The sequence below is a fragment of the Giraffa tippelskirchi genome, chromosome 9 (assembly GCF_054371585.1).
Source record: "Giraffa tippelskirchi isolate mGirTip1 chromosome 9, T2T-mGirTip1v1.2.pri, whole genome shotgun sequence".
Taxonomy (NCBI): Eukaryota; Metazoa; Chordata; class Mammalia; order Artiodactyla; family Giraffidae; genus Giraffa; species Giraffa tippelskirchi.
Genome location: NC_137283.1, coordinates 27,884,121 through 27,956,209, shown reverse-complemented (window position 1 = coordinate 27,956,209; position 72,089 = coordinate 27,884,121). Strand labels below are relative to the sequence as shown.

Here is a 72,089-nt window from a genome sequence, read left to right as displayed (position 1 = left end):
CACACCAGAGGGTGAGCCACTTTGCTGCCTGGAGCCATGGCTGCTCTGCCTCTCACTTGCAGAAACATTCTTCGCTAAGGTTGTAATAAATCCTCCACCAACTTGGCCAAGTGCTGATGTGCCAAATGGTCTGGGCAGAGAAGTACCAGGCGTGTACACATGTGTACACACACACCACATAAACACACACGCACAGCCCACTGCACTCACAAGGTCATATTTCACATCCTTTCTCCCCTCAGGCGAAGCCAAGTGGATGGGGTTTCCTTCACAGTCTGCCCAGGAGATGCTGTTAATGTACTTCAAAATCATTTCCTTTGTTCTTCGGGGAATACACTAAGACATTAACTGTGCTAGACCTGGGAGGTGCAATGATGGGAGAGTCTTTTCTTCCATTTTTTTAAAAATCATTTTTATTTTGTAGCTTTTCCAAATGAGCACAGATCACTTGTGTAATTTAAAAAAATTAAAAATAAAAATGAGATTTCCTTTGCTCCACTACAACTGCTCTCCAGTTCACATTTGCCCGGAAGACAAGCACACAGGTGGTGTCCTGGAGGCCTGTGGCAGCTGTGGTATGATCACAAGATCACTGGATTAGAAACTACAATACACAAGTTCAGTTCCCAGGCTTCCAGAACTTTCTAACTTTGGGATACTTTCTAACTTTGGGCAAGTCTCTTTACTTCTGTGAGCCTTCATTTTCTCATCTGTAGCATGGAGCAGTAATAGCGCGCAGAAGATGAAATTGATGCATAAAGGTCAAGTGGGATTATCGTTATAACTATTTAGGTAACTGAAAATTGCCTATTTCATGTTTGTGTAGAAAGAAGAAACAAACAGTGGTTCTGTGAATAGTGGCTTAGTCAGTTTCAGCTGGTATCTGGAAGTGGTAGCCAGCCCTGGATGGCCTCCAGTGATTCTCACTTCCTGGCATTTATGCCCTTGGATATTCCTCCATTGAATTGTGCTGACCTGTGTACCCAATAGGATATTGCAGAAATGACAGAGTGTGACTTCTGAAGCTAGGTCATAAAAGAAGACATTGTTACCCTGCCTTCCTCTTTTGCATCACTCTCTCTGGGGGAAGCCAGCTGCTATGTCATGAGGACACTCAAGTGTCCTTATGTGGAGGTCCTCGGAGCGAGGAACTGAGGTCAACTGGCAGCACCAACTAGCCACCCATGTAAGAGAGCCACCTTGGAAGCAGAACCACCTGTCTCAAACCTTCAGATGACTCCAGTTCAGGATAACATCTTGACTGCAAACTCTTGAGCAACCCCAAGCCACAACCACCCAGCTAAGCCACTCCCTATTTCCTGACCCACAGAAACTGTGAGAGAACAAGGGTGTATCGTTACTCTAAGCTACTCAGTTGTGGGGTGATCAGTTATGCAGCAAGAGATGACCCTTTAGCTGGAAGCAATATAGAAAGTTTAGGGACCCACATGGCTTTGGGAAGGGAAATTCATTCCAAGCCAATTTCTTTTCCTTTTGTGATAAGGTCACCTGGTATATGAATACGGAAGGGATAGGGGAGAGCAGTAAGTGTATCTTTCGGACCTCAGGAGGGCTTTTAATTTGATACCACATGCCATGCTCATCAACATGCCTGGAGGCAGGATCTTAGCATGGTTCATTGATTTGGCCCCAAGAGAATGGATGCAGGAGCTAACTGAGGATTTGAGGGAACCAAAGGAATAATGATACTGATGGCAGTACCAATACTAAGAGTAATACTCTTCACTACTGAACTGAACTACTCAAATTATCTCTGCTAACACTCATCACAAGGACACCTCCCCTTTGGAGAGCCCCAAGTTCTCTGGAATTCAGTAATCACCCTTTCCTTTAATAAACTAGGGAACGGTAGTGCTTTGACAAGTCTCCTTCAAACCCTCCACAGACTTCCAGAAAGATCTACCTTCTCTGGTCATGAGGGCTGTAGCCTTGGTCACTACTGTTTCCTAGTCTTTAACCATCATTCATTGCTCTTGAGGCTGCCATCCTGGGTCCCCCTCTCTGTTACTCCTGGACCACCTCACTTTCTCCACGTCCCAAAGCACCATGAACACATGGCTAGTTCCCAAAAGCTTGTGGGTAATGGGAGGGGAGGAACAGTCCTGCATAGTTGATGGGTTAAAGGGACTCTCCACCAGCCTGGTCCTGAGTTCTTCAGCTGTCAGGGTTTCTCTTGCTCTGTAGATGCCCTTGCTGATCACTGCTCCCCTGAGCTGCTTTTTATTTTTCCCTCTCCTCTCAATCTCTCCCTTCCTTCCATCCCTAGCACCCGCCCCCAACTGCCTTTTCATTGACTCGTAGTCCCCAACTCCAAATTTCCGTCACCTTTTTTTGCAGACAGGCTACCTTTACTGTGAGTCACTTTCCTCACCAGGGTAACATAGACGTAATAAAACATGGGATCTGAGGCCAGAAGAGAACTGTCCACCTCCCCCCGCCCCCCGGCCTTGAACTTCCAGCTCTGCCTTACCTCCTTGAATGCTTCTTATCCCTGTTATACAGCTGACATCACTGACTTCTAGGGGGACAATGTTTTGTGCAAGGACCCCGGGTGAGCAGGAAGGCTCTGGGCCAACTCCTAGGCTCTCCCAGGCAGGAGGAGAACTGGGTTGGAGATGGCTGGTTGGGGGCACCTGCGAGGGCTAAACTGAGCCTGCCTGAAGCTTAGGAGGAAGGAAATTTACGTACAGTTCCTAGAGGACTTATAAATAGGACCATTGCTCATCTGTCCTGAAAAGTTACTGGGCCAGCTTTCCAGAGGTGAGGGGAGGGGGCGGGGTCATATGTCCTGAGGTCATTTCTAGCTTGATGATTCACATGACAAAATCCCAGCGTGGGTTCAGCCCCTCTGAATGTACTTTCATTTTGCATTATGATTTGCCACTTGAGCTGATGTGAACCCAAATTGATGTCACTTCCCTCCTAATAAGCTCTTGACCAGAAAACATCTGTTTCTCCATCTAACTTGGGATTTTTTTTTTTTTTCATCCAGTTCCTACAAAATCATCTTGCACTTTGCCTCAATATTTTTTTCTTCTCTTTTAAAGACAGCATTTGTCAGGGCTTCTCCTCTGGTCATAAAAGTAATGTACATGCACATTTCCAAAGAATCTAGAAAGCATAGAAAGCTGAAGGAAGAAAAGAAAAATTATATATAATGTCACACCCATAGACAAACATTAAAATGGTAGTATGTTTTCTTTCTGTCTTTTCCCTATGTATATGATTTTTTTTTTTTACCATAATTGGATCAAAAGCCTTTTTTTTAAGACTTCTATTTAAGAGTGGGAGGGAAGGATTATACATTCTGGCTTGAGTGAAAAAGAAATTTTAATAATAGCTACACTTACTGAGTACTGACACTGTTCCAAGTGCTTTATATGCATTGCCTTAATGAACATAAAGCCTTTAGATGCATTGCCCTGTTCAGTGCTTATAACAACCCACTGAAGATGCTAATACCACCTGTGCCCATTTTACAGATGAGGAAACTGAGGCTCTGAGACCATAACTTGCCCAAGGACAACTAGTTCATAGCACAGTTGGGATAGACTTGAGGGAAGATCTCTATGCCTCCATGGGCTAAAATGGTCTTTATAGTACATATACAGTTTACCTCTTTTTAGCAATAATTGACACAACTGGAAACACCACAGTGGAAATACAGGCATGCTTCTCATTTAAATGGGAATATCTTAATTGAACCATAATATATTCATGGAACAAAGACCTCGCTCCATTTTGACCTCCTGTAGCTCTTTGCTTGTAAAAAATACAGGGAGAAAGAAAATCCAAGTGAAAGGTCAGAACTTTAATAGCTGGTGCTGGTGCAAGCTTGAACACACTTTCCTATAAGCTGTTGCTATTTTAGTGCCTGATGGCCATCTAACATGTCCCCAGGCAGAGGAGCAGCTGACAGATGCCAGGGTTCAGTGCAGGTGCTATAAAGTGACTGCTCATTCTTTCCATGGGCATTCATTGAGCATCTACTGCATTTCTCTCAGGCACAGTGCTAAGCATGGTCTCCAAATGTAAGCAGTGTAAAGGCAGCATCAATGGGTTCAGCCTTAGTGGTGAAGTGGTCTTCTAATTAAAACACACACAGAATTAGGAAATGAAATCTAATTTCAAAACAATAGCTCAAAATGATATACTGATTAAATAGTGTATCTCTTAGGGTGCTTTGATTGCAAGCAACAGAAATGGACTCTGGCGGATCTAGACGAAAAAAGAATTTCTCGGAAGGATACTAGAGAGTATGCTAGAACAAGGGAAGGCTAAAGACTCAGGCTTGCAGCTATCAGGCACCCGGCATCTCCAGAAGGTTCTTGGCAGCAGAAAACGCTCAAAAATCTCACTCAGCTGCCTCGGCTGGAATGAGAACACTCCAACTGTGTGTGTTTTGGGCCCGAATCCAAGATTCAGCTTTCAGAGCAGGAGCTCCCATTGGCCTCTCTGGCAGTCATGTGCTGGGGATGGGCAGTACCTGGCTCATTACTCCATCAGAGGACATGGGAGAGCTACTTGCTGAGGAATATGGGCAGCTGACAAACAATGAATGTCCTTGCATTTCTTGAGAATCATGAGAGCCCAGTACAGAGGCTGTGATAATGCTTATTTAAAAAAAACAACAACAAACCCTTCCTCTTCTATCCATTTCTCTCACATGCTGACAGTGCTCCACAGAATTTCTGTCTCCAGTTCTGTGCAAACCTCCCTGCTATCCAGTCCTTTACACCCTTGCTGTGAATGAATCTGCATCACCTGGGAGCTCGTTAGAAATGCAGTGTCTCAGGTTCTGGCTCAGACCCACTGAATCACGATCTGCATTTTCACAAGATCCCCAGGTGGTTCCAATGCAGATGGTTGGAGAATCTCTCACTTATTGACTTTCCTTTCCACTCCTTTCTCAGTTTCTTTATTATACAGATAACCTAGTCTCTCACCAACCTGAAAGAATCCCTCCTCTTCAGCGAGAGGGAGGAGACGTGTTGTCAACCACAAGGTTGTACCGGTGGGCTGAGGGAGAGGACATAAGAACATTTGTATGCTAACAATTTCTGTCTTGTAAACAAACAAGGACTTAAGCAGACACAGCCTGTGACCTTGAAGAGCTCATGTTCTAGAGGGGGGAGCTGGCCAGCCAGTCCAAATCCTATTGAGGGCTTCCAAGGGGCATGGCATGGTTCTCAGGGCTGAGCTGGCTCTGGTATGCTGGATCTGGTGAGGATCCAAGGGACAAAGGGACAGAATGGGCAATTAAGTTTTATTGGGCTGCTCAGATGCATCTGGAAGGCCAGAGGTCCTTTAGGTGTCTTACCAAATGCCACACTGAGGTATAAAACAGTGCCAGGTACTCATGGCTGATCTGTCTTCCACTCAAAGAGAACAAACAGGGAGCCAGTCCCAGAGGAGGGCGCAGAGGGGAGCGCAGAGCCTAGAAAGTGGAAAGTTGCGAATGCAATTTTGAGAGCTTTAGTGTTCAGGTACACTGCTGTTGGCCTCTCATCATATTGGTCTTTGCAACATCCAAATAAAGCTGGCACAAGATTTCCCCCACAGTTAGAGTCTCCTGTGACTCATTTCTCAGGAACTTGGTGGCAGCCACTTGGCTGAAAGCAGCGGTGAGGAGGAATGTCCAGGCATGTGGTTTCAGCCATGGGTGCAGCGGTGGGCGTGACTGGAGCAGGACAGAGACGGTATGGTCACAGTCAGGGGCGTGGCTGTAGCAGAGGAGGGGGACTGTGGGTGTGGCTGTCAGCCTCAGCAGGCCCCAGTTACTGACGGCCTGACTGGCCTCAGCTTAGTAACCCCATGGCAGGACTCCAGACGGTGCCCTTGGGCCCCAAACAGGTAGAACTAGAACCAAAGGTGAGAACAGACCCTAGAAGGGTCTGAAAGATCAGAGAAGAGGTCCCAGTCACACACCTTGGTTTTTTCCTGTCGCTGCTGGTAGCAGTGAGGTCAGGCATGAGGGTGACCAGAAGTGCCTTGACCCCCCTCTTCAGGGTGTCTGGACAGCACCTGGGTTCAGGGAGCCCCAGGAGCCCCAGCTGGCAGTGTCTAAGGCAGAGGGGTGCACAGTGAGGACACCCTTCCCCAGCTTCCCTGGGGATGCAGCAGGATTCTCTTGCAGGATTCAACTCACCCTCACCCTGCTCTCATCATTCAGATCCCTTAAGGCCACATAAAAGTATCAATGGCATCCCACCTCTTCCTCATCTCCTGTTTCCGAGGCCTCAGTCTACCAAATAATATCCTCTCTTCCATCAGCAGAAATAAGTAAAGACACACCCCCACACCAACCGGGATCCCTCACAGCAAGCTATGGCTTCCCACCGGCTCAATCTTTCCACAAACAGAAACGATCAAATTTCAGTTAGAGCTCAGCTAGAACACTCTGTGGTGGGGTCCAACGAGTTAATGGTTGTGAAAGCTCTTAGAAAAAGATAGACACTCCTGGAAGAGTGTGATTTACATTTCTTTGACATTCTCCAGTTTCAAAAGCCACTTACCAATGCCAGTACTTCTGAGTTTTACTTCTGATACTTGTAACTACAAAGTAAGGCACCTTTCATAAAAAATTTAAAACGCCTTTTAAACCATACTCTTCAAGACAGGAGAATGGAAGATGCAAAAAGAAATAATGATGAAATAATAAACAAGCAGATCAGTTTGCGAAGTAGCCCCAGCTACAAGTCCACCCCTTGCCAGGACCTTCTCATCAACACTGATGGTGAAGATTCACCCAGCATTTACCTGGCAGCACTTACTTCCAAGTGCTTTACAGCAGCTCTAAACAAGTACTTTTCAAACAGGGATTATTTTTCCCTCCCCTCCCCAGGGCATATTTGGCAATATCTGCAGACATTTTTGCTTGTCACAACTGTGGGGAAGGGAGGATGGCGACTGTTGTCTGGTACATAGATGCCAGGGATGTGGCTTAAACATCCTATGATGCTCAAGACAGCCCCTACAGCAAAGACTTTCTGGCCCAAAATGTCAATCAATAGTGCTGATCTGGGACTTCCTGGTGGTTCAGTGGCTAAGACTCCATACTCCCAGTGCAGGGGCCCAGGTTTGATCCCTGGTCAGGGAACTATTGTAGATTCCACGTGGTGCAATTAAAGAGTTTGCATGCTGCAACTAAAGATCGTGTGTACCGTGACTAGGACCCAGGGCAACCAAATAAAGGTTTAAAAGAAAGAAAGAAAAACTGTGCTCTGAGAGATAAAAATGAGCATTAACCCTCTTTTACAGATGAGGAAACAGAAGTTCAGAGACGTGCTTCAAGAATCTCAGGTTTACAATCAAACATAATTAGCAAAAATGAGCAAAACAAGAGATGGAGAAAAGTTCGCCAATATTTTGAAATGAGCTAAGAGAAACAGTTACTTGGAAACCGTTAGCTTTGTGTCTGCCCTGTAATTTTCTAAGTTAGGATAACGTGAATCCGTGGCTCCATTGAACTGAATGGTTCATGCGCAGGATTGAGGGCAGTGACACCGCTTTCCAAACTCATCACTCACCATCCCTATTTGCTAACACTCTGTTTTCCAATCTCAAAGCCACACTTCTCATTCTCTTCTCAATTTGTAGCCGGTGCTTCTACCTTATTAGGTCCATTTGTGAGAGCTCAGAGCAGTGGTGATGAAGGGAGGCACCTGCCCTGCAAATATAGCACTTTCTCACTTCAGACCGAGAGCCTGCCTCTACCTAGGGGTGGACAGGGTAGGTGGCCAACTGTCTGTAGCCTCTCCTTTCTCTCCTAGGCAAAACCTTCTCAGAATCACTGGGAATGTCAGCTGATGGCTATACCAGGAATGAGGGCAGAAGGAATAAAAAAGAGGCTAAGACTCTTTCACATGGACTGTCATTCTAAAAAAATGCTCAGGGTATTTGGAATGAAACAGCCAAGTACAAAATTGAATGTACATCAATGATGACTTTTTAAAAACTTTGCACTTTTGCATATTCCATTTTCTAAATGAATATGTATGACTTTTATCAGAAACAAGTTAATTATTTTAATAAGAATGTTTTTTTAAAAAAATCCCACATAAGGAGTGAAATGAGTGAGGTCCACAAAGGGAAATGTAAAATATGCTCAGAGCAGTCTTTTTGTGTGTGAGAACTAAAGCCATCCAACTGAAGTGGAGAAAGGCTAAATAAATTGAGGGTATTTTGCTACAACAGAATACTACATAGCAAGGGTAAAAGAGCAGATTACTACCTCCCACAGCCACACGGATGAGTGTCAGAGCATAATGTTAAGGAAACTGGACAGAACACAAAAACGTACACCAATTTTATTTAGGTATTGTATTTAGGTGAAGCTCAAGCCTGAGTATTGACTGGAAAGTGGGCAGAGAGCCTGGGAGGAGTGCGGGGTGGGGCGGCTCCCTCTCCTGCCTCACGCAGAGCCACTGGCTGGCCCCTCGTTTGCATAAACCACTCAGCAAAACAAAAGCCCTGGAGGTAACAGAAATCTGTTCCTTTTGAAGGCAGCCTGGCCACAAGGTCTTTTGAAGGGTATTTTCCAGGTCTCATTGGAAAAGACCCTGATGCTGGGAAAGATTGAAGGCAGAGAAGGGGATGACAGAGGATAAGATGGTTGGATGGCATCACCGACTAGGTGGACATGAGTTTGAGCAAGCTCCAGGAGTTGGTGATGGACAGGGAAGCCTGGCGTGCTGCAGTCCATGGGGTCAGACATGATTGAGCGATTGAACTAAACTAGCCACAAGGTAATGGGACTCTTAGGGTGCTGCTACCCGCCAACCCCAAACCTTTGCTCCCCCATCCACTGGTAGAGAAGGTCCCATCATTACCATTATATCAGGGATCCTATTTCACCAACATTACACCTGTGTATTTTAGTTTCCCACTGGAAACTAGCTTTTCTTTTTTTTTAATTAAAATTTTTAATTGAAGTCTTGTTGATTTACAATGTGTCAATTTCTGCTGTATAGCAAAGTGATTCAGTTATAAATATATATACACATTCTTTTTTTCATATTCTTTTCTATTATGGTCTATCATAGGATACTGAAGTGTTTTCCTTGTAGCTCAGTCGGTAAAGAATCTGCCTGCAGTGCAGGAGACTCCGGTTTGATCCCTGAGTCGGGAAGATCCCCTGAAGGAGGAAATGGCAACCCACACCAGTATCCTTGCCTGGAAAATCTCATGGACAGAGGAGCCTGGTGGGCTGCAGTCCATGGAGTCGCAAAGAGTCAGGCACGACTGAGCGACTAACACTTGTAGGATATTGAATATAGTTCTCTGTGCTATACAGTAGGACCTTGCCATTTATCCCGGAAACTGTTTTCTTAGCCCTAGAGCTGAGCCAGAACGCTTACTGCCTCAGGGAAGGAGAAAGATCTTTCTGAATAAAGAGGCCATTGATCAGCATTAGCATCTAAGCTGAGGTTTGTGACCTCTGCAGGGGGACAATGGCCTTGAAAGGTAGGGTCTTGAGAGGGGGGGCAGGGGCAGTTATTTCCCAATAACTCAGTTCCTTTCGCACCAAGTCAGGTAGAGGGCTCTAAGAAGGGCTTTTCAACCAGAGTGCCTCTGAACTCCCCAGGAGACTTGGTCCCCTCTGCTCTCAGAGGAGCCTGGCAGGATCTGCATGGCTGGAGACCTTATTAATCCTCCAGAGCAGCCCTCTGGGGTTCAGATTCTCTCCCGGAGCCAGTGGGCCACACCCATTATTTCCTATGTGACATTTGCTACCACATTAAAACACTGGAGACGTATGGCTCTTAATCAGTGCATTTTGTCATTCCCAGTAACCTGTTCATGCTACCCTGGGAGGGTGGTGAGGAGGAAGAACCTGCAGATCATTGATAAAATCGGATGACTCCAGGGAGACGAGATTCAGAAACATTAAAAAAATGATAGGAGAAGTATGAGAACATCGGGGTAGATGAATCACATCCAGGTCACAGTGCAAGGAACTCTGCCAGGCCCTGGAGGTGGGGCCCTGCCTCTGGCTTAAAGCCCTGTGTCCCTCAGGCCAGCAGCAATGGTGTGCAGGTGGTACGCAAAGGAGTGTGTAGAGCAGTCTAAAGAAGATGCCCTGACCCTCTGTGGCCTGTAAGGGGCACGGAAGGGGACTCAGAATCTCCCATGGGCCTGATGAGGTGTCAAAAAAGCTTGGAACCAGCTCTAACCTGTAATCAGGACCAACAAGCTGCCACAAGCAGAGTGTAAAGCCAATGGCAAATAACCTGGACTCTGGGTGCTGGCCAGGGTCTGTCCTGGCCTATGGAATGCCTTTGTGCAAACTAGAAAAAGCCTCCTTCTGACATACACAGCGAGCCGGGCTCACAGCTCACCTAGTAAAGCTCTGGCTAGATTTCAGCCCCTCTGTGGGCACCCTTGTGCAAGGCATAGCCCCCACTCCTGTGAGAGATGGCTCCAGTTCCAGAACATTGCTCCACCAAAGAAAGTTAGGTGGACAAATTGCCCCTCTGTGGTCCCTGGTGCAGGTAGCAGCTAAGACCAAGCATTCCTTAAAGGAGACCCTGACCCTCTTTCACTTTCTACTTGTCCCCCAGGTGGTGAGGGAGTTGAGATGTTTACGGTGAGGGGGGAGGGAGATGGGGCTGGGAACTCTGGCTGTATTTCTCTCTGCTCAGCCATGCCAAGACTGAAGGTCCCAGAGATTATTTAAATCACTAGGCTGGCGTAAAATCATATATCCCCCCTTCACTACATGCAGGGAAGAAGATGTAGTGTGGAAAAATAAAGAAGCTACTTTTTCTTTTTTTTGGTACATTCAAGTGTTGAGCAAGTAAAACCACAACTCTACTGAACAATTTTTTCTCTCCTGCTATCTTTCTGGGGAGGTGCTGGCACTTCTTACAAATGAGGTAACCGAAGGTTGCTGTTTGCCCTAGAACTGTACTAGATTTTCCTGATCCCCAAGATCATTATTATTGGCTACCCCTTTCACTTCCAGAAGTATGTTGGAATAGATGATAAATTATGTGGTCATCTACTAACAATGCCACAACAGATGTCAGGCTTGGCTTTCACCATCTTTCCTTCTAGCTTTGGTTAGTGCCAAATAAGAATGACAGGCATGGTGATCGGGGGGGAAGGAAGGAGAGAGGAAGGAGAGATCCCTGTGGGCTGGAGAATACAGGCAGGAAGAAGAATTTGATGTGAGCCTTGAGGGAGAGAGAATGAGGAAAGGAAAGGAGTAAGCCTTCTAGACAGGAGAGTGAATGTATTAATAACTTTCACAGCAGAACACATTACTAGCAGCTTAAAACAAAAATAAATATTATCTCACACCGTTTCTCTGGGTTAGGAATTTGAGAGTGGCTCAGCTGGCAGCCCTGGCTCAGGATGGGTACAATCAAGATATCTGTTGGGGATGTTGCCACCTGAAGACTTGACTGGGGCTAGAAGGTGTTTCCACAATAGCTCACTCATATGCCATTAACAGGAGTTCCTCACCATGTGGACCTCTCCACAAGGCTGCTTGAGTCTCCTCCCAGCATGGCAGCTGTCCTCACTCAGAGCAAGCGATCCAAGAGAGAAAAAAGTGGAAGTGCAAGTCTCTCAGTCGTGTCCGACTCTTTGTGACCTCATGGACTATACAGTCTATGGAATTCTCCAGGCCAGAATACTGGAGTCGGTAGCTTGCCCCTCCTCCAGGGGATCTTCCCAACCCAGGGATCAAATCCATGTCTCTCGCATTGTAAGCAGATTCTTTACCAGCTGAGCCACGAGGGAAGCCCAAGAGGGAGCAGAGGAGAAACTGCCAGGACTTTCATGATTTGGAAGCCAGGCTCCATCATTTCTGCAATGTCCTAATGACTACATTAACCAGCCCTATACCTATATGTGAATACAAAGAGGTGGGGTTTAGTGGGGGTCATCTTGGAGGCTGGCTGCCACCCTGAGTGTGCACTGAGGCACAGAGGCAGAAATAAGAAGTGCATGCTTGGAAAACTAGTGACTGGGCAGTTATCTGGAACATTTACTGACTTCCCACTATGTTCAGCACCGAACAGTTCTCTCCAGCCAAGGTCCAGCCTTCCAATGTTGGATAATACTGATTGCCTGAGCATGTTTGAAGACATAAGGAACTGCAAGCCCTTGAGCATTGCTGAGCTCTGGAGCAAAGTGCTAAGAAACATTTTACTTTTGCTAGCCTGAGAAATGCACTATATAGAAAGCACACTGCTGCCTTATATAGGAGTTGAGGATTACTCCTTTTTAAAAGTACACATCATTTAAAAACAATCTTTGAAAATTCATTTTTCTTTTTATTTATGAGCATTTTCTCATTTAAAAAATTACATACTGCTTGTGTAATTTTTAAAAGATTAAAAAGCATTACAAAATATACTCTGCACAGAGCTATCATGCTTTTCCAATACTAGATTCCTGTGAGGCAAAAGAGAATGAGTTTCAGGAGTCTGTGCTAAAGAATGAAACATGGCTAAGGTCCGGCCAAGGAGGGGATCACCGTGGTTACCGGATGCCTGGCTGCTAGCTAGGTCAGCATTTTAAGAAGATTAGAATAAAGTTTGAGCATTTGAGTTGTGGAGTCACAACTGATCTTTATTTTACTCTGTGATCCTATAATACTGGCCCATTTCTAGATTTTTCTGTATCCTTAGCTAATATGTTATGTGTCTTATATTCTTGTTTTAAAGTGTTACTGCTTGAAACTGATCTGTCCTTTAGAGAACTGTCCTTCCTCACTCCACATCTATTTATTTAACAATTATTTTTCAGTCCCTAGGGACATCATGATGTACACATAGACACAGCCTTGCCCACGTGGACCTTCCATTCTGATGAGCAAGGGAAGGGAATACTGCTTTAAATTTCATTTGCAGAGGATCCACCTCAAGAGAAAACTTATTATTCTCTTTGTCTCTTAGATGACTTTACAGTTAACTTGAAAGAAGACTGGATGGAGATATTAGATCAACATATAAATACCATGTAAATGTACCAAGTAGCCAAAGAATCTGCAGAATCATTTATGTCTTATCTCTCTCTGTGATTGCCCTATCTTTTTCTTTTCTCCATTCCTATAACAAATATATGATGCCAACTATTTTAGCTATTAGGAATACGTAATTTTCTGTGACATATCATATATCAATGGAATATAACTTGGTCATAAAAAAGAATGAAACATCATCCACTGCAGCAACACAGATGGACCTAGAGATGATCATACTTAGTGAATGAAGTAAGTCAGAGAAAGACAAATACCACATGATATCACTTATATGTGATATATAAAAAATGATACAAATGAACTTATTTAGAAAACAGAAACAGACTCACAGGCACAGAAAACAAGGTGATGGTTACCAAAGGGGAAAGGAGCCAGGAAGGACAAATTAGGAGTTTGAGATCAGCAGATACAAACTACTACATATAAAATAGATAATCAACAAGGGTTTACTGTATAGATAGTTCAGACAGTAGAGAATCTGCCTGCGATGCAGGAGACCTGGGTTCGATCCCTGCGTCAGGAAGATCCCCTGGGGAAGGGAATGGCAACCCACTCAAGTATTCTTGCCTGGAGAATCCCATGGACAGAGGAGCCTGGCAGTCTATAGTCCACAGGGTCTCAAAGAGTCAGACACGACTGAGTGACTAACACACACACACACACACACACACACACACAGAGGGTACTCTACAGTAGCTGGTAATGACCTATCATGGAAAAGAATGTAAAAGAGTATATATATACACTTTGCTGTACACCAGAAACTAACACAACATTGTAAACCAACTACAGTTCAATTTACCAAAAAAAAAAATGTATATATCATTTTCCATGTTAAAAAAAAGCCCGTGTAGGTAGTAAGCACCATGTGTCAGGCACAAGGTTTATGCCCTCGCTTATATTAATCTCAACTAAATCACACAACAGCCCTACCTGTGAGATATGTCCTCTTTTTATCCTCATTTCACTGGTGAGAAAACTGTAGCTCTGAGAGGCAAGGACACACGTTCAGGGTCACCCAACTAGTCAGTGGCAGAGCAGGGACTCAAACCCTTGTGAATCTGACCCTCTCAGCCACCACTGTGCCAGTGCCAGTCCTAACTTTTGGCTTTTAGTTCCTATGGAGTCTATTTTGACATTAGCAAGAATTTGCTTGTAGCTCCTCTGAACTTAAAACGGCAAACTAAAAAAGAGAGAAGAAAACAGCTTGAAACCTGTTTCAGACCCTGCATGAGGCAAGGAACAGAGTCAGCGGAAATGAGAAGCCAGCTGGATTCAGCAAGTCTTCAAGTAAGGGGGGGCCGTGTGAACCAACTTAATTGGATGATTATTTCAATTATCTAATTAAGAAAGATTACAGCTGAACAAAGCCAGAGCAGGCCTCCAAGGTGATAGGAAAAAAGAAGTTGATTAGCTAGGATGGCCCTTGGCAGCACTGAGAGGTGGAAGGGACTTCCCATTGGAGGCCTGGCCCTTGGGACAATCAGCTGTCGAGAGGCCTCCTCTCCCACCCCTCCAGCCCTCCCCTGTTGAAAGCTGTCTTCCACCTTACTTACTATTTGAGACTCAAGTTGTTGAGGAACCAGTTCTCTCCTCCCTCCCTTCGTTCTTTTCCTTCTTCCCTCCATTCTTTCTTACTTCCTTTCCTCCTTCCCTTTTCTCTTATTTATTGTTGTACCAGTTAAAGCAAACAAAAGCCAAGAAACAGTGCAGATTTCCCCCTTCAGTTTAGGACAGGGTTTATGGCAACCCACTCCAGTACTCTTGCCTGGAAAATCCCATGGATGGAGGAGCCTGGTAGGCTACAGTCCATGGGGTCGCAAAGAGTCGGACACGACTAAGCAACTTCACTTTCTTTCTTTCTTATAATCTGGCGACCACCACCTTCTGTCTCCCCTACCCTATGTCTAGCCCATATACCTAACAAAAATGTATCCACCAATATTTCTAAGCCAAAGATTTCACATAAAAGTTCATATCTCCGGCTTTGTCTGAAAAATCAGATCTGACAACACTGATATGACAGAAAGTCTTCATACCAAAGACCTTCTTGGAGGTCTGATTCAAAATGTTTAATATCGCATATGGCTTTGTGCAGTCCTGCAAGGTGCCATGTCCACACACACTGGTAGGAGAGGGGGCCTCTGTCCCTCAGATGAGCTGTGAGCTCCCCAGCTCCCAGGGCCTCTGTCTGTCCTTTTGTCTCCTTGACACGAGGTGAAAGTCACCTGCCATTTATCATCACACTTGCCTAACCCTCTCACAGTAAAGAAGGAAGAGAGGATTTCCTCAGGCTGGGCTTTGCTCTGTTCTGTTATCTGCCTGGCCTGAGCTGGCTTTGATCTTACGATCCTTGTTTTACTCAGCCCAAGGCTTTTACTCTTTGACAAATATTGGTGGAGGAATTTCTTCATGTGACATAGTGCCGCAGAGCTCTTAAAAGGAGCTAAGGTGTCAACAGTTCTGGATTCAAATTCTGTCTCACTCACCCACTAGTTGTGTGACCTTGTTCCATTGCCTGACTTTTAAATGAGGAGACTTACAAATTTGTCTAAATATTTAAATTGCCATAATACCTGTTTCTCTTATAATGTAGTTATGAGTTTTATGGTACAGTTCAATGAGAAAATATAATAAGGGACCTAGCTCATATGGTAAAGCGTCTGCCTGCAATGTGGGAGACCTGGGTTCGATCCCTGGGTCAGGAAGATCCCCTGGAGAAGGAAATAGCAACCCACTCCAGTACTCTTGCCTGAAAAATCCTATGGACGGAGGAACCTGGTAGGCTACAGTCCATGGGGTCGCAAAGAGTCAGACATGACTGAGCAACTTCTCTCTCTAAATGACCATTTGGGGGAAAAGTGCCAGCTCTCATTTTTGTTCAGCTACACTCTCACAATAATATCTACAATATAACTATGTTGTACACCTATGTGTTTTATTCCTTCCACTCAGTCCTCATGAGATCCCTAGGCAGTGAATAGCATTATCCCCTTTTTTCACAAGAGGACATTGTCCATCAGACATTGGAGTCTGTCTTGAAGGATCCAAGTGTGACAAGAGGATGTGCATATGGAAATATATAAGAGGGTTAAAAGGCAAAAGTACTTGACTAAATGGGGGGAAGGGAACAGTAAACTGACCTAGGAGATGAGAAGGAGAGATTAAGTTTTTTGCTGGGAAATAAATGACAGCAAAACAGTGCTTCTCAGATTTACATGTATATACAAATCACCTGGAGATCCCCAGAAAATGTGGATTCTGATTCAGAGAGTCTAAGGAGGGGAGATTTGGTATTTACAACAGGGCCAGAAGTTAGTGGTCCACGGACCACACTTTGAAAAGCAAGTTAGTCCTAAGTTAGCCAAGGTATGCTGCTGCTAAGTCACTTCAGTCGTGTCCGACTCTGTGCGACAACATAGACGGCAGCCCACCAGGCTCCCCCGCTCTGGGATTCCCCAGGCAAGAACACTGGAGTGGGTTGCCATTTCCTTCTCCAGTGCATGAAAGGGAAAAGTGAAAGTGAAGTAGCTCAGTCGTGTCCGACTCTTCGAGACCCTATGGGCTGCAGCCTACCAGGCTCCTCCGTCCATGTGGTTTCCCAGGCAAGAGTACTGGAGGGGGGTGCCATTGCCTTCTCCATAGCCAAGGTATACTGGTAACCAATCACATTACCCTATCTCCATCTCCACAGTGATTGGTTCAGGCATAACCATGGGAACCAAACTTGGTCACTGCGAGTCTTCCCTGGTGTTATACATGCATGTTGGGAGAGAGAAGCTCTCTGTTTCTCTTAGGGCCATTAAGTGGAGATGAAGAAACCCTGAGTTGCTTTGAACCAGGTCAATCTATTGTATACAGAGAAAGAGTCTCTGGTAGGAGAGAATGAAGCCTCTCGAGAGAAGCCAACAGTGAGAAAAATGTCTGATTACATTATTTGAATATGTTGAATCCGCTCTAGCTCTAGTCTTCCTGAAGACAAGAACAATAATAATTATTTTTTTCCTCCCTTCACTAGTTGAATTGGATTTTTATTACCTCCAACTCAAAAACTCCTGAGTCAAATATTAGTATTAGTTATCTTGGTGTATTCATTGTTTATCACTACTTAACAGTTACCCCAAACTTAGTAGCTTACGACAATAAACATATATTTTCTCAAACAGTTTCTGTGAGTCAGGAATCAGAGGGGAGTTTAGCTGTCTGGTTCTGGCCAAAGTTCTCTCATGAGGTTGCAGTCAAGATGCCAGCCAGGGCTGCACCTGGAGCTTGACTGGAACTAGACAAAGAGCTCCCACAGTGGCTCCCTCATACAGCTGGAAAGTTGGTACCAATTGTTGGTGGGAGTTCTCTGTTCCTCGCTAAGTGGACCTCCCCTAGAGGCCTAGAGAGGGTCCTCAAAACATGGTGGCTGGATTGCGAGAGAGAGGGAGGACCATGAAAAATTGTATTCTTTTTATGACCTAACCTGAGAAATCACATGGTATCACCTTTTCACATTCTATTCATTAGAAGTGAGTCACTACATTTAGAAGGGGAGGGGATTTACAATCTGATTTTTGAATGGAGGAATGTCAAAATTTTGTGGACATAGTTTTAAATTGCTATACCTAGCATGTAACATGGCTGATTAATTATAGAACCAAGATCTGGATTTCTGTCCTGGATTTACTACTGAAGGACCATGTGGCCCTGGTCAGGTCATTTCATATCTCTGAATCTTGGTTTCCTCATTTGACAAATGAGGATGTTGGATTTGACCTAGTTAGCCTTAAAACCCTACAAGTGTTTATAACCAAAAACCCTTAAGACCACACACATTCGTGCCCTTGTAGAAGCCTAATTGTCTCTGCCTTCCTTGAGCCTCTAATCTCCTGCAAAATGACTCTGGGACATGAGGAAGCAAGATGTTTTTCAACAGTGAATATAATTTGTCTCATATTGCAACCCCAAACTCATCAAGCAGGACTTAATTCAACTAGTAACCTCATTAAACAAATCCAACCACATATGAATCCAGGGGAACACATATGTTTTAACCAGGGTCATTTGGGAACAATTGCCCCCACACTGTTCCTCAGTCAAGCGTCACATGGTGGAGATCTCAGAATGGGATGGAAGTTGAGAAGCCACATGACAACTCAGTTGGTGAAATATTTGGAGGGAAGACTTATTACTGTTAATCATGATAAAGATAATGGCCTGAAATTGAGTGCCTGCTGTTTGCGGTTAACTGTGCTAAGTGTACCTTTTATCTATTTCTCCCCATAACAATCTCATGAAGAAGATAATATTAGCACCAGTTTATGGATGAGGAAACAGAGAGTAAGAAAAATAGGATGAATTGTGCAAATTCAAATAGCTAAAATGGGGTGAAAATGGGATTAAACATGGGTTCACTGGGTTTATATGCCTGATTTTCATCACTATACTAAACTGCTTATTTCTTGTAGGTGGCCATATGGCCTCTCAAAATTCAAATAAAAGTTTTTAAGATTTGGTCAGACTTTATTGTCATTGTCAGTTTTCTTTTTATCATAAACTTTGGTCTTCTACCTTCTTTTTTTTTTACTGTGCTGCATAGCTTGGGGGATCTTAGTTCTCCAAACAGGGATTGAACCCAGGCCCCTATCAGGAAAAGCACCGATTCCTCTCCACTGGACCACCAGGGAATTTCTCATGGTCTTCTACATTTTAAAGAATGATTAAAATTTAAGATAATTTTAAATTTTATTAATTATAAACTTAATGGTTTTTAATTAAAATAAATTTATGATTTTAATTATAAATTTTAAAATAATTATCATCATTATAAAACACTCATGAGGTTCCCATAGTGTGATCCTTTATTCGAAAAAGATAAAAAGACTCAGCCTCAAATGCAACTACATAAAACAGTCAAGAGAAGTCCAAGATAGTGCCATGAATTGGGTAGGTGATGCCAAGGTAGTAAGTGGCTCTGGAAGAGAAAGGGGAATTAATCAGAAAAGTCAAAGCCAGATGAGTAGCCAAGAGGCACACAGGGAAAGGATGATGTTGGCAAATATCCACAAAGTCCTGGATCAAAGCTGAGCCAGAGAGTCAAGAGCTGGGTGAGTAGCTGGAACCCTTGTGGTATATGCAAGTCAGTTGGCACAGGTAATCCAGGAATAGTCAGAGGATGAACAAATGCCTGGCGTTAGGGCACACAGAAATCAGGCAGATGATAGCTAGAGACCAGGAGGGCAACAAAGTCAAGAACAGGACAAAGCAGCCAGACAGCACAGGCAAGTAGACTTCAGACCCACGGACAGGAAAAAGTAAGTGGTAAGGATTATGAAGACACAGTTTAGGCAGGAGCGGAGAACTTGCTGAATGGACAAAGATAAACTTCCATTTCCAGTAATGGCAGGACCAACCTTTCTCAGGAAACAACTAAACTTGCTGGGTAAATTGAGTATCTTACAAGCACTCAATAGTTAATTATATAATAAGACATTATTGAAGGAAAAACAAGAATCCAGATAAGCAGAGAATGGAAATCACTTTTGAAGAAAGGGCATTAGTTGATTCTAGCAATCTGAACTTTTGTTTTGATGGTCTTTGTTGGTGGAGTATGGAGGGAGAAATCAAAATGGCAGTCTAATTGGAGATCCTCTCCATATTAACAGGGACCCTCAAATCCCTGTACCCCCAGGGAAGAGGTGAACCAGAAGTAATCTAGGCCTTGTGTACTGAATTTGTAGCCATGATTCAGTGTTTGGTGGTACAGGCACCTCAAACTTGAATCTGGTTTAAGGGTCCCCAGGTTCCTGGCAAATGTATATAGATATCCTCTCTGGAGGAAGGTACATTTATCCTAGTCCTCAAATTATTCCTAGGATTATTTTTCAGGTACAATGAGCAGCATATAATAAAAAATAACCATGAATAAAAAGAAATAAGGTATCATGAATAAGAACAAGCAGAAACAACAGCCAGCAGAAATAGTCCTGCTAAGACTTTATATAATACAGATAATAAACTATGCTTAATATGTTTATGAAAAGAGAAGACAAGGTGGAGGATATCTACATGGATCAGGAAACTCTCAATTCACCCAGTAGATTTGAAAAAAGAATAAAATAGAAATTCTAATAATAAAAAATACAGAATATCATCAAAGAAAAACACTATTTTAGACACAAGAGTGTATTCCATCAAGGAAACTCCTTGGCAACAGGTCTAAGACACAATAATGGGATGATTTTTGGCTACAGGAAAGAAAGTACCCAATTAAATGTGGTTTAAATGGTAGACTACTTACTATCTTACATATCAAGAAATCCAACGGTTGTGCTGTCCCAGGGTTATTTCTGAAGCGAAGTATTGTCATCTAGGACTCTGCCTCTTGGCTTGTTTTGAGCCACAGTCCTCAGTGTGTCGGCTTTTGTTTTAGACTTGTCCTCTCATGATTGTTAAGACAGCTGCAGCAGCTCCAGCCATCATATCTTTATATTATCACATTCAAAGGCAGAAATAAAGGGGACCTTCTCTTGTGCATCTCTGTTTCATTAAAGAAAAAATCTTTCCCAGAAACAACTTCACCACACTTCTCTTCACATCTAACTAGCTGGGAGTAGGTCACATACTTTAGCTTCAAGGCAAGCTGGGAAAGTGAGTTGCATTGTCAGTCTCTAAAGTATAAGGTGGAATCTACAGCCAGAGAGAATAATAGAATGGCCACAAAGCCAGCGGCCCTGATTCCATGTAAGAATATTTAGAAGGGGACGATGGTGATAGAGGAGGAGGAGGAGGAAGATTCTAAAATTGAAGCAGTCTGCCTTCAAGAGCAATGAACTTCCTTTTCTATACTATTTTTCTTCTTTTGGAACCATTGTCACATGTCATCTCCCTTTTTAACCCATTCTCCTAAGATACTGAAGCCCTTTGTCTGTGATGAAAGAGGGTCTTAAAAGCAATTCATCAAATAGTTTACATTAGCTGTCTGTGTTACCACTCCCAGGAGAAGCACAAAGAAACCTGAAAGGAATGAATACAATGGTGATATTTCAGACACTGTTGGCTTGTTGAGGGGTAGGGGGCAAAATAAGTAGAATGTGGGGACTTCCCTGTTGGTCCAGCGGTAAAGAATCTGGCTGCCAATGCAGGGGACATGGGTTTGGTTCCTGGTTGGGGAAAATTCCGCATGCTGCAAGAGCAACTGAGCCCATGTGCCATAACTACTGAAGCCCGCGTGCCCTAGAGCCTGTGCTCTGCAACAAGAGAAGTCACTGCAATGAGAAGCCATGCACTGCAACGAAGACTGAGCGGAGGCAAAAATATATTAACTAAAAAAAGAAAAATGTGGCGGGCAGTGAAGTTGGGGACACACTATCCAGTGACCTGGGAATTATACATTCAGTGAACCCACGAGTCACTTGACTAGCCTGATAGAATGAATGTATGTGCACTTGGACTCTGAGAACTGGGCGCCAGTCCTGACTTAGAAGCTGGCTGGCTGGAGAAAGGGCACTGCTTCTCTTGACTCCATTCTATTCATCTAGAAAACAATAAAGGTTGGCTTGTGACTTTAGAGCCCTTCTTATTCTCAAACAATAATAAAACCCAAATCAAAATTAAAAAAGCAACAATAGTTAAAAAGGCGAATTCAAAAGAAACTGAAACGATGTTGTTGGGACTTCCTTCCCTCTCTGCTTTTCAGGTCTGCTTTTGTTTGTGTAGTGGCTTGATTTTCTTCCCATAGCAGGAAAAAGGAGGGAAAGAGAAGGGAATGGAGGGTGGACGGAAGGATGTGGAAGCATTGCTACTCAGACCTCCAGACTTTCATCATTTTAATTCAGAAAAGGAAATAGAGAGGGTCTCTATTCTAGCATTTATGTAAAAAATCCTAAGAAAGGATCTTGTCTATTTCATATGTCCGTGCTTTATGCCTAAGCCTGGGCCTTGTTGAGGGCATGAGTGGTGGTGGTAATGACTAGTACTATGATTAGCATCTCCACTAGAACCACAAAGAACAGGAGATGCTATTGCCAGAAGATGGGATTTTTCTGGGCAGGCAAAAAGAAAAAGAAAAAAAAAAGTCTGCCTAGTATAATTTAAAATTAAAAGACGCTTGCTCCTTGGAAGAAAAGCTATGAGCAACCTAGATAGCACATTAAAAAGCAGAGACATTACTTTGCCAACAAAGGTCCGTCTAGTCAAGGCTATGGTTTTTCCAGTAGTCATGTATGGATGTGAGAGTTGGACTGTGAAGAAAGCTGAGCGCCGAAGAATTGATGCTTTTGAACTGTGGTACTGGAGAAGACTTAAGAGTCCCTTGGACTGCAAGGAGATCAAACCAGTCCATCCTAAAAGAAATCAGTTCTGAATGTTCATTGGAAGGACTGATGCTGATGCTGAAACTGCAATACTTAGGCTACCTGATGCGAAGAACTGACTCATTGGAAAATATCCTAATGCTGGGCAAGATTGAAAGCAGGAGGAGAAGGGGATGACAGAGGATGAGATGATTGGATAGCATCACCAACTTGATGGACATGGGTTTGAGCAAGCTTCAGGAGTTGGTGATGGACAGGGAAGCCTGGCGTGCTGCAGTCCATAGGATCGCAAAGAGTCCAACATGACTGAGCAAATGAACTGAACTGAACTGATAATGATAAAGAAATTGAGATCCACAGAAGTTAAGCAATTTATCCATGCAACACGCAGCAGGTAACTGTCACAGCCAGACTCAGTACGAGGTCCACCTACCTCTGAGGCCCAGGCTCCTTCCACTGTGTTTCAGGGCATTCTTGTAATCACAAAACTATTTGCTTTACTCGACATGGCAATTCTTTGTCATCATTATCTTCTGAACTAGATCAAGGGATAAGTTTTATTCATTTGTAGGTCACCTTCTATTACTGGAAAACTCTCTTCATTAACTATAACTGTTCCACAAGTCATGGGAGAGGATGTGCAGATAGGGGCAGGGCAGTTATGAAGCAGGTATTGCCAACAGCATCACTTCATAACAGGATTTTGAGGGGAGATAGAACAGAGAGGAGAATGGTGGGGGGTTGTCTCCAACAGAGTCATAATGTTCTTAGCTTCCCAGAAAGTGCCCCAGTAGTCTAGGAAATGGAGAAGTGTGATCATGAATGGTGAGTTTTTAACAAAAACTCCCCAAACCTGATAGATGATTAAAAGGGTTGGGAACACTTCAGTGTCATGAGTAGAAAATGTCTACTAATTGTGCTGAAGATACAGAACTTAATTACCATCACAGGAGATGTAAGGAGCAGAGGGGGCATCTCGTCTGCTGCTGCTAACAGCAGCTCACTAAACAAGCAACCAACTTCCCCTCATTATTTCTAAGTATCTATTCAACACACAACATCTCCAGTCTTGAATACTGCCCCTTGCTTGTATTCAGTGTTCCTGGCTCCTCTGTCAACAAAATTGGGCTCAGAATTGGTCCTTTCTGCTAACGAGTGGCAAAAATCAAGAAGGGAGGAAAGAGTGGTATCAGCAAAGGATAGATCCCTGGTTTGGAAGGAGAAAGAGAATCAGTTCAGTTCAGTCACTCAGTCGTGTCTGACTCTTTGCAACCCCATGGACTGCAGCACGCCAGGCCTCCCTGTCCATCACCAACTCCTGGAGTTTACTCAAACTCATGTCCATTGAGTCAGTGATGCCATCCAGCCATCTCATCCTCTGTTGTCCCCTTCTCCTCCTGCCCTCAAGCCTTCCCAGCATCAGGGTCTTTTCCAGTGAGTTAACTCTTCGCATGAGGTGGCCAAAGTATTGGAGTTTCAGCTTCAACATCAGTCCTTCCAATGAATATTCAGGACTGATCTCCTTTAGGATGGACTGGTTGGATCTCCTTGCAGTCCAAGGGACTCTCAAGAGTCTTCTCCAACACCACAGTTCAAAAGCATCAATTCTGCGGCACTCAGCTTTCTTCACAGTCCAACTCTCACATCCATACATGACCACTGGAAAAACCATAGCTTTAACTAGATGGACCTTTGTTGGCAAAGTAATGTCTCTGCTTTTTAATATGCTATCTAGGTTGGTCATAACTTTCCTTTCAAGGAGTAAGTGTCTTTTAATTTCATGGCTGCAGTCACCATTTGCAGTGATTTTGGAGCCCCCCAAAAATAAAGTCAGCCACTGTTTCCACTGTTTCCCCATCTATTTGCCATGAAGTGATGGGACTAGATGCCATGATCTTAGTTTTCTGAATGTTGAGCTTTAAGCCAGCTTTTTCACTTTTCTCTTTCATTTTCATCAAGAGGCTCTCTAGTTCTTCTTCACTTTCTGCCATAAGGGTGGTGTCAGCTGCATATCTGAGGTTATTGATATTTCTCCCAGCAGTCTTGATTCCAGCTCGTGCTTCCTCCAGCCCAGCGTTTCTCATGATATACTCTGCATATAAGTTAAATAAGCAGGGTGACAATATACAGCCTTGACGTACTCCTTTTCCTATTTGGAACCAGTCTGTTGTTCCATGTCCAGTTCTAACTATTGCTTCCTGACCTGCATACAGGTTTCTCAAGAGGCAGGTCAGGTGGTCTGGTATTCCCATCTCTTTCAGGATTTTCCACAGTTTATTCTGATCCACACAGTCAAAGGATTTGGCATGGTCAATAAAGCAGAAATAGATGTTTTTCTGGAACTCTCTTGCTTTCTCGATGATCCATCGGATGTTGGCAATTTGATCTCTGGTTCCTCTGCCTTTTCTATCCAAGCTTGAACATCTGGAAGTTCACGGTTCACATATTGCTGAAGCCTGGCTTGGAGAATTTTCAGCATTACTTTACTAGCGTGTGAGATGAGTGCAATTGTGCGGTTGTTTGAGCATTCTTTGGCATTGCCGTTCTTTGGGATTGGAATGAAAACTGACCTTTTCCAGTCCTGTGGCCACTGCTGAGTTTTCCAAATTTGCTGGCGTATTGAGTGCAGCTCACTACCTCTTATCCTATTTCTGACAACTTCCAGTGTATTTCCTATAGGATTTTCTGTGACAAACTAATCCCCAAAGCTACCTTGGGGGCCAGAAATGGTTGGTGGATAAATAAGTTGGAAAAAACTGCTTGTGATAATGTTTGCTTAGAGATTTAAACCACAATAGTATATTCTGGGCTCTAAGAAATGCAGCCACTGAGAAACTTCTTTAAATTTGCTTAACTGAGATTTATTTGAGTACAGAACTAGAATCTCCTACCAACATCCCCAGAAGCTTGTATATCTAGGAAGTGCTGAGTCACCAAGTTTTTTTTCTGAAACTGGAATCTCTCTTCCTGTAGGTTCTACCTATTGGCTTCATTGGAAAGACCTGAGCTAGAAAGACCAAGATTGGCCCCTCCACAGAGTGGAATAATCAAATCTAACCCTTATTGAGCATGTAGGTGGAGCCAGGTACTGTGCTGAGTACATTTCCCAGGTTATCCCACACCCCTGGTTTAACAGATGAAGAAGCAGAGCATCAAAAAGGTTGATGTCACACAGCACAAGCTGGAAAGCAAACCCAGCATTAAATACAATATTTAAAAAAACACTTCAAAGAGTATTTGGCATGTGGCAAGTGCAAGTGTCATGTGATAAGTGTTATCTGTGTTGTGTTGTGTTGTTATTGTCATCATTGTCTGACTGAAGTAAGTAAGTGCTCATAACCACTCTGTGTCCTTTGCTGGCATCTTCAATCTTCTGGATTAAACAGTATTAATATTTTTCCATGTTTACATGACGTCTCTTTCCTATCCATTTCTCTACACTATACAAACCAGGAAGAAAGACTGAGTGCTGAAAACATCTTTTCTTGTTGAAAGCTTTCTTCCATTTGCTGTTTCCACAGATTTTCATCCTCTAAATCCTCAGAAATGCAATGGTAATGAATCCTTCAAAAAGGTCACAGAAGGACAGAGAGCAGAGGGGGCTGGGGAGAAGATGTGGGGAGGATGAGCCTAACCAAGACCAGAGAGCAGCTTGCTACAGCCCACAGGCCAAATCTGGCCAGTCCTTGTTTTTCATAAACAAGGAGCACAGGAGCACAGGAGCTCCTTGTAGAAGCACAGCTATGCTCATCCATATATGTATTACCTGCAGCTACTTTTTGGATTGTAACAGCGGAGTTGAGCAGTTGCAAAAGACCTAAAATATTTACTACGTGGCCCATTACAGAACAAGTTTGCCAACTGCTGCTTTAGATTGTGGAAAGGAGAAAGGTAGGCTGAAAAGCTTTTTGATGAGCCATATCTGTCTTTCACTGTTTTCTGGATACTCTTGGAAAAGCCAGCTGAGAGCTGCTGGGGCCCAGACCAGGATGCCTTCTAAGAACTTGCAAGTAAGGAATATGCTGCTCTCTGCTGAAGTTAAGCTTTTAATCTATTCATGGTGGTTCAGAACTAGGATATGCAAAGTCAACTGTATCACCCATCTCAAGGCCAGATCAGTGTGGCTCTCACTAAATCAAGGTAATGGCTTATCTAGAGAGACAAGGGCTTCCTTGGTGGTCCAGGGGTTAAGACTGAGAGTTTCCACTGCAGGCAGCATGGGTTCAATCCCTGGTCAGGGAACTAAGATTCCACATGCCACATGGTATAGCCAAAAAAGCCTTGCCGTAACTCCGTGATCTCAAAGCAGCCTTCTGGGTATGACTTGGCTGATTCTCATGTAGTTCTGTCTACAGAGGGGGAGATTCTGCACCCAGATCACTGATTGGGTTTCAAGGTAACTGAGATTCCCCTGAAACTGTGTGCAAGATGCTGTGGGTGTGTAAGAATGCACATTGCTCCAAGGACAGGTATCTTTGTGGTCATCAGAGCCTCAGAGGGCTCCGTGAAACAAAAAGAGGCTGTTTACTTCTGCGAATGTTCCAGTTAGGGTTTCCGCCCACCCCCCACAGACTTGAGGACAGGAACTCTGCAGGCCTCATACCATGGTTTCTCTGGCTCTTACTCTCATGCCTGGCTCCTAGAACGTGCTCATGGGGTATTTGTCAGAGCAGAAACAGAAGGAAGGGAAGAGGAGAGGCTAGGAAAATGGAGAAGAGAAGGTAGGAGGGAGGTTGGGTGGGACAAGCAAATATGAGTGTTCTGGTCCCTGTGATAGTCAGAATTTCCTTGAAAACTCATAAACTGACCTTCTGGTTTTATACAAGAGTCATGAGCGTGGTTAAAGGGTTTTCCCTGGGGCATAGAGCTGCTCCTGGTGTGCTGCCTGCAAAGCTTCATGGCCAGAGCCTGGGCCTGGGCGAATTCCCAAGTCACCCATGGGACTCCTTGGAGACAGACTCCTGGCTTTTTTCCCAAGTGGAAGAGGGTTTAAGTTTTGCTGTAACTGTGTTTCTACTGCAACAATGGCACTTGCTCTTTTTCCACAGTGCTGAGGACATTTAAATCCAGTGTTTCAGTGTTTAGGCCAGTGTTGCCACCCAGTAGGTGTTCAGCGAATATTTATGGAATAAACGGATGTTGTGCTACGCTGAGGAACCAATAAAATATAGATTGTACAATTATTTTTGCTATTAAATCTATAAACATGATTGAATAACTCACAAAGTAGTTGCTATAGGCTGCAGCTAGAGACTTTCTAAAGTAAAAAGGCTAACAACAATTGAAAAGAACCATCATAGCTAGTTTTGAAGCATAGGATCCATTAACACACACAAGAGCCCAGTCTGACCCCAGTCTGCCATCTTGAGAGAAAAGTGTCCCAGTCTTACTTAGGATAAGTGGCAGCAGTTTACAGCTTGGTAGGCAGCAACCATGTGACTAAATGATCTTCGAAGTGGATTCTTCAGCCCCAGCCCCTTGGTTAAGAATGCGACTTCAATCTCGTGAGAGACCTTGGACCAGAACACCGAGCTAAGCTACTGTCCTACTTCTGACCTACAGAAAATGTGAGAAATAATAAAACGTTTAATTCTGGCTTTAAGCTACTAAATTGTGGGTAATTTTTTAGGCAGTAATAAATATAAAACACTTTTGGAATTTCAAGTTTCTCAGGTGTCAACAAGAGACTCTACCCTAGTTAGTTTAAATAGAGGATGAAGTATTAAAGGAACTTGGTAGTTCACTGAATTACTGAGCTAAAGTGGTCTTGACAAAAACAAGACCCCTCTAGTAGGGATCCTTCTGCTGCTATTACTGGCACAAACCCCAGATACTCTAGCAACAGGGTGCTGCCACTAGGACTGTTGCCACTTTGCCTCTGTAAGCTAGACGCCTCCACCACCACCCTTCTTGAAGAATGGATTCCACATGGTACTTACTTCCAAACCAAAGCCTTGCATAATGATTAGGTCATATGCCCATGCCCTGTTTTGATGGTTAATTTTACGTGTCAACTTGGCTGGGCCACAGTGCCCAGATATTCAGTCAACCATTATTTGGGGTGTTTCTGTGACTATGTTTTTGGATAAGAATAAATTCAAATAAGTGAAGTTTGATTAAAGCCCAACTGTCTTCCAAAACGTAGGTAGGCTTCATCCAATCAGTTGAAGGCCTCAACAGAACAAACACTGACACTCCCCCAAGCATGAAGGATTTCTGCCAGCAGGTTGTCTTCAGATTTGAACCACACATTACCTCCTCCCCCCTGGGTCTCAATAAGTACGTGAATCAATTCCTTAAAATAAATCTCTCTCTCCTTCTCTCTCTCCCTCTCGTTTTCTCTCTCTTCTCACTCCATCCTATTAGTCCTGTTTCTCTAGAGAGCTCTAATACACCTACAAGGTGTATCAGCCTTCTAAGCTACAAGCCTAAGGGAAGCTTGTAAAATGAGTTTCTAGTTTAGACATATTTAGACTCATAAGATGGGAAATTTTATAGGCACTCTAGTTGCTGGGTGGCCAAGAAGCCTAACCAATATCCATCATACTTATAATTTAAAGAATCAAACATCACAGCAATCTTTTATACCAAGTTAAACGTATCCCTCAATAACCATGTCTCTTACCAATCCACAGAGAAAATCCTCGATGACAGTTTGGTGTATATCCCTCAAGCTATTTTTTCCGAGTTGTAAACTTTAAATACCTGTTTGGGGGATGCACCTGGGGAGATCCCAGGGAGTTCTACTTATATTTAAGCCTTTGCTCTACAGACAGAAACATCTTTCTTCTGTATACACCTCCTTTCTTTAATTATGTACATTTGTAAATAATGACATTTCCCACAAGAGATTTTCTAATTTTATCTCTTGATCCAAATTAAAGTCGGACCATAATTCCTTCTCTAGGGAATGATATTGTATGTCTGTGAGTAAAGTTATAAGCATCACAGTCTCTTAGGAGGAAGGTGGTAGTTCTCTTTTAGCTGGAAAAATCCCAGGAAATCTCATTAATTCAGATTCCTTAAAGTTGGAGTTTGTGATTATTCAACCTTCCCTAGGTTGGAGTTTGTCTTTTCATTTTCTCTGGGCACAAGGATGAAATAAAAAAATTGCAAGAGAAATATTTTAGTAGCTATAGTTTTAGAAGGCTTTAGCACATAATTTCTTTGGGTCCAAATGTAATCTGCTACATAGAAGTAATTTTTCTCCCCTAAGTCAGAAGAAGTGATGGAGACTGATTCTATTATAGAATCTTTGTTTTCTGACAAGACTGCCATAAAATTTTGTTCTGTACTTTAAACAACAGCAAAGCTGGAATCTGCATGGGACCTTGAATTGTAAGAAACAGCATTAACCTAGGAATATGATATTAAAAACCAGAGACATCACTTTGCTGACAAAGGTCTGTATAGTCAAAGCTATGATTTTTCCAGTAGTCATGTATGGATGTGAGAGTTGGACCATAAAGAAGGCTGAGTGCCGAAGAATTGCTGCTTTTCAACTGTGGTGCTGGAGAAGACTCTTGAGAGTGCCTTGGACAGCAAGGAGATCAAACCAATCAATTCTAAGGAAATCAATCCTGAATATTCACTGGAAGGTCTGATGCTGAAGCTCCAATACTTTGGCCACCTGATGTGAAGAGCTGACTCATTGGAAAAGAACCTGACACTGGGCAAGATTGAGGGCAGGAGGAGAAGGGGGTGACAGAAGATGAGATGCTTGGATGGCATCATCGACTCAGTGGACATGACTTTGAGCAAACTCTGGAACTTAGTGAAGGACAGGGAAGCCTGGCATGATGCAGTCCATGGCGTCACAAAGAGTCGGACAGGACTGAGTGACCGAACAACAACAATGATTCAGGAATGATTCATGATCTAACACAACTATCCAAGAGAAAGGCAATCCCGAAATGATTGCCACAGTTGTCTTCTAAAAAAGCATCTACTGGAGTGCAAGCAAATTCCAGGTATGATAACAGTATTATTGAATGCTTAGAAAATTTTAAAATAAAAATAAATACCTGTAATAATACTAGCCACGTTTCAGAACTTCAGGAGAAATATACTTCCCTCAGCATGAAGGAGAAGAACTTAGGAATCATGAGTTTTCAATGAAAAGGGCTTCAGTCCTATAACCAACTGAGCTCTTGCTTAGTGTATGGATTCCAGGTAAAGAAACTGATCTCCCCAGTTCTTGGGACAACTGAGCAGGTTCTGGGGACAACAGAATGTCCAGGAAACACATTCTGGCTTCATGTGGCCTTGATTTTTCAATAACCATACAGGTATTATATCTACTACTTCCATAGGGAGTTTCCACAAGCCTCTTATCCTTATCATTCAGGGGGCAGACAGAGTGAAAACCACAATCACAGAAAACTAACCATACTTATCACATTGATCACAATCTTGTCTAACTCAATGAAACTATGAGCCATTATATCTACTACTGTGGGAAAGAATGCTTTAGAGGAAAGGGAGTAGCCCTCATAGTCAACAAAAGAGTCCAAAATGCAGTACTTGGGTGCAATCTCAAAAATGACAGAATAATCTCTGTTCATTTCTAAGACAAACCATTATGACAGTAATCCAAGACAGTAAACCAATATGACGGTAATCCAAGACTATGCCTCAACCACTAACGCTGAAGAAGCTGAAGTTGAATGGTTCTATGATGACCTACAAGACCATCTAGAACTAACACCAAAAAGAGAGATGTACTTTTCATCATAGGGGACTGGAATGCAAAAGTATAAAGTCAAGAGATACCTGGAGTAACAGGGAAGTTTGGCCTTGGAGTACAAACGAAGTAGGGCAAAGGCTAACAGAGTTTTGCTAAAAGAGTGCACTGGTCATAACAAACACCCTCTTCCAACAACACAAGAGAAGACTCTACACATGGACATCACCAGGTGGTCAATACTGAAATCAGATTGATTATATTCTTTGCAGCTGAAGATGGAGAAGCTCTATACAGTCAGCAAAAACAAAACTGGGAGCTGACTGTGGCTCAGATCGTGAACTCCTTATGGCCAAATTAAGACTGAAATTGAAGAAAGTAGGGAAAACCATTAGACCATTCAGGTATGACCTAAATCAAATCCCTTATGATTATAAATGGAAGTGACAAATAGATTCAAGGGATTAGATCTGATAGAGTGCCTGAAGAACTCTGGACAGAGGTACATAACATGGTACAGGAGGCAGTGATCAAAACCATCCCCAAGAAAAAGAAATGCAAAAAGCAAAATGGTTGTTTGAGAGGGCCTTACAAATAGCTGAGAAAAAGGAGAGAAGTGAAAGGCAAAGGAGAAAAGGAAAGATATATCCGTCTGATGCAGAGTTCCAAAGAATAGCAAGGAGAGATAAGATAGCCTTCCTAAGCGATCAATGCAAAGAAATAGAAGGAAACAATAGAATGGGAAAGACTAGCGATCTCTTCATGAAAATTAGAGATAACAAGGGAACATTTCATGCAAAGATGGGCACAATAAAGGACAGAAATGGTATGGACCTAACAGAAGTAGAAGATATTAAGAAGAGGTGGCAAGAATATACAGAAGAACTATACAAAAAAGATCTTAATTACCCAGATAACCATAATGGTGTGATCACTCACCTAGAGCCAGACATTCTGGAGTGTGAAGTCAAGTGGGCCTTAGGAATCATCACTACGAACAAAGCTAGTGGAGGTGATGGAATTCCAGTTGAGCTATTTCAAATCCTTAAAGGTAATGCTGTGAAAGTGCTGCACTCAACATGCCAGCAAGCTTGGAAAACTCAGCAGTGGCCACAGGACTGGAAAAGGTCAGTTTTCATTCCAATCCCAAAGAAAGGCAATGCCAAAGAATGCTCAAACTACCGCACAATTGCACCCATCTCACACGCTAGCAAAGTAATTCTCAAAATTCTCCAAGCTAGGGTTCAGCAGTACATGAACTGAGAACTTACAGATGTTCAAGCTGGATTTAGAAAAGGTAGAGGAACCAGAGATCAAATTGCCACTAGCCACTGGATCATAGAAAAAGCAAGAGAGTGCCAGAAAAACATCTACTTCTGCCTTATTGACTATGCCAAAGCCTTTGACTGTGTGGACCACAACAAACTGTGGAAATCTTAAAGAGATGGGAATATCAGACTACCTTACCTGCCCGCTGAGAAATCTGTATGCAGGTCAAGAAGGAACAGTTAGAACCGGACGTGGAACAATGGACTGGTTCCAAATTGGGAAAGGAGTACAACAAAGCTGTATACTGTCACCCTGCTTATTTAACTTTTATGCAGAGTACATATGCGAAATGTCAGGCTGGATGAAGCCCAAGCTGGACTCAAGTTTGCCAGCAGAAATATCAATAACCTCAGATATGCAGATGACACCACCGTTACGGCAAAAAGTTTGAAGAACTAAGGAGCCTCTTGATGAAAGTGAAAGAGGAGAGTGAAAAACCTGGCTTAAAATTCAACATTCAAATACTAAGATCATGGCATCTGGTCCCATCACTTAATGGAAAATAGATGGGGAAACAGTGGAAACAGTGACAGACTTCATTTTCTTGGGCTCCAAAATCACTGCAGATGGTGACCGCAGCCATTAAATTAAAAGATGCTTGTTCCTTGGAAGAAAAGCTACGACCAACCTAGATAGCATATTAAAAAGCAGAGACATTACTTTGCCAACAAAGGTCCATCTAGTCAAGGCTATGGTTTTTCCAGTGTCAAGTATGGATGTAAGAGTTGGACCATAAAGAAAGCTGAGTGCCGAAGAATCGATGCTTTTGAACTGTGGTGCTGAAGAAGACTCTTGAGAAGACTCCTTGAACAGCAAGGAGATCAAACCAGTCAATCATACAGGAAATCAACCCTGAATATTCATTGGAAGGACTGATGCTGAAACTGAAGCTCCAATACTTTGGCCACCTGATGTGAAGACCCTAACGCTGGGAAAGATTGAGGCAGGAGGAGCAGGGGACAACAGAGGATGAGATGCTTGGATGGCATCACCGACTTGATGGACATGAGTCTGAGCAAGCTCCAGGAGTTGGTGATGGACGGGGAAGCCTGGCATGCTTCAGTCCATGGGGTCACAAAGAGTCAAACAGGACTGAGTGACTGAACTGAACTGAACTGAAGACAGGTGTTACCATCTTCCAGCTGCCTTCACATGAGACAGGTGGTGAAGCTCTGCAGGAAAAGGAAGTGGGGGTGGGGATGAGAGTGGAGATTCTCCTCTGTACCATTTTCTTGGCAGCTGCTTTAAGTAATGGCCCTTGATGCCTTAGTATGTGTGCTTTGGACATGTGGTTGAGGACTTAGCCCATGACTATTCCACAGACCTCTCTGTCCACACCTTTTCAGATGTATAGTTTTTTCAATATTAAAAGGTCACATATGCTCGTCTTTAAATGGAAACATTCCAGAAGAAGCTGATCATAAGAAAGTGAAACTACCTTCTCTTCCCAGAGTGTTAACTGTGAAGAGTTGGGTATGTATCTTTCTGATCCTATTCTCCATGCATGGACAAATACTAACTTTTATCTGTTTTATACCCATCAGTCATTCCAGCTACCTAGCTATCATCTACCTATTTGGTCATTCTGCTTATATATCTAAATTTACTTACATTTGCCCATAGTGAAGGAGGTTCATATGCCAGGCAATAATAGGACTAAACTCAGCTGTGTGAGATAGGATTCTTTCTGGTGTCAATTACACAGAATACGAAGAAACCATCCTAAGAGGCAAACAAAAAAAAAAAAGAAAAAGAAATTTGTAGGTTTGCTTTGTGTAGAAATTTGGGGGTAGGTTTAATTTCCATTCCATTTGATTCAGGAACCCAAATACATCACCAGGACCCTATTTCTCTCTCCCTTCTCCTTTCGTCTCTTACACTGTCTTCAGACTCCAAGGATGGGCAAGAAGGTACCAGCAGTGTGGGGTGCGTTGCTTTTCCAAGTTCAAAGCAGGGGGAAGAGTAAAAAGACCTAAAAGAAGTCCCACTGCCTCTCTTTGGCTCTCGCCACCCTTGCCCCTTGTGTTACTCTTATATCTCATTATCTTGTTTTATTTTCTTCTTAAACACTTATTATCAACTGAAATTATTTTCAGTATTTGTAACTTGTTTACTACCTGTCTGCCTACACTGGAAAATAAGTACCACCAGGGCAGCATCCCTGCAGGGAGTCACTGCAGCCAGGGAAATACCAGCACTGACTGGCCAGGCTCAAGGCACATGACCCCTCCCCAACACCTGGAATGAGAGTTGGGGAAAAGAGGGTACCCCAGAGGAAAATCAGAGTATCATTTGCAAAAGAAAGCTGACTGGAATGATATGTTGAGCAGTAAAACCCACTGAGGTCCATTCCATCAGCTAAGCTTAGATGTGATTTCCCCAACGTAAAGACCAAATACTGTGGTGCTATATTTAAATATGGGGTTTGCCACTTGTTAGCTGAATGACTTTTTGCAAGTTACTTTGTTTCTCTCAGCCTTGGCTTCCCTCATGAGTAAAATAAGAAATAGACCTAACACTTCATACAACAATTAGAAGTAATACAACTAAAGTGGTCAACAGACAGTGTGCATATGTGCTAAGTCGCTTCAGTTGTGTCCAACCCTTAGTCCTGTCCGACTCTTTGCAACCCCATGGACTGTGTAGCCCGCCAGGTTCCTCTGTTCATGGGATTCTCTAGGCAAAAATACTGAAGTGGGTTGCTATGCCCTCCTCCAGGAGATCTTTCTGATCCAGGGATTGAACCCAAGTCTCTTGTATCTCCTGCATTGGCAGGCAGGTTTTTTACCACTAGCGCCATCTGGGAAGCCCCAGTAGACAGAAGATTGAGTTAATAGTAGCTTTTACTATTATTGTAGCCCTGATTACTCATTCCTAGTGATCTTCTCCTTTCGATATTTTAAACAAACTCCAGTGCAAACACATTTCAAAAACCCTGAATGTGAGGGCATTAAGAGTTGATTAAATTGTGCCTCCACTTTTTTTTTTTTTAAAGCAAAGTTATCAAGAAATTCAACCCTAGCATAGTGTCACCCTGACACAGGAGGCTGCTGGCAAACAATGATTTGAAGAAGATCGGTGGCCTGGGTGACTTCTATAAATATTTAACAACTGGTCCAGCTGGATATTATCCAATCAGAATAATCAACTACATCAGTTAAAAGGATGTTGGCCTTAAATAACATGTCCAGCTATCTTAGGATGCATTAGTGGGAGGCAGGTCCAGCTAGAAGTCACTTTCAGCGAATCCTTCATCAGTGTCCATCACACAGCTTCACATCAGGAGTGGTCATGGCTGTGCTTCTTCCCCATGTGGGAAGATCTCGTCCACTCCAATTTGCAACTGGCAAACAACTTGGCATTTGTGGATGATAGCTGTGCAGCCCATCCCCCAGATTTTCCCACAGTAAACCAGACACTTGGGCTTTCCAAGTGCCTGTCCAGCTAAACTGACCATCCAGGCATTCACAGAGAAGGGTGCACAGTCTTAGTGGCATGGAGGAGCTAAGGGCTGCCCACTAGCTTGGGCCAAGACTCAGTCCTTAAATGATATGGGTAATAACCACAATCCCGGCAGGTTATTGGAAAGCGAGTGATTTTTACTGAAATCAGCATTGTAAAGGCAGCATGCACAGACTGAAAAGTCAGATCACTGGTAATACTACTAACGACAGCTCCAACTTTTCCTTTAGACTCTTTTCTTGGCATTCTTATAAAAATCACTGAACTGGAAGTATCAAGTTTCTGATCTCCCAAGTGGACCTATTCCTGAACCTTCAAACATAGAAACCAAACTCTCAGTGGCAGTCCATCACCCCTTCATCAGTAACCACCTTTAAATATTATGAATCACACAGCCAAAAGACTTTTCAGTTTCTTGAACTTTTTCCTGCTTTTTCGAAATACATTTTAACTTCTTTGCTTAAGATATATCCTTATTACGACCAAATTTCATCCACTTGAAATTTGTTAATTTTTAAAAATTATGGTCACATACAGAGCACAAAATTTTACCCTTTAAAGGCTGTTAAAGTATACAGTTTGGTGGCTCTAAGTACATTCACACTGCTGCGCATCCATCATCATCCATATCTAGAATGTTTTTCATCTTCTCAAACTGAAACTTTATACCCATTAAACAATAACTCATCGTTCTCTCCCCTCCATCCCCTGGCAATGACCATTCTACTTTCTATCTCTATCAATTGAACTATTCTAGGTACTTCATATATGTAGAATCATACACTTTTTGCCCTTTTGTGACTGACTGATTTCACTTAATGCAATGTCCTCAACGCTCACCCATGGTGCAGCACGTGTCAGAACTTCCTTTCTTTTTAAAGCTAAATAATACCACATTGTATGCATTGATATATGCCACATTTTGCTTATCCATCCTCTGCTGATGAACATTGGTGTTGCTTCTACCTTTTGATTATTGTAAATAATGCTGGTATAATCATGGGTTAACTCAGTGTTTACAGTTATTTTTTCCCCCAGAAACTTGTTAACTAGATTCCCACCTTGAATATCAGTTCTTGTATCTATATTAAATGGTTATTACAACACCCGCCTACTAGGATTTATTATACCTGAGTTTAGACACACTGTGTCAGGTTTATTGTACAATTTAAATCCAACAAGATCCCAGGTGGCCTCTTTCAAATCCTTTCACACGCTTCTGTCATAGCCACTGTCTGCTTGCAGTTCTTGTCTAATCAGCCCCAGAAAGACAATCCTCACTTTTACCTGAAATTAGAGCAGGTTTCATTTTGTCAACAGTTGGTTGATAAGAGGTAAGAAAGAAGATTTCAGAAATGGCTACCCAGTGGACAATATTCATGTTCTTTTTTATACTCTTTGGTATAGCCTACATCATCTAAAACAGTCTTGTATTACTTTCCTAATTAAAAAAGCACACAATATTGTTTTTCTTTTTACTTGTGTTAAAAACAAAATTGTGCATGAGGAAATCTCTTTTTAAAATAAAAGTCAGCAAATTTTTCTGGCATGCTGCAGTCCATGGGGTTGCAAAGAGTCAGACACAACTGAGTGACTGGACAACAACAGAACAACAGAACTTTTCTGGAAAGGGTCACATAGTAAATATATTAGGTTTTGTGGTGCACAGTCTCTGCTGCAACTACTCAACTCTCTCTGTCTTTAGAGTGTGAAAGCTGCCATGAGCCAGATAGAAACACATGGGTGTGACTCTGTTTCAGTAAAACTTTATTGACACTAAAATTTGAATTTCTCCAACCTGAACATTTTCAGTCATCAGTAAAGATCATTCATAGTTTGAGAGCTATACAAAAACATTTGTACCACTGGTCATATCTTGTCAACCTCCCTCTAAAAATAGCATAGATGAGATCAAAAGTCCCCTTTAAATTTTATACCAATTCCAGTCTTTTCCATGACTTCTCTTGTTGCTTATTTGCTTATTATATCTTATTATGAAAAGCTGCAGATATACACAAAAGCAGAGAGAAAAGCCTAATAATCCCCACATATCCATCACCCAATCCTCAACAGTGCTCAGCTGGTATCTAATCATACGATATCTATGGTGCCACTCACCCCCTCTCTGTGTTCCCCTGCATTATCTGAAGCAAATTTTAGATATCATACTTTAGCCACAAATATTTTAGGATGCATTTTCTAAAAGATAATACTTCTTTTAAAAATACCATTACCAAGAATTTCCTGGCAGTCCAGTGGATAGGACTCTGCACTTTCACTGTCCGCACCCAGGTTTAAACCCTAGTTGGGGAAAGCACTGCCAAAAGAAAAATAAAGCCACATTATCACATCTAAAATAAGTGACAATAATTTTAGCTTTCAACATGCTAAAGCAGAATTTTAAAAATTCCTTTAAGTGACAAGACATCATCAATGACTTCCAGAAGTTCATGATAGTGTACTGGTTGAAAGACTGGATTCTAAAATCAAGCTACTTTGCAGTGATGTGGTTATGAGGAAAGACACTCATCCTCCAAAATAAATCTTTGGAGAGAAATCATACTCGTTCTTCAAGCTTCTGCTTTTAAGTGTTATTTCTTCCTTTCTTTTTAGTTATCATTCCTCCTCTTAAAAAAAATTTTTTTATTAGAGTATAGTTGACTTACTGAAGGGTCATTTCTGCTCACATGCCATTGGCCAATGCAAGTCACGTGGCTGTGTGTACCTTCAAGTGGGCAGAGAAGTGCAGTCCTACTGTGTGCCCAGAGGAAAGAGAGCTAAAATGTTTGTGGGCACCCTCATGAGCGCCACAGAGGTGACCATACACAGTTTCCATCTGTGTTCTCTTCCCACCATTCCAATCATGTATATAAAGGCGTTCAGAGAGAGTTACACCTGCCATCACCTCTCAAGTACACCATCACTTTCTTCCTGGACCAAAATACCCATTCTTAGGGTGATTGTGTTTTCTGGTAAAGCAAAAACAGTCTTAATTCTATTAACTTGTTCACCCTGGGGTCATTTTTCATCTCTTAAGTCCCTGAGATTATTTTATTTGAGAATTTCTCGAGCTGCCTCCCATTTCTCTAAAGATAAACAAGCTGAAATTAGTCAGAATAATTAGAACAGCCTTTGACCACTGGAAGGTGACTTATTGTGCACCTTTCTAAATTAGGCTACTGGTTTTTTTGACAACTGTTGTGCTGCCAACTCAAACTCTGTCTGAGGCCCCAGTGAGCCCAGTACTGTTCCCCCATCACTCAGATTTTCCACATCTTCAGAATATTTTTCTCCTACAACTCATCCTGTTATTGATGTACCACCTCTTAACTATAACTCTTTCAAGTTGTTAGTATTTTAATAGTAAGACAACTGGTCTATCTCCTGATACCACTCTAATGGCAGAAAGTGAAGAGGAACTAAAGAGCCTCTTGATGAGGGTGAAAGAGGAGAGTGAAAAAGCTGGTTTAAGACTCAACATCCAAAAAACTAAAATCATGGATCAGGTCCCATCACTTCATTGCAAACAGAAGGGGAAAAAGTGAAAGCAGTGACAGATTTTATTTTCTTGGGCTCCAAAATCTCTGTGGATGGAGACTGCAGCCATGAAATTAAAAGACTTTTGCACCTTGAAAGGAAAGCTATGACAAACCTAGACAGCATGCTAAAAAGCAGAGATGTCCCTTTGCTGACAAAGGTCTGTCTAGTCAAATCTATGGTTTTTCCACTAGTCTCGTTCAGCTGTGAGAGCTGGACCATAAAGAATACTGAGCACTGAAGAACTGATGCTTTCAAACTGTGGTGTTGAAGAAGACACTTGAGAATCCCTTGGACTGCAAGGAGGTCAGGATATCAACCCTGAATATTCATTGGAAGGACTGATGCTGAAGTTGAACCTCCAATACTTTGGCCATCTAATGCAAAGAGCCAACTCATTAGAAAAGACCCTGATGCTGGGAAAGATTGAAGGCAAAAGAGGAAACAACAGAAGCTGAGATGGTTAGATAGCATCACTGACTCAATGGACATTGCATGCCAAGTCACTTCAGTCAAGTCCAACTCCTATGGGCTATAGCTCACCAGGCTCCTCCCTCCATGGGATCCTCCAGGTAAGAATACTGGAGTGGGTTGCCATTTCCTCCTCCAGGGAATCTTCCCGACCCAGTGACTGAACTCACATCTCCTGCAGCTCTGGCATTGCAGGCAGATTCTTTACCGCTGAGCCACCAGGGAACACGAATTTGAGCAAAGTTGGGAGATAGTGAAGGACAGAGGAGCCTGGTGTGCTGCAGTCCATGGGGTTACAAAGAGTCAGACACAACTTAGTGATCCAACAACAATAGTTACCCTCTGAATAAGTCTAAAGCCAGCCCTTAACAGTTATTCTTACTAGAAAGTCACAGTTAAAGGACCAAAATTTACACTCTTTAACTCAGATGTGCAAAAAAGATTTTTAAAAAAATCTTTCATTAACTGACCTCATTTAGCTCTAGAGTCCCCATTTCTGCAGATGAAGAAAATGTAAACTTGACAACTGGAGGTCATTCTGCTTCTCTAGTTTAAAATGGTCTCTTGCAGGTTCAAATTCCCAAGGGAACCATTTCTTTCATCTTAAGAGGTTTCCATCTTTTGTATTCTTTTTCCAGATGGCATCTATGAACCACCCAAATGTCCTTCAACAGTAGAATGGATAAACAAAAATACATCTATTGTGATGTAATCCCATCACAGAATTCTACCCAACAGTGGGGAAAAGGTGAACTGTTACTTGCAACAGCATGTAAGTTTGCTCAAATTCATGTTCCCTGGTGGCTCAGCAGTAAATTTCAGAGGCATAATATTGAATGAAGAAAGCCAGACAACAAAAACTATATGCTGTATGATTCCACCTATGTGATGTTCCAGAACTAACTAATGGTTAAGTTAAAAATTGGTTATCTTTGGTGGAGAGTATTTACTGGGAGGATGCACAGGAGTACCTCCAAGGGTGCGAACATGGTTGTATCCTACTGTGGGCTGTGAATACACAGGTGTGTGTATCCATCAAGCAGTATACTCTGTATCCTTTTCTGTGTATATTTTATATCTCAATAAAATAACAGCACAGATGACAACTGCATATGAGGGAAAACTTAACTAGCTTTGGGTGGTGGGAGAAGACCAGCTAATCTGTGGAAACTTCTGAAGGGGGTCTTACCTCTCTGATCAGGGAATGTCGCTCATAGGTATCTGTGGAGGGGTGTTTGGCTCCACATCTTTTAGGAGACACACGGCTCAAGCCTCCTCTTCCTTAGCCTCCTGTCGGGAGCTCCCCATTTTAACCCCAGACTTCTCTCTGGCTCACTGTTCTCTGTGTATTTTAGCCCCTTCTTCCCTCCAGGTGGGAAACCCCCAGGCCCTAAGGAAAGGGGCCCGATTGCAGGCCCACAGCTCTGGATGCCTCTCTTAGTCTTTCTATTCCACTGACTTGGCACCCACCCCAGTCAGAGAATTTTAGGGGAGGGGCTGTGTCTCCCCGATGCCAAAAAGGGCTTCTAACCTTCCTGTCTGGTAGCAACTGCCTGTGACATTTCCTCTTTGGGGCCAGCTCCCTCCTGTTTCCTGGGAGATGGGTTACAGGTCAAGAAACTGTCCTGCCATTCAGGAAAGTCAGGCACATTGGGTGGCATTAAAAAGGTATTATACATACTACTCTATTTCTTTCACGCAAAGTTTGATTTCTTTTCATCGTGTGACTTGGATGATTCAAATGAGTGTGGCTAGAATAGAATCACAGTATTTTAGCAATGAAGCGGTTCTTAATTATCATTCCAGATTCTAAGTGGGACAGTTTCTCTTTGTGTGGTCCTAAGCATTGAATACTTCGAACACCCCCTTCTGATCCCCACATCACCTACATAAATGCCACTCATTAATCAGTAAGACCATCAAAAATACCCCCTGCCCTGCCCCCACTTCAACACAACCATAGTTCTAAATGAAGGCAGGGTTTTAGCCTAAACTGTTTATTTTAGAGATAAGAGAAGCAAAGCCTAAAGCAGAAAAATGACTTATCCAAGCCAGCGGTCAAGCAGAGATTAGACCCTGATCTCCTGATGACCACTATGAGAATTTTATGACACCCCACTGGATTTCAGTTTAGGTTTAAGGAACTGCCAGGGAACTTCTGTTTCTTACTGAATTTCTGCTTTCCTTTCTTGCAGTGGAAGCTGCCCCATCATTTCCTCTTTCCCTCCCTTGAGAGCTAGCAGACACTGTCGTTCCAGAGCGTGGTTCCCTCAACCAGAGTAGCAAAGGAGACAAGCCTGAGAACTTGCCAGCAGACACACCCAGAAGGAACCGGCACTGTTTGTCCACACTCTCCACCCTGACCCGTTTATACCGGTATGCAAACACACAGCCATTCCTTCATACCCTCTACTTTACACCAAAAATTGATAAAGGAAAGATATAGAGAACACTCAATCCTAATTGAGCTACAAAGAGATGAAGTTGACAGCCTGCTGAGCAAAGTAAGGGGGACATTCAGCACGGTTGCTGAGATTAGAACAGTTGGAACCTTTCGTTAACTCATTCATTCATTCTTCATTCCAGCATTTATTGAACATTTACAATGACTGGGTTCATTCCGTGCACCAGGTAACATACTGGCAAGCACAACTTTCCCTACTTTTGTGAATCTTGGAGTCTACTGTATAATTCCAAAAGCTGGCTCTGCTGCTTACTAGCTGTGTGAGTTTGAGTGAGTTGCTTAATCTCTCTGAATTTCTAACTCTTCATTAATAAGATGAAAAAATGGAAATAGAGTGGTGATGATTAGGTGTCAAAAAGTATGGGAAGGGACTAGCCTAGCTCCTGGCACGTCATAAGTGCTTTGGAAGTGGAAGCTACTTTTATTACTAAAAATTTCACATTCTGAAAGAGAAATCCCTAAATCTCCATACCTATGCAATCTGGACATCAAGTTTTGGCTGAGAATTCTCCATTTTCCCCAAAATCATGTATAATAAACTTACTTTTTCCAAAGTTGTGTAGTGGCATATTGTCAACCATAATTGTGTATACACTGTATACATATTTATAATTCTGTATCCTAAGGTGAGGAGAGCAACAGTTTTTATTTGTAGCACACTTTTAAAAGAGTCTTGCATAAGAAAAACATGATAATGACATCATGAGTTTTTTAATATTCTATTCTCTTCCCTGGGCCTCCACTCTTGACAGACACGTTACCTTATTTAGCCTCTGCTGCCTGGTCTTGAAACCTCTAAATAGATTGGTTATTTCAGGCTGGCCAAACCCTCGAAATTATTTGCCAGCAGTCTTTTGGAAACATATCCCCTTACTGTGTGTAAGAGAGGCCAAAGAGAAGGACTGGGTGTTTGTTCCCAGTCCTCTTCCTTCTAAGCCTCTCCTTCAACTGTGCAGCTCACAGGAGGAATTATAAGCCAAGGAGGGAGCCTGGCTCTGAGGTCATTGCCAAGTATGCGACCCTTGGGAAGTGACAAAGCTTTAAGAGCCTCAGTTTCTCCATTGGTAAAGGAGGTGGCATATATTTAAGTGTATCACTATTAGGATAACTGGCTAAGGTAACAATTAAAAGAGTTACTCATAACCGAAAGGTAACAAGAGGAAGACTTCTTATTACAAATCAGGGATTACCCTAAAAAGCAAACTTCCTTGGCTTCACAGTCATATCCAGGAACGTCACGATGTGAGTATATGACATCCCTGGAGATTTCTATGTGTCCTTCATATGGGGGGAAGGAGTAGAGAGAAGGCTTCTGCTCAGGTGTGGGAGGAGCCCAGGACAGAGGGAACATGTGACCAGAACTGGCAACAGCACATTGTCTCCAGCTGGCTTGTCTCCATCTGGGGCTGGCAGGGTTCCTTAAAGATCACCACAAATTGACAGGGTTAGGTACGGGTCTAAAAAGATGCTTCTCTCAGAAATGCTATACATTTTAGGTGCATCAACTTGATGAATTCAACCTGCAGGCCTTCCACATTGTTTTCTAGAAGGCCCCAAAACTGCTTGCACACACTTCTGGCCCTAGAGCTCTGTATACTTTGAAAAGACTTTCTTAGCATTTTCCTTTCAACAGTTTCCTTCCTTGACAGTTTACTCTGTCCCAGGTGCCATCTTTGGAGCTGGGATCTCAGCAATGAACAGACTAGATTTATCCCTGCCTTCTTGAACTTGAACTTTTCGGAGGGGACAGGGGAGACAGTCCATGGTCCATGTATGATAAATATGAGGTTGTAATAAATTCTGTAAAAGACTTGGAGCAGGAATCAGCGAGAGTGTCAGGGAGGCTGTCTGAGGAGGTGGCAATTGAGCAGGGATGTGAATGGTGTGAGCCCTGTAGATCTGTGGCAGGAGTATCCAGGCTCAAGGAATGGCAGTGCAAAGGCCCAGAGGCACCAGCCAGTCATGACTCTCACTCTACACATTATGACATTGAGGTTCCAGAAAATGAAGTTACTTGTCCATGACACAGAGAAACCTTAAATGCATATTACTCAGTGAAAGCAGCTGATCTAAAAAGGCTACATAGCATATGATTCCAACTATCTGACATCTGGAAAAAGCAAACCTATGGAGATAGTAAAAAGATCAGAGGGTGGGGGTAAGGAAATCAACACAGATTTTTAGGGCAGTAAAAATATTCTGTATGCTACTCTAGTGATGGATACATGTCCTTATTCTTTTCTCCAAACCTACAGAAAGTAGAACACCAAGAGTGAACCCTAATGTAAACTATGGATTTGGGGTGATGATGATGTTTGTCATGGTCTGTTCATCAACTGTAACAAATGTACCACTGGCGGGGTAGAGGGGATGTTAATAGTGGGGTAGGCAGTACATGTGTGGGGGCAATGGTTATGTGAGAACTCTGTAAGTTTCCACCCAATTTTGGTGTGAACTTAAAATTGCTCAAAAAAATCTATTTTGATAAAACTCCAAAATAAAAGTAAAATAAGATAAAATAACCAAAGCTAAGTTTCCTAATGATTTTTTAAATGTATCTTTTTTTTCTGTCATCTTCTCCATGAATCCACTTCTAACCACCCTAACCAGATTATCAAAATATATTTCCTGTTTGTCTAGCAGTTACCATTTTGGTTACATTAAAATTACTAGGGATTCATCTTATTTCCTTTACTATAATACTTTGGAAGGTTATGGCAGGAGTGACAGTGTGCTCTTCAGTTCTCTTACAGTGCCTTCCCTTGCCTATTTTGTTGTTGTTTAGTCCCTAAGTTGTGTCCGACTCTTGTGCAACCCCATGGACTGTAGCCCACCAGGTTCCTCTGTCCATGAGACTTCGTAGGGAAGAATACTGGAATGGATTGCCATTTCCTCCTCCAGGGGATCTTCCTGATGCAGAAAATGAACCCGTGTCTCCTGTATTGGCAGGGAGATTCTTCGCCACTGAGCCACCAAGGAAGCTCCTTCAGATGGTGCTTTAAAAAAAAAAAAGTTGTGAAATTTAATCATTAAATTCTAAATTTTCTGCACTGTTCAATAAGGCATTCACTAGCCACATGTGACTATTTAAATTTACATTAAGTTAAAAATAAACTTAAAAATTAGTTCTTCCGTTGCACTGGCCACATCCCAAACTCTCGTGTAGTTAGTGGCCAGTACATTGGAGAGATCAGATATAAGTTATCGTTGAAGAAAGTTCCGTTGGAAAGTGATATTCAGGAACATTCTTGTTGAACTTTTTCATTTAGTCCTTGAATTAAAACTGTGTTTGCAATGCTTATATCTTTTTTCTACGTTTAAAAAAAAACAAAAACAAACGTTTACTTAAAAACTTCAAATTGCCAGATGGTGCATTCTACATACCATTTTCCACTAGAGAAACCAGACTCTTTAAAGAAATGACTGATTCCAGGTCTAGGGCAAAAGTCATATAAGCCTGGCCATCTAGTCATGTCAGAAACCAAGGAAGCTATCAGGACTCAGGAGTCAACTTAAGAAGCTTCCACCGGCCAGCAGTGGGATGGTCTGAGCATTAGTAAGAAGCACCACAAAGGACTGCATCGCATTGCATTTGTAAAACTTCCTGAGTTCATAACAAAATAAAAACAAAGAAAACTCTCAGTCCTTTTGAAAGGTGGTAAGGAAACAATTCATTATTCTGAAAACTGGTAAGTAAAAGGGGAAAAAATCATTTATCCTATCCTTCCTATAGGAGTTGTTCCTCATGATAACCATAAACAGCTGAGGATAGAACACTGCCTTCTATAAAAGTATTTCAGCTAGTAAATAAAGAAGGAATAAAATAATCGGAATATTACATTTTGCAAACACCTACTGAAATAATGGATTGAGCAAATGACTGTCAATGACTGCTGTTGTTACAGAGAGACAAGCATGATGGGCCTCCAACTGCAGGAACATACACTGGTGAAGACAGATCTGACCTGTGTGAGATCAAGCCTTGAGATCATCAGGAAACCAACGACCTAGCAATCAATTATCAGGAAATGTAGGGGAGGAGAAACGTGTTAAATGGCACCAGTGGGATAAAACCAGTAAATCCAGACCTGTGAAACTTTACCGTGTACATGAGGGAAAAACAGATGAAGTAGATAAAAACTCAGAGGCATCTCACATAGCAACCAAATACAGCAAGCAGTCTTGTTTGGATCCTGATGTAAAGAAATCAATTGTAAAGGGGCAGGGGGAGAGGAAGTAGAGGAAAACATTGATGACATACTTGGTTAAATTAAGGAATTACTATTGATTTTTAAAGATGAAATCATACAATGCTGGGATTTACTCTAAATAATCCAGGGGTAAGTCAGGAAGTAGGTGAGGGGTGCAGGTAAGACTGGCCAGGAGTTGGTGATTCCTGTAGTTGGGTAAAAAAGTTGATCTCTCTGATTCAGTCTCTGCCTTTCCCAGCTCCATCCTATGATCTTTTAAAATAAATTCTCCATGTCAGCAGTTTTCTGGTCTAATTTTGACAAGCAGAGGGGCTTAGGCATGAATGTTGTGAGGGGAAAACCAGTCTTTGAAAATATCCCAGGGCTGTCTCATTAGAAATCTTAGCACCAAAATTTCCCCAAACGGCAATGGGTCTTACAATGCTTTACTATCTGCTGAGGTTTTCTTTTTTTAAGGGCATTCTAATCCACTAACCAGACTATCATTCAAGTAATATGCAAATTGCATTATTCTAAAAATTTGCAGGTCAGCCTAGAAAGGTTTTGAATGGCAGTGGGGAAGAAGCTCCCTCCCCTTTTTTCTCTCCCTCCCCCCTTTTCTCTCCCTGTCTGACTTTCTCCTTTTGCAAAAGGTAGAGAAACTCCTCTTTCAATGAATGTGTAACTGAAGCTACCCTCTGAGAGAGCTTCTTTTGTTCTACTCCCCCTTGGCCTCCCACGATGAGTCAGAACAAGAACTAGAATCTCAAACCTCCAGCTGGAAGAAGGCTTCTCACATTGGTCAAACTCCTGGGCATAGGTGAACACTGTTTTCTAAGGGGTTAAAAGTTCTCCATGGCCTGGGACTAGCTTCTATCTTCACATTTTCTTCTAGGAAGCCTGACTACCTCTTCTGATTCCTACTCAGTAAATTATAATCACGTTCCAGACCTACTCCTGTGATTATTCCCAATGAATCAGCTGGGGTTTTGGACATTCTGGCCCTCCTTAATTTCAGAGTTGCCGATGGTTTCGTGGTCTCTCTTAAGGATGGGAGGGGCAGACTGTATGTTGTCCCCCGCAATCTAGGCAGTCCTCCTTTCAGTATAAAGACTTCCCAGGGAAAGACTACACTTTCCAACTTTCTATGTAGTTCTGTGTGGCTATTAGACTAAGTTCCAGCTGGAAAGGGTAATGCTGATACTCATTCTGGATCTTGTCTTTAGAAGAAAATGGAGGTGTCTTCCTGGTTCCTTTCCCCCTTCCTGCTGGTTGGGAAGGTCAGAAACAGACTCACACACAGAAGCCATGTGGTGAGGCTGGAGTCATCCAACCAGTCCTGAATTGCCACCTCTGCACTGTGACAGGAGAGAGACGTGACTTGTACTTTGTGTAAGCCGCTGAAGCTTGGAAGCTCTCTGTTCAGCTGCTTACCCTGTTTCTTAACTAATACAGATGGCTACACTGTAACCGCGGGGTATAAATTTTACTTTGGGCAACTCTCGTCACAACTTTATTTCCAAAAACCTGGGGTAGCCACCTTCCCCACAACCTGTCACCTTCTTGTCCCAAATGACACCTGTGAACCCACGCAATGTGGTCACTTTGATGATGTGCCTATTCATGGCTATAAACTCAAGAATCATTTTGTCAGGCAGAAATTTCTCAGTTGAGCACCCTATGCCAATACTTTCCCTTAAAAGTCAAATGACAAGGAGGATCTGGAGACACCTGAGAGCACTGGGCTCTGTTCCTGTTTTCCCAAATCCCCAGCATTTGCATCTTGATTCTTGCTTGGAAAGAGCATTTTCCACCAAGAGCCAATAGCTCGGCCAACACCGGCAGACGTACTCCATTACAACTAATAATGGGACTCAAGCACTTCAGAAGCTTTTACTAATTGAGCCGCTAAATATCTCTATGAAGTAGGTAACCATTATCGTCCCCAATTACTGTCAAGAAGCTGAGTTGCAGAGACATTAAGTGGCTTGCCAGGATCATGCAGTGGCGTTGCAAGCAGATTAAGTTCCCCGGTGGAGCCTGAATTTCAACCCCAAGCAAGGGAACTAGAATTGGCCTGGAAGTCGGGAGACCTGTGTCCTACCATTAACCACTGAATAGAAGTCATATCCTCTTTCTGTGCGTGCATGTGTGTGTGTGTTGGGGAGGGGGGGGTCTGAATAATCCATCCACCCTCTGTGGTTTTTCCCACTGAAGGCGGAAGAGGAGTTTCCCTGCAAACAACAGACATCCCACTGCTGATTCTCCCAGAAAGTGGTTAATCCTGAGACCCAGAAATAAAGACTTAAGAGAAAACAACTTCTTTATAGGACCAAGACTCAGAGGTGAAGAAAGCCTGTATTAAGATAAAGTACGGTCTCCAGGGTGTTCACTGGAGCTGGGAGATGGCCTAGGACACAGCAGGAGGGAGGGGAGGGAATTCAGGGCTCCTTTCCAGGCCAAATGCAGACACGGAAGAAGGTGACAACTGGAAGACAGCCCGGTCTGATGGTGACTGCTTCATGTCAAGTTTATGGAGCGACAGGGCAAGGCCAGCAATCCTGAGAGGAGAAACAGGGGGACTTGTGCCCAAGGAGGGGCAAAGCAGCACCCTGGGAAGTATTCTCAGTCAACAGGGAATCCGAGGAGAACAGATACCCTGCCATGAGTCCACTCTGAGCTATGCCATCATAATGTGGGAACAATCAGAAGCCACAGGCTGTGTGGCCTGGGACAAACAGGTACCTGGGAAAGGAGCCTGTCCAGGTGGCTTCCCTCTCAAACTTCATTTTTTTTTCTTATTGCCTGTACCATGTGGCATGTGAGATCTTATTTCCCAGACCAGGTATCAAACCTGGGACCCTGTAGTGGAAACTCAAGTCCTAACCACTGGATGGCCAAGGAAGTCCCCTCAGATTCTTTCTAATTGAGATGCAAGAGCCACAGTCCAGGGCTGCTGGGAATCCAGCCCCAAGGTCCCTGGGCAAGAGTGAGTTAAGATTTCAGCCCCCTACAATCCATCCACACTGGCCCTGGGCATTTTCTACACTGACCCCAGGTTGTAGGTGACTGGCTAAGGTTGAGTTTAGGGCAGACGGCCTTTAGTGATGAGGGTTTGGTTAATTCCTACACAGAGAAAATGGAGGGTCCTGTGGGCTCTCTGTTTCCAATGCCTGTTTCAAATGAATTAAATTTTGGCTAACTCATTGCAAGGTACACTTCAATGCATTTTGACAAATATCACCACCATGCCAATCAAGATCTAGAACATTCCCAATCGCACGGAAAGTTCCCTCAAGCCCTTTCCAGTCAATCCCCCACCTTCCAACAAGCAAGCAATATTCTGGTTTTTTAGCACCTTTGTTTAGATTTGTTGTTGTAAAACATGCTGTAAATAGAACCATACTGTATGTACTCTCTCTAGATCTGTTTTTAATATGCAAATAATGTTTTCAATTACTTGCCATGAGTAAACATGTCACACGGAGAAGATCCAGTGCATTGATCCTGTGGTTGTGCATCACCCCCAGCACACCTGAATGCCCTGATATGAGTTTACAGAGCCGAAATACATGAACCTCAGTTGTTTGCTTGGCAGCGGCCAGGTGAATCTCTCCCTTCCCCCACTCTGAAGTCCTGAAACCTCAGGCCTTACCTCCCCCCAACTCCTCTCCACCAGCCCCAGCACAGAGCAATCACTGTACCCTGAGGGTCCTGGCATCCTGAGAGCTTCTATTTTTGGCTAGAATAACAATCCCTAATGCAGAAATAGAGCTGTTACAGCTTAATAGCTAATAATAATATTAGCTACTGTTTATTGAAGGCTCTCCAAGACTCGCTTATTTTTGCATACAATATCTCATGTAATTTTCACAGCTCTCACCCTACCTCCACCCCAGGTATTATCTCTGTTTTACAAACCAGGAAGCTAAGGCTCAGAGAGGTTAGAATGGCACTTCCAATATGTTAATAGGCAAATGATTCATCTGGAGTTCTTATTAAAATGCAGATCCTTATTCAGTACGTCCAGGGCTGCCCTGAGCATCTGTACCTTGTAAAAACTCCCAATTGATGGTAATGGTGCTGGTTCGTGGATTACATCTGGAGTAGCAAGATGTACTGGCTAAAGTCAACTACCAGCAAAGGGAAAACCTAAGAAATTAACTCTGAACATCTGCTTCCAAAGCTGGTGCTTTTAAGTTTTGTTTATGTAGTGGGGAAAAGAAGAGAAAAACTGGGGCTGAATTCCTGTTTCAGGAGGTGAGTGTTTTTGTTTAGCAAAACACCTTGATGACTATATATAAAATAGATAACCCATAAGGATCTATTGTATAACATAGAGAATTCTACTCAATATTCTGAAATGACCTATATGCAAAAAGAATCCAAAAAAGAGTAGATTTATGTATATATATATGTATAACTGATTCACAAACTACAATGTATTCCTTAGTTTCATCTTCTCCACCTTTATCTTTCTCAAGGAAGGGTAGTCTTGGCCTAAAACCATCTCCTCAACACCATCCAACACTATAAGTTACCTGTGCCTGGCATGTGCTTGCTGGCATAGTTTCCCTTCTACCTTCACTTCTTCCCATATTTAGAACACAGCTCAAGGGCCTACTATACATTTGACAGTTCCTTCTCTAATTTGTAAGATGACACTCAGACTCAAAGGCATTGCTCTATGACATACTCCACACATATGGCCTCAGGGCACAAAGCAGCTGCCTGTCAAGAATTTTATGGAAGCTAGAGGGTTGGGGGTGCTTCCCAGGTGGCGTTAGTGGTAAAGACCCACCCCTGCCAATGCAGGGGACTCAGATGCAGTTTTGATTCCTGGGTTGGGAAGGTCCCCTGGAGGAGGAGATGTTAACCCGCTTCAGTATTCTTGCCTCAAAAGTTGCACGGACAAGAGGAGCCTGGTGGGCTATAGTCCATGGGGTCACAAAGAGTCGGCCACTACTAAGCAGACATACACACATGCAGAGCCTCCTGGATAACTCCTTGGCTCCTTGATAGCACTGCTTCCTTGAGCCTCAGGGCTTCTGAAGCTATAGGAAAAAACTAAGATCCGAATTCCAAATAATACCTACCTTTCTGTTAAACAAAAACTCAATGGACATGAGATTGAGCAAATTCTGAGAGACAGTAAAGGACAGGGAAGCCTGGTGTGCTGCAGTCCATGGGGTCGCAAAGAGTCGGACATGACATAGTGACTGACCAACAAGAACAAAGACAAAGGCATGGTGGTTCCTTTTTGATAAATTCCTCAAGGTGATGTCTTCTGTCTACCCTGAAGGAATTAATCATGTATAAACACATGAAGCATATTAAGGTACAAGCATATTAACTCCTAAGTCATTTATGATGGAAAAGAGTTAGAAACCACCTAATTATCACTATGACATTGGCTAAACAATTAATGGTATATACATATAGCCATTATGCAGCCCTTATGCAGGAATTACTATGCAAGCAAGAAAAATAGTAGAGAAGAATATCGAATGATGGGAGAAACTAAGATATATTGCTTAGGGGTAACACAGTAAAATCCTATTTTTAATTAAAAAAAAATTGTACACACACTGCTATAGTCTGAACTCTCTCCAAAATTTATGTTGAAGGCCTAACCCCTAATATTTACTAAATTGGAGGACAGGGCCTGCAAGGAGGTAATTAAGGTTAACTGAGGTCATAGGATTGGGGCTTTGACACAACAGGATTAGTTCCTTCTAAAAAGAGCAACCAGAGAGTTCACTTTCTCTCCACCAGGCGACCACACAGTGAGAAGGTAGCTGTCTGTCTACAAGCCCAGAACAGGGCTCTTATTAGAACCCAGTTATCCTGATCTCAGAATTCTAGCCTCCAAAACTATGAGAAAATACACTTCTGTTGTTAAAGCCACTGAGTATATGGCATTTTGTTTCAACAGCCTGAGAAGACTAATATGCATATATACATAGATGACATAAAACAATGTTAACAGGGATTATCTCTGTGAGGAGGATTACTGATGACTTCAGTTTTTTCATTTTTTTTCCTGTTTTCTAGACTTTGTTACAATGAACAAGACCTATTTTTATTAATGCATAAAACCAATGTTATCTTTATATGAAAAGACCCTGATGCTGGGAAAGATTGAAGGCAGGAGGAGAAGGGGATGACAGAGGATGAGATGGTTGGATGGCATCACCGACTCAATGGACATGAGTTTGAGTAAACTCCGGGAGTTGGTGATGGACAGGGAGGCCTGGCATGCTGCAGTCCATGGGGTCGCAAAGAGTCGGACACGACTGAGTGACTGAACTGAACTGAAGTGAAGGAATGGACTTCCCTGGTGGCTCAGATGGTAAAGAATCTGCCTGCAATGCAGGAGACCTGGGTTTGATCCCTGGGTTGGGAAGATTCCCTGAAGAAGGAAATGGCAACCCACTCCAGTATTCTGGCCTGGAGGATTCCATAGACAGAGGAGCCTGGCACCAGCACCAGACCTGCAGTGGTTTCCTAGTTACAGTTTGTTGAGAGAATTCTAAAATATGAGGTCTCTCTCCAGACAGTCCATGGGGTCGCAAAGACTCAGACATGACTGAGCAACTTTCACTTTCACTGAAGAAATTAGTGGTTTTATATTCTTTATGCTAAGCTGTACTTCCTAAAATTCTACAACAAGTATATATTAATTTCATTTTTAAAAGTTATTTTCAAAGAGATTATCCCCCTCCATGTGAAATCATCCATATGAGTGCATGAAGGTTTTGTGTGTGTGTGTGTGTGCACATATGTGTGAGTGTGTGAGAAAGAGAAGGAGAGAGACCTCATATTTTAGAATTCTCTCAACAAGCTGTCGGAGAAGGCAATGGCACCCCGCTCCAGTACTCTTGCCTGGGAAACCCCATGGATGGAGGAGCATGGTAGGCTGCGGCCCATGAGGTCGCGAAGAGTCAGACACGACTGAGCGACTTCACTTTCCCTTTTCACTTTCATGCACTGGAGGAGGAAATGTCAACCCACTCCAGTATTCTTGCCTGGAGAATCCCAGGGACGGAGGAGTCTGGTGGGCTGCCGTCTATGGGGTCGCACAGAGTCGGACACGACTGACGCGACTTAGCAGCAGCAGCAGCAACAAGCTGTAACTGAGAAACCACTGAGGTCTGGTGCTGGGCTAAATTTTTTTCTTTAGTGCAGTAATAGCTTTCTATTTGTATAACAATCTTATGACACATTTCTCAGCTTAAAACAATGCACCGTTGGCTCCCAGTTTCCATGTGTCAGGAGTCCTGACCTGACTTAGCTGGGTTCTATGTCTGGGTCTTGCCAGGGTGCAAACAAGATGTTAGCCAGGGCTGAGGTCTCATTAGAGGTTTGACTGGGGAAGGATCTGCTTTCATAGTTCTTCAGGTTGTTGGCAGAAATCAGTTTCTTGTCATTTATCAATAGAACTGAAGGTTTCAGTTTCTTGCTAACTGTTGGCCAGAGGCCACCCTCAGCTCCTAGAGGAATACATGAGGTATCATGGGGTGTCATTCCCGCACAGGGTTCCCCAACCTGGATTCTTATTTCCTCCAAGCCAACAAGGGATGCAAAGATTGTAGCAACATTTATGTACTGAAATCATGTACATTCTGTCACCGCACTGTGCTCTATTGGTTAGAAGCAAGTCACAAGTTCTGCCCACATTCAAGGGAGAGCATCACACAGGACACAACCAGAGGTGAATTGCAGGGCCACCTTAAGCATTGGTCACAAACACTGTATCTAATTTTATTTATTGTATGTGGCACATTTTAAAAAATGAAATAATGTAAGATTTTTTTTCATATTCTCTCCTAGAGACTTATTTTCATAGGGCTTTAATTCTTTTTTTTTTTTTTTGTATGTTTTGAGACTTTTACTCATATTATATTTATTTTACTATATAAAATTTTTAATGATGTATAAATACACCTACAGAGAAGAGAACAAATCATAAATGCATATACTGTTAGATGACTTTTGATATCCACTTAACCAGCACTCAGACCAGCACATTCCCAGGAAGCCCCCTCCTGCTTCCTGGCAGTCACTGTGCGCCCCACCCACTAAAGGTGCCCACTCTGCTGGCAGAGCTGCACTTGTCTTCTCCTCTTTTTCATGCCTGCCGGCCTCCCTTATGAAGTCATCCCACAACAGGGATTTTCAGGCTTAGGAACAAGACCTGCTCGGCCAACCAGGACTGAAAAGAACCTCTGCTACGGACCTGGTACTGATAGAAATGATGCTCTGGCTCAAACAGGATTGAGCTGCTGGAATTTGCAGCTTGATGGCATCCTCTCCACGAGATAATTGGAAGAAAAATTTCATGTTCAAGGGAATCGAAGGCTAAGAAAGGAAAAGCCACTGTCAGGTGTTCCTTTGCTCCCTGAAATAAGTCTATGCTTCTGGACTCAAGTGAATTACTTCCCAGGGACATAAAGAAAACCTGCAGATGCGATTGGGAAACTCAGAATTCTCTAAAGCAGCACTCTCCAATAGAAATATAATGCAAGCACATTATGCGATGTAAAATTTTCTGGGACTTCCCTGGTGGTACAGTGGGTAAGAATCCTCCTGCCAATGCAGGAGACATGGGTTCGATCCCTGGTCTGGGAAGATTCCACGTGCCTCGGAGCAACTAAGCCCACAAGCCACAACTACTGAGCCCACATGCTGCAGCTACTGAAGTCTGTGTGCCCAGAGTCCATGCTCAGTAACAAAGAGAAGTCACAGCAATGAGAAGCCTGTGCACCACAACAAAGAGTAATCCATGGTTGTGCAGCTAGGGAAAGCCCATGAGCAGCAGTGAAGACCCAGTGTAACCAAAAATAAATAAATATTAAAAATTTCTGGTAGCTGCATGAAACAAAGAGTAAGTAAGCTTTAACCATTTAAATAATTAAATATTAATTAATAATTTAATTTCAATATTTTAATTAAACACAACATAAATGATATCATTATAACCTATAATCAATATAAAATTATGAATGGGATGTTGATATTGAAAAGCAATGAAATATTTTACCTTTTTTTTTGTGCTAAGTCTCTAAAATCCAGTGCTTTAAGTCTAGTATTTTAAACGTCAGTTCACAGTAGTCACATTTCAACAGCTCAGAAGCATATGTGGTTGATGGCTACCATGTTGAAAACTGCAGTTTCAAAGAATCAAAAAGAGATGCCAGGACATGAGCAAAAAAAAAGCCAATTTAAAATATGCTCCAAGAGTGGGTTGTAATGATATGCAAGAAACAAACATGCATTCATTTATTAAACAATTTTTGCATGCAGAGGACAGAAAGAAGAACTCAAGATTCTGCCCTCAAGGACCTCATCATATAGCAAGAGAGCAAGACCTGAATGTATTATTTTAACATCAGGTGGCAGATGTAGTGCCAGAGACAATCACAAGGGAGCAGAGAGATGCACCATCCTCTGGAAAAGGAGGCTGGAGAACAGGGCCCTAATATCACCATCTATTACAACTGGTTAAGGTCCCTGATGTTCTCATCATTCATGAAATTCTCATCATCTCAGGAGTTCTGCATCATGAAAATAACCTGGTTAAAATGCAAATTCCTACTCAGGCAGGGAGAACACATAAACGCATGCATGCCCATTTACATGCATTACTTTTTGAAACCAGATTTATTTGTGTTATTTGGCAGAAAACAAAGCTGGAGGTATGAGACAAAGATCTAAGACGAAAGACTTAAATGTGGAGCTCTAAGAGCCTAGAAGGCTTCTAAGATAAAATAGGAAAAGGAGAAAGGGAGCAGTGAGAGATTAAGGTGTCAGGCAGAAAGGCAAGAAACTGCCCAACTCTGAGCTTTGGGAAACTAATCCAGACTAATGTCTTTTGTTACCCTAACATGTGATCACCCAGAGGTCCTCAAAATGTGGCCCTCAGACCTCCTGCAACAGACTCACTGGCATATACTACTAAAAATGCACAGTCCTAGCCCCATCCTAGACCACCTCTGGCAGAAAGTATTACTGTTCCTTCTCTCCTCTAAGATGATTATTTGCTCCTTCTTTCCTCTAGGATAATTATTCACCTTTGATATGAATGGTGTGTCCCCTATTGGGGCTATTTCTTCTGTGTCCTTAAGTGAAGAAAGTATGGCAGACTGACTGATAAAATAAAAAATATTACTGTTTCACATTATGGGCAACATGTAATGTGAGTGAGAAATAACTTTTTCTTGTTATAAGCAATTGAGATGTGGGGAGTTATTTGTTACTGCACCATAACCAAGCCAAAGCTGCCTAATATACCTACTGAATAAAAATTTCCAGAGGAGACAGTGGATCCTAGCAATCTACATTTTAACATGCTCCTTGTGTGACCATCATTCTCATGAACAACATCTGAGCAAAGAATCCTCTTTGGGAAGTAAGCCTTTTATCAGCTTGAGAGTTGAATGCTGCCCACAAAATAGACATTCAGTTTTAGGTTTCAGTAGTATAGAATACATATGAATCTTACTTCCTCAGTCTGTCACAGTCCTAGAAACTAAGGAAAACTAAAGCAAGTTATCTCAGATAGATGGGCTTCCCTGATAGCCCAGTTGGTAAACAATGCAATGCAGGAAACCTTGGTTCAATTCCTGGGGCAGGAAGATCTGCTGGAGAAGGAATAGGCTACTCACTCCAGTTTTCTTGGGCTTCCCTTGTGGCTCAGCTGGTAAAGAATCCGCCTGCAATGTGGGAGACCTGGGCTTGATCCCTGAGTTGGGAAGATCCCCTGGAGACGGGAAAGGCTACCCACTCTAGTACTGTGGCCTTGAGAATTCCATGGACTGTATAGTCCATGGGGTTATAAAGAGTCAGACACAACTGAGCGACTTTCACTTTCACTTTCAAAACAAGGTAGAGGCAGTCTCAGCAGCTCATCAGCAAGCATTTATTTGAGTTCCTGCTTTATAAAAGGCACTGGGCCAAATGGTGAATTCCTTGCACCAACACTGAAAGTCCCCAATCCTCCAAGACTTGTCATTTATGAGGCCCTGACAGTGCCAGTTTTGTCTCTCAGAATTGGGCAGAAATGGGCTTCTATGGTCCTGTGATGAACAGGGGCTTTGGTAGGAGGGTGAGGAAAATTCTACTGAGAAGTTCAGCTCCTATTTCAGAGCAGGAGGCTGGCTTTGCTCACCCAGAGCAAACGACCACTTCTAATAGACATGGCAGTGCCATGCTTCTTCTGAGTGCAAACTAACGAAACATCCGGCTTTATACCCTCCAGACTCCTTACCAGGGCAGAGATGGCCCTTTGTGAACTAACCCAGGCTTTCCTTTCTGGTCTCCTACCTGCTACAACATCCCCAGCTGCCCTCCTCCAGGTACCTCCAGCCACTCAAAAGTATCTTTTACAGTCAAATCACTAACTACCCTCCCCTTTTCACTTCTGGACTTTTGCACATTCTATTTCCTGGCCTGGAACGTGCTAGACCAGGTAACCCCAGTGCTCAGTTAATGTGCTGCCTCCTTCAGGAAGACTTCTCTAACACCCCTTGCCTGTAAAGGAAAACAAAATTTGAAAAACTAGGTGAGGTGGCCCTCTTACAGGCTCAGCCAGTGCTTCTGAACTTCCTCTCTCCATCATGATCACCATGGGTGGAATCTTTCCATTTAAATGTCCATTGCTCTACTAGCCTGGAAGCACCCAGGGGAGGGGCTTTCTCTTGCCTACTACAGTGTCCTCTTCAGCTGTCACCTTGCATGACACATGACAGATGTTCAGTATATATTAGTGGAAAGAACGAACAAACAAGGAACGTAAAAACTATCACAACAGCTCCTTTCTGAAACTACTGTGGGCTGGGATGCAGGTAATTTTTAATAAATTTCTCACTATCCCATGAATCTGTCAATAACTTATCTCTTCCTTACCCCACATCTATCCACTCTTCTGTTTGGTAGGTTCTTCAGGGTTCTGGGCCTGACCACCTGCTGAGCTGTCCCTGGGTTGAATGAGGACCTGGAAAAGGCACGTCATGGGCTCATGCCCTGCTCACTGAGCACCTATTATGTGCCAGGGCACAAAATGTGCATCTTAAAAAATGCTCCCACCATACTGGGAGGCCAAGTTCATTATTTTTTAACCCTTATAAAATTGTGAAATATAGTATTTGAATAGGCAAACACCAAAAGCATAAATATAGAGCTTAACACAGTACAGTCCACAAACAACTGTTGAACCCCCAGTCAGCCGGGTAAGGTGAGTTTCCACTCCAGAGCCTCCAGGACCAATCAGGCCACAAGCTTCTCCCTGCTCCTCAGGTAAATGCTTCCTTGTTTCTTCGAAGACACCTAAGTGTGCTTCCCCAAATAACAGAGTATTGTGCTTTTGAAAATCTCTTTAGTAAACTATAATTGTCATAGAAGAAACAGCATGTACTGAAAATGCAGATTTGGGGATGAATATCCTTATTATCAGGCTTCCCAGGTGGTGCTAGTGGTAAAGAACCTGCCAACCAATGCAGGAGACATAAGAGATGCTAGTTCCATCCCTGGGTCAGGAAGATTCCCCGGAGGAGGGCATGGCAACCCACTCCAGTATTCTTGCCTGGAGAATCCCACAGACCGAGGAGCCTGGTGGGCTACAATCTATAGGGTCACAAAGAGTCAAACACGACTGAAGCAACTAAGCACGTGTGCGCGCGCGCGCGCACACACACACACACACACACACACACACAAATATACTTATTATCTCAATTTCTCAGATGAGAACAGGAAGACACAAAGAGGTGAGCTGGGCTCTTCAGGGGTCCCACCCTCCCTCTCCCACAAACACACACTGGAAGGAGGTTTAGCCTCCAGGGCTCCAGCCTGGTCCCCCTACTCCACTAACTCCCACCTGCATGTGGGAAACCCTAGGCGACACCACTGTAGCCCCAGCAAGGCTTGGATGGGGGAGGTACAGTCCGTCAGAAGGGCTTGGGGTGACAACGGTGGGCTCCAACCTGGATCTCAGGAAGTCTGTGAGGAGCAGAGGGAAGGGAAGAAATCAGCTTACATTTGGGCTTTGTTTCCCAGGCTTTCAAGTCAGAGTGAAGCAAAACTCTAGCCTCCTCCTTCTATTCTCCCAGTTCTTTTGACCCGTCCAGCCCTCCACACACAGGCACAGAGAGGATGGAAGCACCTGGGGCTTAAGACACCAGGTCAAAACCATTCAGGTCCTCATTCTTCCTAACTAAAACCCTGAGAAAAATCTAAACTTTTACTAACCATAAAGAAGCATGTGAAAACACCCTGGGAATTAAAGATTCTCCTCAGTCAGGGGTACATGCATGGAGCTTAGCAGGAAAACGGCAGACAGTAGTTCAAAGTCCGGATGTGTCCCTCTCCTTTCAGGGACCTTGGGCAGGGTCTCTACCACCCTGATCTCTGCCGTCCTCAGTGTCTCCCTTTAATGGTGGGGAGGAGGGTGGTGGTGACAGCACCCGCTGCTCCTGGATCTGTTGGGAGAATCCATTGAGATGATGCATGCAAAGCATTCAGTTCAGTGCCTGGCACTCAGGAGGGGTTTCACTGATTTTTTAAAAAGATAATTTCTTCTTATTTTAAACATTTTATTATTATTTTTTAATCATCAGTAAAAAATAACACTGCATGAGAGAGTGAGAGTGGACCTTCAGCTCTGAAAACCCCTCAAGTGTGTGCCCTGCGGCCTTTGTTGGAGAACGTTCCAGCAGGCGTGGTAGAAATTCCCACTGACTGTCCTACCAAGGACGCTAACCCAGACAGCACCAGCTGCAGAGGCAGCCACCGAGCCCTCAGTGGGGCTGAGTAGTAGGAGAAGGGGACTCATCATCATCTGAAACTGTCCCAGGGAAGCCACATTGCCAAGAGGCCACTGGAGTGTTGGGAAGGGATGTGGGCCTTCCTGGGGCTTCCTGGGGTCCTAAGGCCCAGGTGCTTCCATCCACTCTGTGCCTATGTGTGGAGGGCTGGAAGGGTCAAAAGAACTGCGAGAATAGAAGGACGAGGCTAGAGTTTTGCTTCACTCTGACTTGAAAGCCTGGGCCTCCTGAGGTCCTCACCCCCACCTCTTCCCACCCATCCCACATGTACAGACGCTGATCCTGGGCACCTGGCCACTGTGGGCTCCCTGTTCCTGCTCCCAGGGCCATCCTAGAGTGCCTGGGTGATGGCTCAGTTGCAGCTGTACACCCCTCACCATGGGATCAGGCTGTGGGGAGCAGACACCCTCTCGAAGACACTTGGGGTGAAGTAAGTGTGTTATGTCAGGATGCAGGGGACACCTCAGGAATCTGAGGCTGGATCCTCAGGTGAACCGGGACATCCAAAGGCATGGACACTGGGGATGGGCCAAGGGTAGGGGGGTGTACAATCTCTCCCTCTGCTCCCCGCATACCTGCTTGGTTCTCCCTCCTCTTCCTCCCCTCCCCTCCCAGACCCCTGCCTTCCTCCTTTACCCTCCCAGGGTGACTAGTAGTCTGTATCGCCAAATATGAGTTGGTTTCCTTCGGTAGACATAACAAGTCACTACAAACTTGATGGTTAAAATCAATAGCAATTGATGTCCTCGCAGTTATGGAGTCTGGAAGTCTGAAATCAAGGTGTCCACAGAGGTGGTTCCTCCTGGAGGGTCTGAAGGATAATTGACTTCTCCCTTTCCTCCCAGTTCCTGGTGGCCAATCCTGGGCATTCCTTGGCTTCAGAGCACATCACCTCAATCGCTGCCCTGCCTTCCCATGGCCCTCCCCTCTGTGTGTCAAATCTCCCTCCACCAGTCATCAGATTTAGTGCCCTGTCTGATCACAGGATTATCTCATCTTTAGATCTTTAACAGAATTACATTGACAAAAACTCCTTTTCCAAATAAGGTTCTGTTTCGAGGTTCTGGGTGAGTATATATGTTTTTAGAGGGTGTGCTACTTAACCCACTAAACTCTCCCTTTTCTCTCCACTGGCCCAGTTTTCATTTCCATGCCCTTTCCCCACCCCTTCCTTCCTTTGCCTCCCCCTTCCCCTTCTCTCCCTCCTTCCTTCCCTCCACTACTCTCTCCCCTCACCTCTCCACTGACCATAATGTCATGTGACTTTGTAGAGCTGATATCCAGCAACAGCTAGTCTAGAATTTTTAATTAAAAATTCTTGGGGGAAAGGATTTTCCTGGGACAGCCTAGTCAGGTGTCCAATCAGATGTGGGCTAAGAGGCAAGGCTCATCACCAGATGGTTAGTTGCCAGGTGCAGGCAGGATGACCTGGCCCCCATGGAAAGATGTGGTGCCCCGATGGACCTGCCTCTAGATGGATCCAGTGTATGTGTCGTCAGAACTTGCTGTCCAGTGTCCGTGGCTAATGGGGCATCAACAGAACTTCAAGATCTCTCTCTCTTGCTTGGATTTAATAAATCCACTCTGTCTGGAAACTCACTGTTTCTGGGACTGTATTTTAATGCCAGGAGGTATAGCTTTTCTAATTTGCTTGACTGTAAGACTCACGTAGGGAAGGAAGATGTTTTGTTAAAAATGTAGATTATCAGATGCCTTCTCTAGAATCTGCATTTTGACACTCTAGAAGATTCTTACAGTCAGTAAATTGTGGAAAATATCACCATAGGGTACAGTGTCTTTCCAATGTCAAAAATTCTATTTCTTATTCCCCCAAAGTCTGTCCCCTAAGCACAAATTCCTTTGACTAACCTAAAGAGAAAATTTGGTGAAATTGTGCAATGCCAGACTGGGAGTGTGGCATCTGTGTGGTTAAGAATGTGGGCTTTGGTGCTACTGCACAGACCTGAGCCTTCTGGCTGGTGACCCTGGGCTCTGTGACTTGTTTAAGCCTCATAATCATCTGTAAAGTGGGGATAGTAATAGTCTCATTGGTTTGTTGTGAAGATTAAAGACAGGAGTAAACACAAGAGATTTTTTGAGCATTCCCTTTGTTGAATGCTCAAGCTAGGCCTCTCCCAAAGCAGCCAGTACTGCAGGTGGAGGCTGTGGCAGAGAATGAAGGGCCTCATCCCTGGGGTTGGAGCTGCGACTACACCTGGCCAGGTAGCCAAATGAGATTTACCTGCACAGAATTGAGGTTCTCTGAGGGAAGAGAAAGAGTGGGTGGCAGGGGATGAATACTGGGTTAGAAGAAAACATGTCTGCCACATCTTCAGGCATCTCAGAGTGCTTTGTTTAAATCTCCAGGCAAGAATACTGGAGTGGGTAATCATTCTCTTCTCCAGAGGATCTTCCCAACCCAGGGATTGAACCCAGGTCTTCTGCATTACTGGCAGATTCTTGACCATCTGAGCCACCAGGGAAGTCCTTTAATTTTTGTTAAAGATTGGCAAGTCAAGAGAGTAGCACAGTGAGCCCCACAGACCATGGCCCAGTTGCAACAACCATCTTTTGCCATTCGTATTTTGTTTCTTTCCCTTCCTCACCACCTTTGACGCCCACAACCTTGGACTAGTATAAATCAATTGTTCCATTTTTGTTTTTTCTTTCGTAAGTACCCTTTGTTTCTTAGAGCACTTTTAGGTTCACGCTAAAATTGAAGGGAAAATGCAGAGATTTCCCTATAACCCCTGTCCCCCTTATACATAACCTCCCCCACTATCAACAACCCTCACCTGAGGGGTACGTTCGTACAATCAATGAAACTACATCCACATATCTTTATCACCCAGAGTCCATAGTTCACTAGGGTTCATTCTTAGTGTTGTGTACTCTGTGGGTTTGGACAACTGTATAGTGACATGTAACTGTTCCCCCTTTTAATGCCGCAGTGTGTATTTCTGACAGATACCACCTGCCATGACATGAGCCTTCTGATGGGATGTTGTGGAAAGCACTGGGCACCACCTACAAAGTCGTGTTGCCACAAATGCTGAGCCTGAACTGAAGTAAGTTCTAGAGTTTACAGCAACTACACGGAATGGTGGGGGGCAGGGTATGTTCAAAATCACCACCTAGAAATAGTTAAATCTATAAGGGAGGACATTCTACAGGCCAGATAACCCAGTTTTCTTTTTTAACTAATGAATTGCATAAAAAAGGAAGGAAAACTGTTACAGATTAAAACAGACTAATGAGACCTATCAACCAAATGTAATGTGGGGGTCAGGAGAAAAGTTAAGTTTTTATTAGGAATAACCCAATCATAAAGACAGAGGGATTAGTCATTAAGTGGTAATAGAGGATTATTGTCGGTCTTGGCGGGGGGAGTATTATAATGGCATGGTGGTCATTATTATCATTGAGGTCCTTACCAGCGTTTCTGTTTCCACTCCAGTATTCCTGCTTGGGAAATCCCATGGACAGAGGAGCCTGGCGGGCTATAGTCCATGGCGTCAAAAAAGAACTGGACATAATTGAGCGACTAAACAACAATGATAACAACAACCAAAAAAGCATTTCTTTTGACCTCAACACACAGGACAGACTCAGAAGCAACCCAAGATCTTGGTCCCAGTGTGGGCTACACCAGTACATCATTGGTTGTCAGGTATCGCACTCAGCATGGCTCAGCCTCAGCATCTTCATCTGCAAAATGTGCAGGATGGAAGAGATTTCATCTGCAGCCTCCCTCCTCCTACCCCCAGCATCCTGACAATGTCAGTTCCAGGGTCATCTCCACCCTTCTCCATGCTAACACCCTCCTGAAATCCAAGAGGTGCAGTACGGGGACCTGATGGTTTAGACGAACCATGCTTCCGTGTATGTATCACACTAACTTCATTGTTTCCAGAGACAATATTATTGATTCCCATTTAGCTTGTGGGCCACTCTGAGATTCTTATCTCCCCTCACCTGAAGAGCCTGCCTTGGCTCAACCTCCATCCAGGGAATGACACTTCTATTAAATGCCTTTCTGATTCCCGTCTCCTTATTTTTCTACTTTGTCAAGATTATTTTAGCTAATAAGGCCCATGTATTATTTATTATTCAAATAGCTGTGGTCACTCTAACTCAAGATGGGTAGATCCCAGACTAGCTATAGTAACCACAGACTCACAATAATAAAAATGCCTTCCAATTCCATACAGTAGCTCAAATTTTTAAAGTGCATTTGTGTGGATTATGGCCTCCTTTTAACTTCATAGTCACCCTAGATTAAGGCTGACAGGTATTCTTATCCCCATTTCACAGACTGAATAGTTGAGGTTATAAGGAAGTGAAATGAGAATTCAAGAGTTAGGAGCCTGAGTTCCAAGCCCAGTTTCTACTACATCTTTATGACCTTGGGCAGTACTGGGGCCCCACCAGGCTACAATTAAGTTGACTGCACATCAGAATTATCCAGGACAATCCCAGTTTGCACCTGTTAACGTGTATAATTATCATTAATGACCTCTTTCACTCTAAAAATGTGTTCCAGCTTGAATGATAAGTTATACAGTTCAAAAGCCCTAGAACTTGAGGAGCATGGACCAAACCACCAGGTTTCAATCTTGGTTGCACAACAGATTCACTGAGGGAGATTATTTAAGCTTCCAAAGCTCAGACACTGCCCAAACCAAATAGATCAGAATATTTGCAGGGGTGGGACCAGGTATTGTATTTGGTTGGAGCTTCTTAGGTGATTCTAAGGTGCAGTCAGGGCTGCGACCAGTGACAGATGCTCTCATTCTGCATCAGCCTCACCTGGGATCTTGTTCCACTGAGGATGCACTCATTCCATCTGAGCCCTACTGACTGAATCAGAACTGCATTTTCCCAATATCCCCCAGGGATCCACCTGCAAGTCAAGTTTGTGAAGCTGACTGCTTCTAAATGACTTGGCCAGTATCACTTGGCTGATGAGAGCCCCAGCAGGGCCTCCCAGTCTTGTGTCGCCTCAGTAGGTCCCCATGGTGGATGTCCTAGCTAACCATGCAGGTTAACACTTGGAGATACCATAATGTAGGCTAAAATAAGGGGTTAGGTGTGATAAAGGGATAAAAAAGGCTGCCTCATATATGCAGAGTACGCATGAGAAACGCTGGGCTGGAAGAAGCACAAGCTGGAATCAAGACTGCCGGGAAAAATATCAATAACCTCAGATATGCAGATGACACCACCCTTATGGCAGAAAGTGAAGAAGAACTAAAGAGCCTCTTGATGAAAGTGAAAGAGAGTGAAAAAGTTGGCTTAAAGCTCAACATTCAGAAAACTAAGATCATGGCATCCAGTCCCATCACTTCATGGCAAACAGATGGGGAAACAGTGGAAACAGTGGCTGACTTTATTTTTCTGGGCTCCAAAATCATTGCAGATGGTGATTGCAGTCATGAAATCAAAAGACGCTTACTCCTTGGAAGGAAAGTTATGACCAACCTAGATAGCATATTTAAAAGCAGAGACATTAGTTTGCCAACAAAGGTCCATCTAGTCAAGGCTATGGCTTTTCCAGTGGTCATGCATGGATGTGAGAGTTGGACTATAGAGAAAGCTGAGTGCCCAAGAATTGATGCTTTTGAACTGTGGTGTTGGAGAAGACTCTTGAGAGTCCCTTGGGCTGCAAGGAGGTCCAACCAGTCAATCCTAAAGGAGGTGAATCCTGAGTATTCATTGGAAGGACTGATGTTGAAGCTGAAACTCCAATACTTTGGCCACCTGATGTGAAGAGCTGACTCATTTGAAAAGACTCTAACGCTAGGAAAGATTGACGGCAGGAGGAGAAGGGGACGACAGAGGATGAGATGGTTGGATGGCATCACTGACTCAGTGGACATGAGTTGGGTAGACTCCGGGAGTTGGTGATGGACAGGGAGCCCTGGCGTGCTGCAGTTCACGGGGTCACAAAGAGTCGGACACGACTGAGCAACTGAACTGACTGAACATATACTCTTCACAAGGTACTTGAGAATAAAAACAACATTGATCATATTCGGCAGTTTGTGGGTGTGTGTTCTCAGTTGCTCAGTGATGTCTGACTGTTTGTGACCCCATGGACTGTAGCCCACCAGGCTCCTCAGTCCATGGGATTTCCCAGGCAAGAATACTGGAATGGGTTGCCGCTTCCTACTCAAGGGGATCTTCCCGACTTAGGGCACAAACAAAGTCACATCCATTCTTACTATACACATCATTGATCCTAAGCTCCCACCTGTCTAACTAGCGGCATACTCACTGCCTCTCTCTCTCCTTTGCCCTCCCTGCACCACTGTTTTACAAAAACTACGGTCCTTACCTCTCCAGAGGGATCAAACCTGTGCCCAAGAATCGAGAAACTGATGGGTCGACTCAGAGCCCAGTTTAGGGTTGCTTTCCCTCTCAAAGTTGATGGAGGAAGTCCATCCTGCCCAAAGTGTTACATCTGACTGCTGCCAGATAGAGGCCCTGATGATCCAGGTGCCTGGTCCAGCTTCCCAGAGTCTTAAGAGGGAATCTCACAGTCTCTATGCAGCCACGCTTGACCAGAGCACCCCAAGCAGGGTTCTGTATTGATGGAGCTGAACCTTAAACTTAGAGTAGCTGGCAAGAGGGAGCTCTTATCCCAAGATGAGTTCCCCTGGCAGGGGCAGGGAGTGGTGGTGAAGTCTTTGGTATCTATCTTGGTAGCTGACCTGAGGTGACACCAATGCCATAAACACAAGAGTTTGGCACTGCTCAACCTCATGAGGGTTCCCTGGTTCTCCCAAGAGATTTCACAGCCTTCATGCAAATTTGCCTACCCTGTCCCAGAGCTTAGTATACCAGGAGGCACAGAAGGGGACAGATGGGCATTATCAGCCAATCAAAGGCCTGGTGTGCCTCTGGCAGGCCAAAGGGCCCCCCCCCCTTCTGTTTCTCAGAGGGTCCTTGTAGCTTTCTTCTAGACCAGTGCATTGTTGGCAACTTGAAAAGTCATCCCCTGCTCCAAAACTAACTACAGAGTTTTGAGGTAGCTGTACTCCATGTCAGCATCATGCGGGTCAAACTCCAGGCTTTCTCTCTCTGCCCACAGCCTCCCCAACTGCCCATTTCACTCAGAGTAAAACCCAAGGCCTACGTGCTCCAAGCAATCTGCCCTATGGCTACTTTCTCTCTGCCCACCTCTCCTGGAGCTCTTCCCCCTCCCTGACCTACTTCTGTCCCCTCCACACCAGGTACACCAGTTCCTCTGACACACAAGGCACATTCTTATCCCAGAATCTTTGCCCTGCCTGTTCCCCTGTCCGGGTGCTTTACCCCCAGACACCGGCAAGACTAACTCCCACCTCCGTCAAGCCTTGCCTCAAATATTGTCTTCTCTTTGAGACCTATGGTAGCAGTTCTGTTTAAAATTACAGCCAGGACCCATGCTGCCAGCTCCCTCTCCACCCACCTTATCTTGTTCTGTTTTTTTGCAACTGAATTTGCCTTCTACCACACCACATACTTTTCCTCTTTATTTTCCTCATTCTTTATTGTCTGTCTCCCTCTGGTAGAATATAAACTTTGGAGCAAAACAGAGAACTTTCCTCTTCCATTTGCTCATGTATGTCCCTAGTGCCTAGAACAGTGCCTGCAGCATGGAGGCCCTCAGTAAATATTCACAGAATGAATGAACGAATGAATTTTCAAGACATCTGGAGGTCGGTAGAATTATAGTGCCCATTTTACAGACAAAGAACTAAAACTCAGAGGCAGGAGGTCATGCAAGAGTCAGTTATTAGCACCAGGGCACACAGGCTTAGAGTCAGTCACTGGGCTTGTTCAAAGGATCCCACAATGCCACTCCAGGGCATATTAGAAAACTCTAATTCAAAAAAGATATATGTACCCCAATGTTCACAGCAGTACTGTTTACAATAGCCAAGACATTGAAGCAACCTAAATGTCCATTGACAGATGAATAGATAAAGAAGATGTGGTACACTATACAATGGAGTACTATTCAGCCATTTAACAGAATGAAATAATGCCATTTGCAGTAACACGTATGAACCTAGAGATTATCATACTAAGTGAGGTAAATCAGAGAAAAACAAATATCATATGACATCAGTTATATGTGGAATCTAAAATATGACACAAATGAACTTACCTACAAAACAGAAACACACTCACAGACATCAAAAACAAACTTATGGTTATCAAAGGGGAAAGAAGAGAGAGATAAATTAGGAGGATGAGACTAACAGATACATACTATTAAATATAAAACAGGTAAACAACAAGGACCTACTGTATAGCACAGGGAACTATACTCAAAGATCTTGTAATAACATATAAAGGAAAAGAATCTGAAAATGAATATGTATATTTAACTGGATTACTTTGCTGTACGCTTAAAACTACACAACATTGTAAATTAACTATATTTTAATTTTTTTAAAAAAGGACCTCAGTGCACACAAAAATATGGATACTTTAGGTACAGTTGAGGAAGAAGAATTTAATTTTGTTTTATTTTTAGGAGAAAAATTCTGAAAGTAGTAGAGTGGAAATGAGAAGGATATAAGATGACTTTGGTCACCTAAGAATTTGGGTACACGTTATAATTCTGTCCTTAAAAACAGATTTGGAATCTGTACCCCAAGCTGCTAGAGAAAAAGAAGACCAGACTGATCCTTCATTTCCGGAGACTTCAAAGTATTAACCTGTCTATTTGGATGGAGATAGTGTCACTTGAGGTCAGCTACTAGGAAAAATTTCAAGATGTACTGTAAGAAACTACCTTAACACACAGGGGTTGAAACAATAAGCCTTTCTTACTGCTCTCTGGGCTGTTTGTCAAACTAGGTGTGTCCACTGATCTGGGCCTGGCTCAGCTGATCTCCTCCAGGGTCACCAAGGCAGCCACAGTCCCAGGTGGGGTGCTGGGGCTGGCTAGCCTACCATGGTCTTAGTCACATGACTAGAAGGCTGCTGGATGAGGCGATGGAGAGGCTGGGGTATTGTGGCCCTCATCATCCAGCAGACTAGCCCTGGCTTGTCCATGCAGCAGTTGCAGCACAGTTCCAAGAGAGCAGTGGAAGCATGCCAGGCTGATTGAGTTGATGCACAGTCAGCCACAGTCAATCAGCTACATGTTATTAGTTGGAGGCCAGCACAGATTCAAGGGGATGGGGAAATAGATCCTACACCTTGATAGGATTTACTGCAAGGATTTGGTGCAAGGAAAGAGGCATTGTGGTCATTTTTGAGACACAAACAAACAAAAAAAACAGGTTGACTTAGTAAGGTAATAGAGATGCACAATATAAAGCTATAGGCCAAGTGATAAATAATGAGGGTTAAAAAGATGAAGTGGGCAGAAGAGAGAGTCCTTTGCCAGAAAACCAGTTTATCTTTTGAACACATATTCAGTGAGCATCTCCTATAGGCCAGGCACTGTGCTGGTCCTGGGGATGATAGCGGAGATGGATCTGGAACCACTCCCCTTGGGGCGCATTTTAGAGCAGGAGACAGATCAGGGAGGCCACCTTTTAATTCACCATGATCAGTGCAAGGGATCTGTGGACATCTGTGGGGAACTCACAGGAGGGGAGCCTAACCTGTCTGGGTCAGGGAATGAAACACAGATGCCTTCAGGGAATAACCTCTGAAATCCAAAACAAGGTTCATGGCACTAATGATGCCACAGAGGGGTGCAGAAGAGAGAACACTAGAGGCAGGGGAATGGCATGTGCAGAACCCCAGACACAATGGTATGTACAGAACCCCAGACACAAGAAACGGTGAGACTGTGGGACTCCCCTGGCAGTCCAGTGGTTAAGATTATGCCTTCCAACCCAGGGAGTGCAGGTTAGACCCCTAGTCAGGGAGCTAAGATTCCATGTGCCTCATGGCCAAAGAAACAAAACATAAAACAGAAGCAATATTGTAACAAATTCAATAAAGACTTTAAAAATGGTCCACGTCAAAAAAGTAGTGAAAAAAGAAAGAGGGTGAGACTTGTGGATTCAATATAGCCGTAGGGAAGGAAGATGGGAGTTGAGGGGATGGATGGAGATGCAAAAGAAGCTGGGGAACTGAGTCTTCACATGGAAAGATCCAATCGGTATTTAGAAAGACCACTTGCCCTATGAGCATGAAAGATGAACTTTTTTTTTTTTTTTGGTTGGGAGCACAGTGGAGGAGGAAAACAAGATGAGAGGTCTAGTTAGGCTGCTCAGCAATCCAAGGATGAAAAAGAGACAGATTAGAGAAAGATTTCAAAACAAAAACCTTCAGGATGGGTCCCTGCCACAAGGAGACCGAAAAATTTAGAATGTTGTCTGGGATTTCTTGCTTCAGCCAGTTAAATAGATGGAGGCTCTATTCAAGATAGAAAATCTTGGCTAAAGGAAGTCCTCTTAATTGAGCACAAAATTTGATTCTAAGCTTCCCAGCAGCAAAGGCAAAGAAAAACCAAAATAAATGACCTCATCTCACTGCTCCTAACAGGATGCAGAGCTGCGCAGCATGGAACTAAAATTTTCTCATCAGGTATACGAGGGGATTCCACTGAGGGAAACTTCATGGAAAGGACCACAAACCAAAGACAGACAATAGTTTTATAAAAGAAGCAGAAATGTTCTTGCGGGACTGTTCTGTGTGTTGACCTCTGATAAGAGCTGAGAAAAGATATTAAATCACAGCTGTGGAGTCATTTGTGCAAGGAAGTCTGTATAATGGCCTTGGGGTCTCTCATTTGCTGAAGAGCTTTGAGTTCTTGGCATCTAGAGAAGTGAGGGGTTAGATACAAATGGAAGGAACTTGCACTGATAAATACATTTTATTTTATAAACTTGAAACTAAGAGTTCATGACCTTAGTGTACAAGTTAGTGCTAGGATAATTTTAAAGGAGAAAAATAAAAAAGCTCTATTTCCTGAAAACACCATTAACAACATAATCAAGTAACTTAAGAGTTTCATTTTTAAATGTTGAAACAGAATCCATTGTGGGGTTTCTTTTAATTACATTTCTTCCTGATTAACCTGGGTTTATTATAGAAATTGGGAAAATTCAGAGAAGCAGAAATGGGAAAAACCCCAAATCACCTCTAATCCGAGCAAAGATGACCGACTACTGTTAATATTGCAGTGTATTTATCTTTTCAGTTGTTTTTCTAGGCCTACAAAGAAGTAAACATTTTTCTTTTAAAAAAGTTAGGATAAGGCTGGATCAATTGTTTCATATCCTGCTTTTTCTCAGTCACATTTGCCAATGACAAATAGAATTTACTTTCTCATGACCTGTCTTAATTTCTCAAAATGTATGTCTTTTGCCACTTGTGCAGACTTTCTGTAGTCTTTCTGCTTGTTTTCACTAGCTTCCTAAAAAAGAGAACTTGACTTTTTCTTGCCAAGGACTTAATTGTGTCATTTATAATAGAAATCTCAGGGCTTGGCATTTTAGCACAGGGAGAAATAAATATACTTAACGCCGTGTGCTTCACAGAAAGCACTGGAATAATTAGCCACCCAAGGCCACTTCTGAACAGTTTGTGGCCTTGCAGTCTCTTCTGCTGGGTAACTTCCCTGGGGAAAATTCTCCTCCGGTAACTACTCCACAGGGACATAACCTCCATTCTTTCTTTCTCTTTCCTGCAATGTCACTAAAGTAGATGGTAAAAATGGCCACAGTACTTTATTATTTCTCCCATCAAGAGAGAAAATCTATCTCCTTACCCTGGGAATCAGAGTTTGTGATTTGCTTTGACCAATGGAAGTGGCACGTGTGACAGTGGGTCAGTTCTGAGCCACAGACTTAGGACGC

At 43.3% G+C, this 72,089-nt stretch overlaps 3 long non-coding RNA genes across 3 annotated transcripts; 2 read left to right on the top strand and 1 right to left on the bottom strand.

Moving 5' to 3' along the window:
- Positions 1-27,595: 27,595 nt before the first annotated feature.
- On the bottom strand, positions 27,596-40,480 carry LOC145520894 (uncharacterized). Its single transcript, XR_014064881.1, has 5 exons — positions 40,267-40,480; positions 38,023-38,105; positions 36,919-37,075; positions 33,938-34,048; positions 27,596-27,870 (listed from the first exon to the last, which is right to left on the bottom strand). It is a non-coding gene; the product is annotated as an uncharacterized LOC145520894 (long non-coding RNA).
- A 35-nt stretch (positions 40,481-40,515) lies between these two features.
- LOC145520907 (uncharacterized) lies at positions 40,516-46,751 on the top strand. The gene is made up of 3 exons (XR_014064896.1): positions 40,516-40,568; positions 41,992-42,172; positions 46,166-46,751. It is a non-coding gene; the product is annotated as an uncharacterized LOC145520907 (long non-coding RNA).
- A 15,664-nt stretch (positions 46,752-62,415) lies between these two features.
- On the top strand, positions 62,416-64,327 carry LOC145520897 (uncharacterized). Its single transcript, XR_014064886.1, has 3 exons — positions 62,416-62,496; positions 63,241-63,341; positions 63,731-64,327. It is a non-coding gene; the product is annotated as an uncharacterized LOC145520897 (long non-coding RNA).
- The last annotated feature ends 7,762 nt before the right edge of the window (positions 64,328-72,089 follow it).